This window comes from Homalodisca vitripennis, chromosome 3 (genome assembly GCF_021130785.1).
Source record: "Homalodisca vitripennis isolate AUS2020 chromosome 3, UT_GWSS_2.1, whole genome shotgun sequence".
NCBI lineage: Eukaryota > Metazoa > Arthropoda > Insecta > Hemiptera > Cicadellidae > Homalodisca > Homalodisca vitripennis.
This window is the reverse complement of record NC_060209.1, coordinates 139494168-139566256: the sequence shown is the minus strand read 5'-3', so window position 1 is coordinate 139566256 and position 72089 is coordinate 139494168. Positions and strand designations below refer to the sequence as shown.

At 31.5% G+C, this 72089-nt stretch overlaps 2 protein-coding genes across 2 annotated transcripts; both read left to right on the top strand.

The window, feature by feature from the left end:
- Positions 1-46339: 46339 nt before the first annotated feature.
- Positions 46340-49995, top strand: LOC124358374 (endocuticle structural glycoprotein SgAbd-4-like). Its single transcript, XM_046810675.1, has 3 exons — positions 46340-46462; positions 47975-48132; positions 49560-49995. Exons 1-3 carry the CDS (start codon positions 46340-46342, stop codon positions 49849-49851), a joined length of 573 nt encoding a protein of 190 aa, XP_046666631.1. The 3' UTR covers positions 49852-49995.
- A 9700-nt stretch (positions 49996-59695) lies between these two features.
- Positions 59696-67877, top strand: LOC124357564 (endocuticle structural glycoprotein SgAbd-9-like). The gene is made up of 3 exons (XM_046809481.1): positions 59696-60022; positions 64333-64442; positions 67500-67877. The coding sequence occupies exons 1-3, from the start codon at positions 59972-59974 to the stop codon at positions 67768-67770; spliced, it is 432 nt and encodes a 143-aa protein (XP_046665437.1). The 5' UTR covers positions 59696-59971; the 3' UTR covers positions 67771-67877.
- The last annotated feature ends 4212 nt before the right edge of the window (positions 67878-72089 follow it).

Genomic DNA, 72089 nt, shown 5'->3' with positions numbered 1-72089 from the left:
AAGACCATTGTAAGCTGCCCAATTCCGTTTTTCCGTCTAAGGAATTTATTTTGAGTAGATTTCAGGGGCTTTTGGCACCTTGAGGCCATCAATGACCTCACATTGGAGTTTTTCCTGATGTGCGCAGGAATCATATTTAAGAATAAGACAATCCTACTTCACCATTACTCATCATTACTAAATCCAGAAGACCTTGAATAAGCTTATGTGTTGTGACATTTCGCTAGGATGATCCACTCCTCCGATGTGCACAAAGCTTTGCCGTGGACTGGGAATGAAGAGACCCGGATCCCGCGACCTCTGACCGCCAAGGTCACTCCGGACAGGACTCTTGGTGAACTGGACGCACTCCGATGGTGCTCCCACCCGGACATTAATTATTGCAAATGGTACTCTGTAAATTGAAAATTGATGAAAGCGAAGAATAAGTATGTTGTCTTTATTGCGTTGCAATCATCGGTTCCATCTGCTTTAATGTCAAGGATTGTAGGAGGTTCCATCCAACATTTCGTAGTCCATTTTTGCCATGCCGGCTCTTTGTTCCCCCGTTCATGCCCATTGACCTAACTAGCAAATGGCCATGTGAATCACGATCAATAGTAACACTCAAGTTGTCTTGGTTTACAGTATATACCTTAGCGGAATTATTTGGTTTAGATATTTTAAACTAGCTCTACATATATTAGAATTTTTATTTTAGCATCTGGTGGGAAAAAAAAAATATATATATATATATATATCTTATTAATACTTCAGTTACTGTGGTTCCTATTGAATTAAAATTAACTAAGGCATGCTTTGGACTGAAAACTAAGCATTAAATTTAAATTCTTTAAAAATCACATAATGCTACATAGTACATGCGTAAGGTGATAACATCAATAACACACGTTTCAAACTGAGATACTTTAACAAAGTAAAATATAGACTGTTAAAAAATAACGTTAAATAAAATTATTATAAGAATAATAATTGCATACGGTAGATACCTATAAGCCATAAGATACAGGTAAGTGGTAAAATTAAATCGTTAAAGTAAAAAGATAAACATAACAAAAAGATAACATATTAAACAATCAAAGATAGTAAAAACGTAACAAATATTAAATATAAATAAAAAAAACACAATATATAATAAACCCGAGTCTCACAAGGACCATCAAATAAACCCATCCACTGAATAATATAACCGTTCCATAAGGAGCCCACAGAACAACCATTAATTTCATTTTGCTTATAATAGAAGGAAGAATATTAAAAAGCTTTCTTCACACATAGTAAGGAGTTTTTTTGTATGGAGGTATTTTATGGGGTTGCAAGATAATATTACGTAGGTGTCTTGCATAATATAACGATTGGGAAGAGAAAGTTTGGGAGAATATGGATGGATTTTACTTTACAAATGTTTGATATATGTGGACCCAAATGAGTGGAATATTATTGCACTTTAAGAAAAGTTGCTTATTTGATACTCTAGTGGTTAAATCAGCATTGACACAAACTAAATAGGATTCACTGTGTAAACTACTAATAATAATCATATTGAGAAAACTTACATCCAAATATACGACCAGCCTAGCTACTTCGTCCAACTACACCCTTGTAAATTTCATACAAAATAAATTTTAGATTTTATCAATATTTAAATTGCTCTGGTCAACATAACTCTAATAGTTTTATTTTCACTTATTTATTAATATGCTTTTTCCCTACAGTTAATAAAACAATAAATAAGAAATTCTTACTTAAAATGCAACATCTACTACAACATATTTTCTTACGACCGGTACTAAAAGGAATCAATCTCATACAATAGAGCAACACACTTGGCTTATTGTTCCCAAAAGAAACTTTATCAAAAGCCTAGTTACTTATTTAGTAATGGCCAAACATATTTAATGAAACATATTTATACAAACCTAGCATTCAGGCTTGAATGAATATGTTTCAATAACTAATACTAGTGAATTTAGTTACTGAAAAGTGTATTTATGAACAAATGAACTTATAAACAAATCATGCTTGTGATCTTCACATGCATATGACAAGTCCTCATTCTGAACTTTTACAATATTTTTTCAATAGCACTGAAGAAATGAAAAGACGAGAGGGGATACTTATTATTTTAATAGGATTTACTTTACATCTAAAACAACGAAATGTAGTGTAAAATTGTTAGAGTATAACTTTTAAATAATTTAATTTGTAATGATATATTAGTATGATAATTCACTGTATTTTTAAATCTCGTAAACGCTATAGATTACTTAGTGTTCCATATTAAAAGATAGGAGTAGGGATCTGATTTGCATAAACGGTTTCTAGCTCATTCTGGAGGTATCCTTCAAATCAACTATGCATAAATAAAGTTACACACAAAATATCATATAAATGATGTTGAATTCCATACCTCAATTAGTTTTCGAGATATTCTGTATGAATTAAACAGGAAATTAACAGAAAATAGAAGAAGAATGTTGGTATCCATTCAATACTTGCGAAACATTCAAATTGTTAAGTGAATTTTTTTCTTATTTCATTATAGAGATATTTTGCAGAAATTTTGGCTCAATACAGCTCAGCCGAATTCCATGGAAAACTATATGTAGCTTATATTCATTACAACTGAAGCTTTGTGAATGTGTTTTAGATCTTTTCTTATAGACAAAATAGTCTTCACTAACGCTCAGGTAAATGATCGGCAATATGCTTTAAAAATATGCTAACAAAGTACTAACATTTTTTACATAGTTGAGAAATATTTAAATGAGCACTACCTACTCATAAATATGCTAATTAATTAGAGGCTGTCGTAGACGCATTTGCTGTACTTTATTGTATCTGTTTAGTTTAACATTACAATCCAAATACAGTTTGATTTACGATAATATTCCCTGGAAAGTAGTCTTGCTACATACTCTATAGGCGGTGTTGGATCTCTGATGAAGAATGTTATCACTAGGTCAGATCTAGGAGGACCGGTGGCCGCATGGCCTCTGATGCAACAATGCCGTAACAGTTGATGGCCGGTCCGGACCACCTGATTCATTAGATGCCCGGAAATACCGGTCGTTAAAGCTGCCAAGAGCACCACCTCCACCTAGGACCTCCCCAGTGCTCATTTAGTGTCGTTAATGCGATAAAAAAATATCTGGAGATGCTGCAACCGGGCGTGCATGACAACCATCACAGCCAGACGGCGAACCTACAACTGTAGTAGACTGCTTTTTATTCTTGTAAAAGCTATTAAAGTAACACATTTTTATCTAAAGTGTAGTTGCGTTTCCCTTGCTATAGCCATTTAAGTGTCAGTTTCAAAACAATTGGAGGCGACTGAGAAGCACATTATTGCCTGAATTTTGATTACACAGTAACGCAGTAGCAATTATTATAAACTTTATACCAATCACTTTTTTATAGAAAGAATCATAATTTTCAGGTAAATTATTAAAAAATATTGAAATTTATAAATAATCTCTCATCAATCTGCGTTCATGGGCTAAAATAAATGTTTAACTTTTAGTAATTGTGATATAGGAATTTAACAATTTTACTCTATAAAATAATAAAAACACGTATTATTAAATACCTTCCTCATTATTAAAAAAAAAATCAATGGTAAGAGATTTTAACTCTAAAATAGTAGTGTTCTATGACTAATGCAAACAAATTAAATTGTATTCCTGTTGAGGCTATTTTTGCTATTTGAGTGCGAATTTGAAGAGATGTCGTAAAGAAAGTCTAGAACGATTAACTGATTTTTAGTGTAATTTAAATTTTTGGGGTCGGCTGTGGGTATTTCGCGAGTCATATCAAAGGGGCCTGGAAAAATTTTATTCTGTCTGTCCGCATGATACATCCAAAACTATCCATGTGATTTGGATGAGTGATAGCAAAAATTTACACATCACTTGTAAGCAAAATTAAAAGTTAATAAATGTTAGCAAAGGGAAAATCGTGTAGCATAGGGAAAATATAAAATTTTAACATGTGACATATTAAGACATGTAGCTATAATGACATAAGCTATAGACTTGAAATTTGGCATTCAACATCAGCGAAGACTGTTGCGCGACACGTGGTGTGGAGTAGTCCTACTTTGCTTTAAACCAGTCTGCACGGTCAGTCTTGTTGTGCCATAAAAATTCACGTTAACGTTGGGTTTTATTTATTTATATTATAGTTTTCTTACTTATACTTTTTCCAGTATTTTATTTTTATCGTAACAAGTATTGAAATATTTTTAACTATCAACAATACATATACGATACATATTATCAAACATTTCTCAAAATGTTCTATCTTCAGAAATTTTGGTGCGGACGACATAATAATGAGTCAAAGTCACTGTAAAAAGTATACAACTTCATACAATTTCAATTTATAAAATTATTATAACCAAACTTATTAATTCCGCAATGAATTGATCACATTTTTTTGAACTTTAGTAAAACTACTGTGGTTGTTTTTGCACTCCAAAAATATGATGATTTATTTTAATTTTAAATTAGTGCCAAATTACTACATCCTGCCTACGCATTAATTTTAATCTAAAAAAGTAATGCCGCAACATTTTGTAGCATGCAAAAAATCTGTTAATATTTCCTCCGAGAAACGAGAGAAATAAAACGGTTCACTGAGCTTACAGTAGTTGCTCTAACTTACGCGTACTAATTAATTCAAAAACAGTTTTTTTTTATTTTTACATCAGTGTTCTGAATATAGCTCCAATTATATGTGTAATTTTACTGACTTAAGTATTGATTTAAAAAGATTTTCCTTATTTGCTACATTTAAGTTTGCATAATCTAGTAATAAGGATGCTACAGCACTACCTATTTGCAGACGGCCTCCCAAGGATCTTTGCGGTCAGTGATAGTTATTAAAAGACTTCTTGTATCATATAACGTTTGTTGATACCAGGAAGCCCTTGAGTTCAAACATAAGAGTTTATGGATTGAATATCTATAAAGATGAAAGTATGCCGTTCTGCAGTCAATTCTCTTTGGGAAACTCACATTTTAATAACCACTTTATATCGATAATATAGGAAAAATACCTTACATAATAAACCACAAGCTGCTACCTACCAAAAGTTTATAGAACTGGGAGTGCTACTAATAATATTCTATAAATTACTTAAGTTGGTAAGTTAACTTTCTACGAAACTCAATCACCTGGCTACATGACCGACTGCATTACAATTTTACATGGACATTCTTATCGTCCTTGGAAAACATAAGCCTTTCCCGTTTCGATAATACCTCCAGATTGCGTTCCTCTTGTTTTGAAAATTCTTTTGCCTTATCAGCAGGCAGCAAATGTGTTTTTGTACAAATAGTTTTTTTTTACAAATCATAATGTGACGATACAATCATATGTGTAACTAATTTAAGTACCAATTAAAATGTCTGCATTTATAGCACTGCATGCATGAATTAAACTTAAAAGCTATACCACTTCTTTTTATAATATATGCTGTAATCGCTGATGACCACAGCGATTACACAGATATAAATTATCAAATATAAATTATTATATAGTAGAATATTCGATTAAGTAAACATTTTAGGAAACATTTATTATACGGTGCTAATTACTAGTTTACTGCAGATACCAAAAACAAAGTTACTGTATAACTTTTGCTGCGGATTTAAATTCCGTTATAAAACTCACCTTATTTGTTTTCTTACTTAAGTAGGCCTTTTAGACAAACCATAGCATTATATGTACTATATATATTGAATAAAAAATGTGAATTAATAATTTCATTATTATGATATTTATAAAATATATCTTACGTTACACTAATCCAATCGTTCTTGATGTTTTAATGTCACACATAATTTATTTCCTCTCCTTTTAAACTTATTAAGTATAAATAAAAATCAAGCTTTTTTTACAAATGTTACTAATATTACTCTAGCAACTTCAGATTCTAGGGGTTTGGTCTTAAATCTAGTTATGAAATCAAAATTTAACCCAGAGATCTACGTAAAAGAGATTTTTAACATATAAAAATAAAAATATTTTCTTTCAAAATAATCATTCTTAGTTATTGTAACTACTGTAAATACATTTTGTAATTACATTCTCTTATCTTACTTAGTTTCTCATACGTTTTAAAATGAGCTTAAGACACATATAGGTTACATTTCATAACATGTCATAATTGAGAGATTTACTTGATGAAAATTGAGTGTGAGATGTTATGCTAGGCGTAATATGTACTATCTACTTTCAACAACGGAGAACGAAAAACACCATTATTTCTTATATGTTCAAATATAGCATGTTTCTATCCTAGAAGCTTCAATAGTTTCTATGAGCCCCTATTGCTTTTTTTCTTACAGTATTCTGAGTGATAAGGCGATGTTCAAAATTAGAATCTCATACTCTAAAACATATGTTGCAGGAATGTGTCCTAAAACGAAAGGAATATCATCGTTCGAACCGAAGAAATTACAGCCTAAGTTATTTTTAATACTATAGGGGAAAGGTTTGTTATAAAATACACTAATACAAATATAGACTATTATTGCATTACACACACACAAACATATTATTACTATAGCTATCATTACACATTACTATATGCACTGATTATCTCAACATTCATTAAACTTATTATACTACCAAGATGTAAGATCTAAGGCGTAATCTTAGGATGTTTGTAATACTTAGAGCACTTTTGTAGTCCTAGTTTAATATTTTCAAATACCGTATTTATGTTACAATACTGAGTCAGATGATCAAACAAACCATCTATCCAACTCTGGATTTTGAATACAGCTATGAAAAGTAATTTATTCTCTTAGTCGAGACATTACAAAAATACGTAATATGGTAATCCTAAAGTTATTACAATTCGTTGAGGTGTACAAAATATGTGTGCTATAAGCTTTTGACCCTACGAAATGTTTCGCATATATTAATTGTACACTTAAGTATATTATATATCAAGTTTCCTGCTGTGAAGACGTATTGTTATTCTTGTTCATAGCGCTAGCTCACAGGGATTCCTGTCTTCACTTATTCAACTGCAGTTAAGACGAAACATACATATTCATAGAGTGTGACCGCACCAAACATACTTTTCACACACACAACGCGTCACTATCAGGAGACGATAGACAACGTGCAGTGTGTACTGTGTTTGAATAGTCACTTCAGTGGATTATCTTATCGCAATGGTTGAGAATAAAGAACATGGAACATTGATATGAATGGCAATAATATATCTTTCCCCTAAACAATAACAATAAACAGATGCAACAAAGTAACAAAGGAGAGAGAGTAATGAAAGTCTAGTCTACTGTTCTATGAATACACTTACATAAATACATTTATACATATGCATAATATCTACTTACATAGTTCTAACCGAGCTATAGCTGTACGTGATAAACAAAAAGCACAGAATATCTATACGCCGTCTTCCAAAAGCACTTCGTTTCCTTCAGCACTGAAGTCAGTAGATTTCCTCCTTGTATCAAACGTATCAATGCATCAAGTTTCAAATCTATAGACCTATTCTATTAAGAGTTATCGCTCAGACCGACAGATAGACAGAAAGGCAGACAACAACAAGGTAGGAGTTCGCCACACCTCATGTCGCGTAATAGGCTGTACGCTTCCTATCCAGAGACTTTCAGGAGCCAAATGGTTCAGTGCCAGGTACTTTGCAAATGCCACGTCTTATAGAAGACTACGTAAATCTACTTTGATGTAGTCACGGGTGGGTCAAACGCTTTTGTTTAAGCTTTACAAGAATTTTAATAGGGAAATAATTGTTACATATCTATATGCAATATCAATCAATAATGAAATACTTTTATTTTTACAAGTAAGTAACTTTTCGTATTCAAAAAGAATTTCCACGAACTGTTTTTTCCACTATTATTGTACTCACAATATTTAATGCACGTTTTACAAATACAATCAGCATTAATATTCCTTAAGTTTGCGTGGTTCGCGTCTTATGGCAACATAAGTATACGGGCATAGACAACAGAAAATTGCGATGTATTAGCAAAATTAGGCAGCTCGTTATTGTGCAGTAAGTAGTAAGTAGTCAAATGGTGCAACTCTGGGATGGTCGCGCTGCACTCACTAAGCAAGCCCATCACTGAGAAAAGGTTTATTGCTGCCTAAGGCTGATTGAGAGTTCATAGTTGTAAAAATTGCTGCTATATGACTAGAGTTCTTAGTATAAACTAAATATTTCAAACTTAAAACTGGAAGTAATCCTAACAGATGTACTGAAAATGAAAATACTTTAAGCTAACATCATGTTATTTTAAATCGATTAATTTACATTCGTTTTAATTTATTACAATCAACAAATGTACACTTATACATACGTAGAATAATAAGTAATTTTTTTCGGAGAGATCAAAAGGAAAGGAAGATTTATGGACGATTTATCTTCTTCGACTGCAGACAAACTTTTCTAAATCGTGTTAGCCTGACATTTGGTCCGCGGCAAGTAATGTGTTGACCTCTTCAGTTGTGTAACCTAATGCAGCGAGGTGTTCTTATTGGAGTTGTGACCTGTTCCCTTATCTTTATGTAATTCTAATCGTTGTTCTTCCCTTTTGGTACTGTTCTGGGAGAATCTACACACCTATCTTCAAATTCTGTGTGGGATCGTATGTTTTCCTCACAATGATAACGTAAAGTGGTTGACATGTCCATAATCAAAATTTAAAAACGTTCTATTGTTTGTAAGTAAGTATTCAGATGTATATTCCAACCGGTTGCAATACTAAGAGGAAGTTCCAGTTCCATACTCAGTCCAACTCAGTGCGCAATGCTCTGAAGTTCTTGACTTCCAAAAGAGGTACAGACATATATATATATATATATATATATATATATTAAGAAGAATTTACGTAATTATTCTTGAGATAACCATTTTATTATAAACTAGCAGTTACCTGCTGCTTCACAAGAACTTCTCGTTCGAGATATACCTGAAATAAAATTGCGACTCCAATGTTGAAGTTTGCCTTGTTGCTACAACCAATAAAATATCGCAAAAAGTGTTGATGTACGGCCATCCTAATTTACTCCGGTCTTAGTATATTTATGTGTTATAATTGATCTTGTTTGTTTCCCTTATTAAGAAAATATATACAGTCTGAACAAAAGTTCGGGAACGATATTTATTTTTGAACTATTGCAGATAATGCAACGAAACTTTACACATAATTAATATAGTTTAAAATATACTTTTTAAAGTAAATACCAATTTTTCCACCACACTGAGAACGGTTCACTAGGAATTTTAAGAAAATCTCCAATTAGAGCTTAGGGCAAGTTGCACATTAGCCAAATTGCGGAGGTTTAAAGTTAAGAGAGCTTTTTGAACAAGCTTAGTTGTCATTCCTTGTGTTAGATAAAGTAATGAACCCCCAAAAGCCTCGCAGTACACGATACTAATCTTGCACGAATAGTGAATGACTTTACACCACATTCGGAAACGGACTGGGAGGAGATATTTGAAAATGTTCTGCATATCACAAAATAATAGAACTGTCAGTAGTTCCAGATGAGGTTATGTTATAGCTTACCTTACTTTAAATAGATGCTCAAATTCTTTTCCCTCGGTAGTTTGACAGTGAGCAATTTATAGTATTTTGGCACATCTCAGCAGACATATAGTATTCTTTATGTTAAATCGTTTAGGTTAGAGAGCTTGGTCTCAAAAACTTTACTTTCAAAATGACCCCAAAAAAGGCCGAAAGGTGACAGGTTAGGTTAAATAGCAGGTCTTTTAACTAGACCTCTACGACCAATCCATCGGTCTCGAAAAGTATGGTTCAAAACATGATGTACGTCTACTGTAACAAGAGAGGGCATCATCTAGATGGAACCACACAGAATCCCAGGTTAATTATTCTATATTCATAATAACAGAGATAATTCCAGTAATAAACGTGTCGTGGTGAATTTCTCCACTCAATTACCATTAATAATAAAAAGGCCAATAATATTTTGTCCTGCAAAGGTTTTGGGGCTGCTCGGTGTGGACTTCTATCGTCCAGTGGGGGTTTGTATCAGCCCGATGAATTCGAAACACCGATCAAAATCGTTTACGGATAGTTCATGCACAAGTTGTACTTTGTAAGGGTAGTATATGTAACTTTTTAAAATATTAACCAAAACACTGTTACTTATGTCTTCTTATGTAGAAACTTTTGTAATTTAAGAGTATAGATCTTTAACCACATCGATAGCCATCTTAACACAGGTGTGTTGTTGTTGTCTACTACTGCATGGACGATGTTTTACTTTTCCAAATCCTTCAAAACTGCGAACTGTGGCGTAAACTGCATGTTTTGAAATATGTGATCTTTTCTGAAATCTATCGTTAAATAGATATGATAACTGTTGGTATGATCTTTGTTGATCGGCATATTCTCTAATAATAATTAGATTGACTCCATATACGAATATTTTTTTATTATTCGATTATTTTCTTGACGCTGACAAATTTTTAAGTAAAATTAATTACACTAAGCAACTAGAGATGCACACACCCCGTAAGAACTGATCGGGAAAGACAAGAAATGGGATGTACCAAAAAAACATGATTAATGTACTACTAATAGCCTATTTTTGCCCCAAACCCAGCTGATAAGAAGCATATCTACATCGGTATGCATGAGATGCCTGATAAAGTCAGGTTGACTGTCGAGTCAATGTTATTTATCTTTAAATGTTCTAAATATTCCTTAACTTTGTGATCAAAGTCATTGTTGGCCGCGTCACTCTTTTTGCATATTGCTTACACGATAATTAATTCAAATCGCAGTGTCATTTAAGGTAACTTTTGAAAAAGGTCTACTTTAACAATTTGTATAAGTCTCGTCCTAGACCATTTACGAATGTGGTGTAAAGTCATTCACAATTCGTAAAAAGTATTTTTCGTACGCTGTGGGGTTTTTGGTGTTTCATTATTTTGTCTAACAGAAGGAATCAAACTTAGCTAATTCAAAAGCATTTTATTCTTTTTAACTTAACTTTAAACACCCTTAACTTTGGCTAGGGTGAACCTTTTGAGGTCGAATTCGCAGCATGTGTTCTTCTATTAGAGACCTTTGATTTAATGTGCAACTCCATTTAAGATTATCTTCTGATTCCTTATAAACCATCCCCACTATGATGGAAAACATGTTTGTTTACAAAATTACATTTTAAATTATATTACGTATGTGTAAAATTTCGTTGCTTTATCTGTAATAGTTGAAAATATAAAATACCGTTCCCGGATAATTGTAAACTGTATATGTATACAGTTAATACACAGATCTCAGAAGTGTTTTTGCCTAAAGACACCTAAGATAGGTTTTATGACAGCCTTTAAATTAATATTAAAATTTAAATAGTAAATTTGTCTTGTATAAATGCATAAAGTACTGACCAATCACTCACTGTATAATTAGCATATGCTAACATGTACAGTTAGAGTATATTTTTACTGAACACTTAATTTTCCATCTGCATATTTTAGTACTCTTTGCTTAACAGCGGTTGCATTAAATTATTAAATGAGAAGTATTGTTACTATCAAGCTTCCTCTATATTTTTAAATCCAAACAAACTAAGCATAGTGGTTAAATTATTGATAATTTAATAGTTTTCTTGTGATGAGGCAATGTTAGAGTTGATTGAATTTATAGGATCAATTAATATTACAACATTTCCATGATTTGCAGTGACCAATATGAGGTTTTTGCATGTTTAAAAACCAGTGGGACAAGCCTGGGGCGACTTTCGAGATATGAATATGCTTATCTGTTAACAAGGTACCTAACAACGTTTATGAAAATTTCAGTACAGTCGGTCTAATAGGTTTGAGTAACACACATTCACAGATACAATTAGATTTTTATACTACGAGTATAATCGAATACATATCAACTAAATCAATACACTACTTTGCATACCTATCTACTCGTATAAGTGTACAATGTCCAACATGATGACATGGAAAAGCTTTGTTAGAACGGTGAACATCCATAAGCTCCACGTAAGTCCATATGAGTGATTTAAACTTATCTCTTTCTGTATTATCCTAAATATGTACTGTATGATAAATCTTAGTCCACACATATGTATCTGTAGCTCTGCAGTAGAGATTACATAAAAACACTTATCTTAATGCATTGATAACTAGAAGGAAGATTAGTTATGGTCATTGAAATTACATTTTCTGCCACAATTATCTTCCTATAATTGTACCTAAACCTCTTATTTTGTTTTCTTCAGTAATGGAGCCACTGGAAATCCCTACTTGAATCTCATGTTTACCTGTCATAAAAGTCAATCACGAGCCAAAGTACCCGATTGGCCTTGATTGGGATAGTAAGGTAGTTGTGAGGGATTTTCCTTTTCTGTAACTTACTCAATAAAACATCAAATCAAGTTTGAAATATTATTTAGTTTTAAAAATGAGCTAATTAGAAATCACCACACGATTTAGATAGCGGTACATTGTTTTACTGATGTAGAATAAGAAGCTGAGTGAATATACACTGAAACATCTCTTAGGCTTAAGACGAAAGCACTAGGAAAATACAGCGAACAGGAATAGGAAATCAAAGACATATACTATATCGTATTAACTAGGCAAAGTAAAAAAGACTAATAAAAAATCACACCTAGTTCAGATGGTTTTGTAAAGCCGGAGGAATATATTGTTATATATTATTTTAATAACAAATACTATAGGCAATAATATTTGTTCTTATTGACATAACAATGTAATGAAATGTTATGTTAAAATTTTCATTTAACCTACATAATCTTAAATACTCAAATATTATTCTATGTAAAAATGGAATGAATTTCTAGCAGGAGCTTTCACAGTTTCACTTTCTTATACTGAATATATTTTTTATATCGTCACACAACCAACTCAATACAATTTATTATTCATTTAAATTTCTGAACAGTCTGTTCACTGTTAAGCTTAGAATGTTTTACTTTTCTGCTCATAATTTTCCCGTATTTCCACGAAACAGAGCTCCTAATGTTGAAAGTTTTTACAATCTTTTTGCAAAGTGTTTGGTTGATATTTTTTCACATATTTGAATTTGTATTTGAACCCGAATATTTCAATAACCAAGAAAACTTAACATTTCTATTTTGCGCCAAAATTTACTATTTTTAATATTTCCTCACATTTTCTATAAAGCAAAGAGAGGTTTTCAAATTTAAAAATTGTTAATTGGTTGTTACACTATTCGAGGAAAGATTTTCCAAATATTTACTTTCCAATACACCAAACTAATGTTATTACTTGTCCAGAAACACTTACTGAGTTTCATTTCTATAGCTTGAACTGTTAGGAACTGTTAGCAAAAATTAGGAGATCGGATTTGATTACTATATATACAATATATTATATGGCATTTCCATTATTAGTTTTTATAGAGTTCATTTAGAATGTTACTGCACATTGATTTTGGCTGGCCATTAAAAATTTAAAAAGTGTAAGGTACTTCATTTTACAATATATATTGGTTTTGAAACAATATATATTGATATATGATTCATGGTTATCCTTTAATTTTCCCAATTAAGGTTCTATTCTGATATGCCAAAAATCTCACATGTTCAGGTACAAAGTATGTAAGGGAGTATTAATCGAGTCAGTCAGTCAAGCTACCATTCATATTCTATAGAGATTCTTATTACTTTTATTCATAATTTTTTAAACTATTGTTCAACTGAAGTTGAAGGATGAACCTAATAACATTTATTAAGGTATTAGAAATTGAATAATACTCCACATTTGGAGTTTAGAAACGTAAAAAACGACTGTAACTCCTATTTTGTCAACATATATCAACGTTAAGTTAGCAATAACTTTAATCACGCTACACATTTATACATTGAAATATTTAGATCTTTATAAATAGATGGGTATTATGTATTGATCTGTTCAAAATCTGGATTTATATGCGTTAATTAAGAGTAGCAAAACCATATGTAATTGGTAACACATCTAATCGTCAAACAGAAAACCATGACCTCTGTGTTTATGACTATATTTCATAACATTTCATTTTGATTTAACAACACATTTTGGTAATAATAACGAATAAATATAACGTAAGAAATAATCCCAGACACTTTGATGGATGTTCTTTTAAATTCACGGACATATTCTCCTTTTTCAATGGTTTTTCTAATATATGAATAATTTATGAGACAGTACCGTCACAGGGGCTGAGAAGGTGTGAAAGATGATTCTCAGCCAGGTATGTAGATGATTTGCGCAACCTAAAGGTTACGGCGTCTGGGCTCTCGTATCTTCGACCATGGGCACAGCGCTGGCAGTTTCTCAAGAGCAGGAAAATGCAGCTGACACTACCGTTATTCGTTCCAAGAATGATTATCAAATAGTGAGTAGTTCAGTCTGTTAGGACCTGTTTTGTGGTTTGTTTTGTAACTGCAAGTGTCTTTATCAGCCTCTCTATATGGAATCAGACCAAACAGCTAACTTCAACCAAGATATAACTGGTCCAAGAATTCAAATAAGTAAGAGCTTGCTACTGAATTAGATTAACAAGGATTTAGTCAACAGATTATAATACATTTTGTATAGTAAAATATAATGATCTAAACTTGAAAACAGAGAAATAAAAAATCTCCCTTAAAGATTATATACCTTATAAACTGACCTATATCTACCTTTATTTATAAAAACTTATGATAATTTCTTTTAAATTATTTACAGAAACAGGGGTAATTTCCTTCAGAAGGCCACATTATTGAGTCCCATACTTATAAGCAACACATTTTATTGAACTGAAAATTCAGTTGACTAATAATTTCAATGATATTAAAAACTATTATATTATATTGTTAATAATTTACCAGAATTCCGGAAAATGTTTTATCCTAATCGTGTATTATTGAAAGGATTTAAATAATACATACTAATACTGCTTAATGAGTCTCAAACAGAGGTTAACTGAAGAATTTAATTGTGGAATATCAAGAGTAATACTTTTGAAATAATTTTTTAAATATGCTAGTAATGTATCAAGGATTGCGTTAGCAAAGCCTATTACTTGAGGGGGTGGAAAAATCTCACTTTAGCCTGTCTGCTTGTTTGTACGATATCTCGAAAACTACTTTAACTTGTCCTTCCGTTAAACTGTGTTCGATCTTGAAGCATGTCACTCCATAGGATTTCACTAAATATTTGCGAACGGTTTTACATTGATCTTATGTTTAACTCGATGTTAAAATTCGGCGAAAGAATTTTTTAATTTCAGCGCAATCTTGCGTTTACTACAGGAAATTTTTCTCGCGGGAAATGTTATATTTTAAACACTGTTATGAAATCTAACTCAGTGGACAAAAATTTGAATGCACTATGCAGCAAGATATATCCAGACAGATTTCTGTATACTTTAAGTACCTATTGAATGAAACTTCATTTCTGCATAGGCAACCATGGAATTATGGAGGAAAGAGGATTTTTTCCGGACATTTGCTATCGTTCAGTGAAACAAAAATATCATTAATACTACGATTTGAGATCTGTAATCTGATCTCTTCTTCAGGTGAATAATTAATCTAACAAATAATTTCAAACTAGGGTAAAATAAACAATTCATACCAAAACGTTGTGACATGCCTAAGTCAAAGCCGTAGGTGGTTGGTGGACGAATGCAGAGTGTGACCTGTATTCTATAGTTCAGTTTCAATTTTTAGCGTTCTGTTTAATTTCTATTAAGTGCATGTTTTAAAGTTAGTGAAGTTGACACACAACAAAGTGGTTGTGATTCCTGACTTAGGCGTGTCACAATTCTCTGGTTTGATTCTTTTATTGTAATCTAGTTTGTAATTATGTGTTAGGTTAGTTACTTACCTAAAAAAGAGATCAGATTGCAGATTTTGAAAAGTAGTGCTACTGATTTTTTTCACTGAACGATGGCAAATGTCCGGAAAATCTTGTTTCCTCCACAATACTTCCATCGTAAAAAATGAACTTCAAACATAGAATTTTGCTTAAATATCACTCAGAAGGCCGACATAATATCGCTTTCGTCTGCCGGTAATCTTCACAGGTAAACTTAATGTATATTAATAAAAAACGTAAAAATAAGCATAAAAATCACAATTTGATGAATTCCTATGTAATGCCGAGTTTTTAATAATTTTTCTTTATACTGAATTCATCCAATCTTTATTCCATAGAAGTATACATTTCCAGTACATTTTTTAACATCTTAAAACAAATATAAGTACGCCACACGTGTCACAACAGGCTTTTCTCTGAAGTTACATGCAAAATTTCAAGTCATATCTCATTTTATAAGGTTACATGTGCTACTATGGGTTTACTCAGTTTGTTTTCAAATGTATTTATTCTACTGTTATCGCATTACCATCATGGTACCAGTGTTCTATGACCATCAGCCAAACACCATGAAGTGACACGCATTATCATCAAACAATATGTTGCTTGTATAGAAATGAATCTTCACTTAAAGTTTCAAGTCTAAAAGCGAGTTGGCTCCAGAGATGACATGCGGACAAATATAAAGAAATTTTATTTTTGCAGCCCCTTCAATTAGTAAAATCATTACAATAGCATATTATCTAATTGATAATATCACATTAATGTGTGATATATTTACACACCTGTCAGGTGTCGACTATAGCAAAGGACTAGTCAATCAGCAACCTTCAAGTAATGGTAAATAAGAAGTATTTTACTTTACTTGTACTACTGTATTTGTAATAGCTGTTTTGTACACAAGTGAACTTGTAGAAATGCAAAGATTTTATCACTAATCTATTTACAGCTAATGATCATTGTCTACTTACATCAATCGTCTTCAGAGTGATGCGTCTTCTACATATTAATGTGTTTCAGCGAAGTTATTTCAAGAACATTTTCTTGTTTCCTATGCCACCTTCACATTGCAGAATAACCGTAAATAGTGGTAAGAATGCCAAGTTACGTTTAAAGTCCTGAAAATATCGCAACATAATTAAAATAAAGCGCGATGAGATGTTAGTGCGTTTCTAAGGAGCCAATAAATTACATATTCGGAATTTTAATCATCACATTACAACCGGTCGACCTTAGTGTCCGTAATGTGTGATGACTTTCACAATCTTGGGCCACTGGATGGTCCAGTAGTCCCGGTAAACACAGGTTATAACGGGATTCTACAAAATTGCACAGAGCAATAATAACTGGCTACGGGCAGGTTTACGGAAACAAACAGGTCAAGGTCGTGCTGGTGTTCACTTCGGCACAGGTCCAGCAGGATGGCATGCAAGGTCAGCGCATCTCACACCTATCAACTGTGACATCAGAAGGATACGGCTTCGTCACACTAACTGTATTCACTTCAGCATCAAACCATATCTGATCTGATGAGACGCTTTCAATAATTCATTTTCATTTACAATCCAGTTGTTTCCGTACATGAAAGATCTTTATTCTGATTACAGGAAAAACTCTTTCATCCTTGACTAACACTCATTTTTGCCATATTAAAGCGCGTTTAAGGGTTAGTAAGAACAAAAAGAGTTCTATTATAATATAGAATTATAATTTTAAAAAGTCACTAATTGAACTATACTAAGTAGGTATTGGTTCAAGACTCAATGTTCTCAGCCTTTCCTCAAAAAGATGAAATTCTAATAAAAACATATATTTTTTTAATTTACTTCTTATTTTGCTGTATAATATTTTAGATAAAGTTGTAAATTGTTGTTACTTATAAAATAAACAAAACATTATAAAACCAATTGGTCAAAAACATATTCGGTTTATTAATTTATTGGACAACTTCCGAGTTGATTACTGTTTTTATTTTCGGTTGAGGCCTCTTTTCATTGTCCATGTTCCAAATTTATTTTGTATTTTTATTTCACTTTACATTTTTATATGTGTTGAAATATTATCTAACATCCGTCAAGAAATATAATAATTGGAATTCAGTATTGAAAATAAGTTTTTTGGGGTTCCTACATCAGAGAATGAAACAATTTTTATGAATATCACTAAATACATAAATTACTCTGCAATATTCTATGGTATTTTATTGGATAGCTCCACCAAGTTTCAGTAAACTTGAACTATTTTAAAATAGTGTGGTGATATACAATGTCCGTAGTTATCTTAGCTAGCGTACTTATAATGTAATATGATTCATCATAGGTTTTAGCTCTATGAGAATGTTGAATTAAAAGTAGATATGTTTAAGGTTCATATTATTTCAATCTTGATAGCTAGGCATTCAAAAGTGAAGAAAATTACCACTGGCTCTTATTTCAAATATATATTATAAATAAGCATTTCAGGTTCAAATGTATTAACATGTCACAAAATAGTTACAAACTATACCATTGTCAAAATGTATATACATACTCAGTCAAAAAAGCCTACTTGTGTCACTAAGTATCGTGGAGCCAGCTATTTCCGTTGACGTAGTTAAAGAACCCTTATTGCCCAATCAAGAACATATAGTCAAGTGTAGATTTGAGATGCCTACTAAAGTCAAAACGTGTATGATTTTGGGCCGTTGTAATTTACTACGGCTACTGTAATATACTTCTGCTCTAAGCTAGTTCCGGTGTCAGAGTAGCGTTTGTATTGTTGCCACGGCCAATAAAATATAAAGGGTGCTCTAGATCACCCGTTCACTATTTATTATGTATAATGAGAACGGTATGAGCTATAAAACCCAAATAAATTGCAGACCTACTAAATAATCTATCTATCACCTATAGTGCCTAAAGGGCTTATTTAGTTAGTGGGTTAGTAATTAATAGGGTTGTTGTACCTTATACACTTTTCCTTATAGTCTTGTACACCCTGTATACATATGTAGGTCTAAAAGGTTTATTCAATCAAAAAATTTCTACTTCCGTTTAACCGTTAAAGTTTCTTTGTTCTAGACCATCTAGAAATGCCAAACCCTAATTTTATTATAGTTCACATAGGGGTTGCAAGCCCTATGAACTATAACTCATATGTGTTCATCTTCATAAACAATTTTTAATTGAACTATTATCAGCATAATACACGTTATGTTTGTCAAGTTTATTATTTATATTAATAAATATAGTTGAGAAGTTGAAAAACAAAAAAATAGTTCTTCTAGTGTTGCAGCCCTAATTAAACCCCTATGAGTAGTTTATATTCACAAAAAAGCTTTTATTTGTTTCCTGAGGTCATAAGAGATGTGTTTGTAAATTTTCGTATTTTTGTGACATCGAGTCTCTGAAATACAGGTATATATATATATATATATATATATATATATATATAATATATATATATATATTTTTTTTAGGGACTTCAAACCTATCTCAATCCATCTATGGATATTTGATCTATATAAAAGTGCTTTCCATTTTTAATTTGACATATAGCATACTTGTTCGAATTTCAACTTCCTGAGATATTGGGAAGTAGGAGAATTAGTGGTGGTAGAGTGAGAGCTTTTCCTTTTATATATAGATATTACTACTTCCCAATGTTTAAATTATAAATTTCAAATTTTGTACATATGTATATTCTTATAGGTGACAAACAAGTATAGATGGCAACAGCGGACATAAGATGTATGTTAATTTTTAACTAACGAATCATTTCAAATTCTAAACAATCTGCAAATTTGTGTCTTGTCTCCTATGACAGTCTGCATAGTAATAAATTTTATTTTACTAACAGAATTAATTTTGAAATCACTTAGTTGCGTTAAACGTTTAGCACAGTAATCGTTGATCATTAGGTCAGTAATAATGTTCCATTACAAAAAATTGCTTTACTACTCAGAACACGTCTCCTTTCACCATAAAAGTTATCTCATTTATTTAGTACATTTAAAAGATTTAAAATTTTGTAAAATCTTGTTTTTAGGTATCTTTGTTCACCTAATAGTTAAAATAATGTTATCTAACCCCCTGCTAGAAGGGATGAGTCGGTTGCCGATTTACGCAAAACTGATCTATCCCATTTACGTCTTAGAGTAGGATTTGGAACTTTAGACCACTCTGTATCTAAGTAAGTAAATTAACTTTTGATTCTTCACTATTATAAATTAGTTTGTATTTATTAAGATGATAAGCAAAAATTTGTCATTCCGGTCAGTCGGATGAAGTAGGTAATTTTGTGACATGAAATATTATTTATTTATTCTCACGGTATTTACTTCTACCCAATATAACGTAAGCAGTTGGAGTTTACAAAAACATTATATGTTACAAAATGTTTAGGAAGTGTTGTAAACATTTTAAGCAAGTCCATAAATACTTGAGTTTTGAATTTTTTTAAACTTTTAAGCCACAAATTGAAATCAAATGCCAACGATCATAGCCATGTAATTGTAAGATACATTTTTGTTCCAACTTTAAACTTATTTCAATTTTATTATCACCACATTTTGTAATTGTGTAATCAATATCTCAAAAACTGTTCAAAATACAAAAAAGGTTTATTCTTGTTTTTTAAATATTATCTAGAACAGGGCCTACATTGTAAATGTTTCACACTTTAAACCAGCGTAATGTTGTAAAGAATGAACCCTTTGAGGTCGGATTTGCGGCATCGTACAATACTAATAAAGACGTTTAATTTGATGTACTACTCGACTTATGCTCTCATTTAAGATAAACTCCTTGGGGGCCATCCTCTGACATGAAAAAAATGGTAGTTACTTCAAGAAGTTGATTTTATAGATTGCAGTAATGACCAAGTTTTATTGTTTTATCTATAATCGTTCGAGAATTATGAAGCTCGTGTGGGACTTTTTTACACCCTGTGTGTGTGTGTGTTTATGTGTACTAATACACGAGTCGCATATAAGTGCTGCGGTGGTCCTCAGTAGATATGCACTAATATAATAAATACCACTGCTACAGGAGCTCAAAGGCCACCCACTCTTTATGTCCCGGACCAGCCGCCTTGTACATCTTTCGTTTAATGATTATACATCTGTTGCCTACGTGCTCCGCAGAAGGTCAATTATTGCATCTTCATAAACTGTAATGCATGTCACCGTTGTTGCTATTTTTCCCTTGGCGTAATTGAAGTTATAACCGAGATAATAATGATGCTGTATTCAATGCTAATCGAGTCTTTCGATGGATTCTATAAAACATTATTTGAGCTACCACTTCCTCTAACTTCTTAAATCAAACGTCGTATAACACTACTTACAATCCATTGCTCCAGCATTAATCATCGATTAATATAACATATCCACTTTGTCGATGATATTTTCTCCGCCATTTGTATTATATTGATATTAAAAGTTACATTTTGATACGTCAAAACTCTAAAGTATTAATTACAGACATACAACAACTTTAAATAAAAATCATAATTTACCAGAACAGCCTACATCAACCAAAAGTTCCAAATAGTATCCACTCATTCACAAACCTAATTCAATGTCACTCTATTTAACGGTATGATCAATAAACTCTACCATTTATTTAGGTTATTTGTATCTTCCACAATAAGTGGTTATTTCGGGATTAGTACCCATAATCCTGACTGTACAGCCACAAACAAAACCTGAAATGAACTTTGAAGTTTTACTTGCATGTTCAAGCTCTGGAGTTTATATTATTATCCACCGATAGTGCAAGTAATAATACACATTAAATACAGATGGACTTATGAAAACATCCTCAAGCTATACTCTGGTGCTACAAAACACTGTTGTATAGTCTATGCATTATGCAACACTAGACATGTTATAAGCGGTACTATCCGGTTTTCTCATAGCCCCTTGGTTACAAATTACACAAATAGTGCAGTCATTGAAGCGAAAAAATACGGTCTTACCTCCGAATTTTTTTACTGTGAACCGATTTGCATGAAATTTTGGAATTAGGCTCATCTTACCCTTAACTTCAAAAGTGAAAATGATCTGAACTTCGCCTATTATTTTTAAGGGGTGTAAATAACCCCTTAATGGAAAAATCGACATTGAGCCATTTTATCGCTAGAAAAACATGTTTAATAGTAAGTGGTGAAATTTTAAAGTGTTTTCTAACACAATTACCTCATATTAAAATCATTTTCAACCCCTTGAACATCTTACAAACCCTTGCAAACAACCCCTAAATTGAAAAAAATCACACAAAAAATACTTTGGTATGATATAAGGAGATGTAAGTATAGAGTTAGTAATATTTTATATTTTATATAATAATTATGACATTTTAAACCCCCTTTCAACCCTTGAAAACTACCCCTTGATAAAAAAATTGTTAACATTTTTTGTTTATAAAATGAAAAGGATTTAAATATTATTCCACACTCTCGAAAATGATTATGATATTCTTAAGCTTTTCTACCCTTAAAACCACCCCTAAATTAAAAACAGTAAATATATATGATTACATATTATTTAAAAATAATTTAATTTAGAGTAAAAAATTGCCATTTATTGGATAAAATATTTACAATTATACAAAAATCACTCAAATGTGTTATATATACATATAAGAAAGTTGGTATGTATTCATGCTACGTTTCTAAAATATAATGAGCCATATTATGTATATATATACACATTACAATAGTTTTGGGTCTCTATTATACTGCGTACTTTCACATTGCTCCAAATATTCACAGTCCGAAATTTTCAGTTACTAAGTATAAAAACATATGATAAGTTTTTTGACCATAACTCCTTCAATTTTCATGGTATCACAATTTATAAAAAACCATTGTAAAGATAATTAAGAGAGCTACAACATCCTTTATTGTAATATTATAGTAAACAACCTTTTTTTTCAATCGGTGAAGGGTTAAAGCGCTTAAGAGAGGCTGTGATTGCACTGCCACGGCGCTCTTTTAAACAATCATATTTCCGTAAATTTTTGTTTTACACAAAAATCAAAAAATCCAAATTGTTTTTCAGAAATATACCCACATTTTTCATACCTACACTTTTATTCGTATATGTCGTCATTTTTGAGATATTGTGAAAAAAGGTACTTTTTAAAAATTTGAATTTTTTTTTAATCGTGACTTTTTTGAAAATATATGTCCTGAAGCAGCCAAACTGATATAATCTATTAAACTCTCATAATAATGTTGATTCTAGGCGGAATATGAATAATTTTTAATTTTGGTGGAAATGGCACTTATGAAACCCATTGATTTAAAAGAAAAAAACATTAGATGCTCCTCTTATTTGCAATACAGCTCACTCATTTTACGTGCAATAGTACTTTTAATAGTGCTCATTTTAAATCTTATTTCAAGCACTATAAAACTCTTTTTTATTAGAATGCCTAAAATGCATCTGCTCGCCGCTAGATGGCATTGACCACATCGATTAAATTTCAGACAAAATAAAAAAACGGCTTTGATTTTTAATATCTAGCTTAATATTGCACTTAGAATACTTTATAAAAAAACAAAATTGTTCATTGTTTTACCTGCTACAATTGTTTTCATTATAAAATTTTCGATAAAAACGTATAATTTTGGAGATATTTGCAAAAAACCGATGAAAAACGTGAAAAAATTGCGAAATTTTCAATTGCCAATAACTTGAAAAATATGGATTTTTCGAAAAACGTTATAGATGATTTTTTGCTTAAAAGTAGGCCTTCTATCGATATCCGAGGTTATTTTGAAAAAAATAAATTCACTCCCGAGAAGGGGTGGCAACCACCCCCAGGGTGGTTGCGGTGTTCAAATCATTTTCACTTTTGAAGTTAAGGGTAAGATGAACTTAATTCCAAAATTTTATGCAATTCGGTTCACAGTAAAAAAATTCGGACCAACAATGCTTCAATGACTGCACTAAAATTGAAGACAATTAATCAACCCTCCTACTTCATCTACAGTAGATCGTCTTCAATAAATTAATTAGTTCGATGATAAGTTACCTTTTTAAGTTGCCTGCGCAATTCTTCCTGCTTGTAGTTTCTCCTGCACTGAAAAAGCTGTACAGAAGCTTCAGCTACAATGGTTTTTATGACAGTTCAACTCCATCTGACTTAATATTCCCTTTAAGGTATGATTTAATAATGGCGCAGTGTAATTAGTAGGTCGGACATCGCAAAATTGTTATGGTTAGTCAAATCAGTCACTTTGATCATGGCTGATTCTTGCATGTTTTACCGCTGAACGTTCCAGCCCACCTGTTATCTATTGGCAATCGTTCGGAATACATCTTTAAGGAGATTGTTTCTAGATTAAATGATAGGTCTTCTTAGCTCTACCTTTGCCTAGTAACTGGGACATTCTTTTACTTGTCTTTTTCCTTTACCTTTAAGTAATAACAGTATTCTAACATCTATAGGAACTCCTCAGCAATCCGAATTGGCACGTAACAACTTGTCTGTAATATAATAGCAATTTTTAATAAACTTAACAGGATAGGATCTTCCATTGTCTCAAAATGCTGCATGCACTTCTCATTCTGAAGTAATTATATTTTGAGTCAGCTATATGTTATGCCTGCGGAGTATCACGCCAGAAGTTGATTTCTCTAGTGTGTCTACTGTGTGTCTCTAGTGTATCTTCCTGAAGTTACTTCTGGCTACTATTCCCCTTAAATGTCTCTCTTAATCGTATATAGTTTACTGTTTCGAATAAATTCTTATGGATAGTAAGATCTTAAACTAATAGTAATGTTCATAGGTTGACTCGAATCCGAGTATACTTATACTAATTAAGTGTAATCTTAAGTATTAAAATAATTAAGGGTAGGGAAACAGGATTTTTTCGGACATTTGCCATCGTTCAGTGAAACAAGAAATCAGTAACACAACGTTTCGAGATCTGCAATCTACAATGAACGATGGCAAATGTCCGGAAAATCATGTTTCCTTCACAATACTTCCATCTTAAAAAATAACCTTCAAACAAAGAATTAAGTATAATCTTCAGGATTAAATAATGGTCTCAAGTATAGTTTCTTACACTACAAATTATGTGCTACTAAAGAAATTACATTCTCCTTTTTTTCTCATAAGTTCAATACATATAAATTAATGTCGTTTATTCTCAACACTATCAGCAGTAAAGACTAATTTTGCTTACAGGAACAGAAAACAAACTGTGCTATAAAGTTGATTAATTTGCATGATGGTCGACGCGGGGGAATGTTGAGTCAGAGAACAATCGCTAATTAACGGGTTACACTCACGCGCATGTTCACACGTGTTTTATCTTGATGATGAAGGAAGAAGGAGGGGGTGTGTAAACGTTAACTGTTATCCTTCTTCAGGTAAAACGCTAATCTAAAGGGCATCGTGTTCATATTTGTATATTACGCTGTGTCAGTAATACTTGTATTTAACTGACTAACTAATAACCAAATCTTAGAAACTACAGATCGGACCTAAGCACATTAATAAAAGTTTGAAAACTGAGATCTAACCGCGATGAAAACCCCTGATACGTAAAATTACAATTTAATTTTAACCAGATTTGATTTAATTGAATTTACAATTAGGGAGACCTTAGGGTCTCCACAAGTGTTTTAGCGTATAATTTATTATATATATATATATATATATATATATATATATATATATATATATATATATATATATAAATTATACGCTAAAACACGAGATATTTCATGTTTTCATAACCAATCACGACAATGTCTACAGCATTATGGTTAATGATTTTTATCATCACGAAATCTCCAAAACTACAGAATGGATTAATATGGAACTTTGCACACATTCTCTTATCCCTTGGGTTTTTATAAGAAACGTCTGATAATTCACATTATATCCATGCAAAACATTACCACATAAATTACTATCTAATTTTTAACTAAATTTTAATTACTATCTGTGTTACATTGTTAATAAATTTTGGAAGCCAAGGTATGAATTATAAATTGAAATGGACACTTTTGTTTACAACGATAAATGTAATAATGATGAATAATATTTGTATCTGAACCAAAGAGATTAATAGACTCTTGATGGCCTAACTAACACCAATATATTCTCCAAAACAAGTATTTTCTTGTTTTTAAACTATAGAAAATACTTCATTTGTTAATTTTTTTTCATTATTTGACAATCATAGTATAATTGCTGTTCTGCTGAACAAATTATCTTACTCATTTCGTTACATTTACAGATCAAAACATAAAGTCTTCATTAATATAATTTTTCCACATGTATGAAACATGAAATCTTCTAGTCTAAAAACATATAAATAGTCGCACAATTATCGAGAGTACATTCCGTTAGTATTTGGAAGATGTAACAACCTAAGAAAGTGTTTCTTTATCGTACAGCAAACCCTGTGACACCTGTTCACACACACAAACCTGTTTTGATCACTTGTAAATATAGAACGTTATATCAAGACATTCACCTATTACCAAAGGGAGATAAGTTATTACCAAGTACAGGCGACGTGACATGACGCGTGTAATGATGGACATTACCTGAAGAATGTGTGGGACGCTCCCAGTCTAACAGTCAAGGAGAACTAAAGGTTAAAAGATGATTTATAAAAGAATAGTCTGAGACATATCATCTTCCCGTTCTCCTGACGCTCAGGTTTATGCCAATACAGCTTCAAGCTACCAAGAGCCAGTTCTGTCATGAAACTTACTGAAATGTCAATACCATTAATATTCCATGTCGCGAAACGTGTTCTGTAAAGATGTCTGTACTATTAAAAGGTCCGTGCGAATAAAATAATCACACTATTAAAAATAAATGTCTAATGGTAGAGTCTATTTCAGATTTGATAAATTTCGAATTGGGGTCCGCGCGCATGGCGCTTGAAATGAAAGACCTAATATTTTCAAATTTTTTCCACAAAATTGAGAAAATTAAATTTTTATCTATGTTATTAAAGTAGCAGTTACTCGTGGCTTTGCACGCGATTTCATATTGAATAGGTATGCCATTGCCATAGCCCTTACAATGGCATAATACACATTCCTGAAATATGTTTATTGTCATTAGAATATATTCCACACTCCTGACAAATTTCAGAATAAGTAAAATTTAGTTTGAAAAGCAAAGTATGGAGACTCTAAAGTTGGGGAGTGAAACAACTTTTATAAGTACCAATTAAATTGTCAAATTTCTCTGCAACATTCCATAACATTTTAATGAATAGCCAAACAATTTCACTAACATTTAAGGCCAGAGAGGAGAAATACTAAGTCTGTAGTAGTAATCTGAGTGGAAGCAAATATAATGTAGTATGATGGAGCCCTGTAATAGTTTAGAATGTGAATTATACATGTTCATGTTATGTGTTATTGTAGTGTTCATTATTAAACGGTTCAAAACGGTATTAAAAATTTCCACTGGCTCTTGTTTCAGGGTTAGCTTGCGAAGAAGCATTTCCGGATCGTATCAGTCATGTTACAGAGACGTAGTAAAACATATACACATGCTCGGTCTAAGAAACATACTTTAGTCAAAAATTGTCTACTTTTCGCTCTGTAATATTCAATCCCTAATATTTCAACCCCGTGGACATTTCATATAATGAAATTTATTTTTATTTTCTTTGTAACTTATAGGCACGTGTTTACAGAGTTTACAAAGAGTTTACAGAGTTTACAAAAACCTTTATTTCCAAAATTTACATAAATTTACAGTCAGGTGCTTGGAAGCACGTGTGACTTATTATTACAATATAATGCAATACATTAAAACAAAATATACATGCAGTTGGCAACTCAATGTTTTTTTTCTTATTTTTATGTTTTCTTCCACCATGGTGCACAAATACTATACTCTTACTATCAGTCCATAACATACAGGGTGGAAAAAAAGTATGGAAACGCTTTCACTAATTTTGTATGGCTTCACCTATACAAAATTAAATTTTGTACATTACCACTTGTATTAAGAACCTAATTTTTGAGACCAGTGGGGACATTTTATCTTTTCAGGGGGACGGCCCGTGAGCAGTCGACGAAAATCTGAAATATAAGCATAGGCCGAGTTTGGTATCAAATTAAAGGTCTAGTAAAGAGAAACTCATTACCGCAAAACCGCACGTAAAAAGGTGTGACCCTATCCAGAGTACGGGCCGTTTGAATTTCATAAGTAACGTTTGATTAATTATTATTTCTCCGCAATTTCACAGTCTCAAATAAACTGTTCTGACTTAAAATGACACTTTTATGGAACACAATTATCCAAAAGAAGTTAAATTAAAAATTATCTATGTATTACAAAAAATAACCATACCTTTTAAATGAGGTGCTCAAACTGCTCTCCGAACACTTGTTTGCAATGAGCTAGTCTATTATAAAAACCTACTGCAGTCACATTTAGAAGCATCTCGGTGTAATTCTTCTTGCTTCTTCTAATAAAACGATTTGTCAGCTCCTCAATGTTGGCTGGTTTAGTTTTTATACACATTATCTTTTAAGGATAGACCCAATCCAACGGTTAGGAAAACACTTAATCTAATAGATTGCGCACCCGCAAATAGTAATGGGGCTGTGCTCCATCTTGCTGAAACCATACTGCATTAAAATTTGCCCCAAGAAGAGCACGCACTGCTGGCAAAATGTTATTTGTCAACATATTGAAATAAATTTCGCCTGTTAGATTTCCATCTATCACAAACGGTCCTACAATGTTATTGTTTATTATTCCAGCCCACATATTCACTTTCTGAGGCCTTTGTGTGTGGCCTTCTATCATCCAGTGTGTGGATTATGGTCGGCCCAGTAACGGCAATTATGCCTATTAACTTGTTCATTAACAAAGAATGTAGCTTCATCTGAAAACAATATCGAACTTAAAAAATTTTTAAATTTCGTCACACTTTCTCATCATTATTTCGCAAAATTCAGTCCTTCGATCAAAATCATCCCTCTGCAAGTTCTTGGGTTAGGATTACCTTCAAAGGGTGATACTTGTTTTTGTGTAAAACATTCAACACTGAGGTATGGCTCATATCAAGATCTTCGGCAGCCACTCTGGCCGAGGTGCTGGGATTTTCAACAAATGTTTTGGAGTACATCCAAAGATTTTTGTTCATTTGTTGCCGATTTAGGCCTGCCACTCTTTCGCGATCTTTGACTGTTCTAGTTTTCCTTCAAATATTTTTACTGTCTTAAACACTTTTGACTTACTAATTGGGGGTCTATCAAGAAAAGTGTCATTAAACAAAATGCGCTGTCTCTTCATAGGGACGAACTAGATATCCATACCCACGCATCGCATAAGCAGCGTGATTCTCTCAAACTCACTAAGTGACATTGCTTTTAAAACTAGTAGAATAAAAATGTAAACACTTAAAGTAAAAAAATTTGTAACTATCGCAGTACCTTCTAGTGAAGACTTTCAACTTATCTTACGTGGACGAAAGTATAACGTAGACTAAAAACCAAGCTAGATATTAAAAATACAAAACTGTGGAGTTTTTGCTGTGACAGTACTGTTTGTATTGCCTAAACCAGTTTTATGTTTGCCTGAGATAAAAGGGCTGGAGGGACTGGACCTTGACCTCATGTGATAAGGAGGTACGGTGGTATTATTGAATACTCTCAGTTTCTTGAAGATAAGACAGGAAAACCCCTATTTACTGTTATCCAACAAATGTAGAGGTAAAAAAAAAATAATTTTTTTGTTGGAAATTGTTTTTCAAATTTATATAACCGACATAAAACATACTACTGAAAGTAAATTAATTACTTCACAAGACAAAATTACTAAATTTCTTTGTCATGAAATTCATACGGCCCGTACTCTGGATAGGGTCAACCTTTTTAAGTGCGGTTTGCGGTAATGAGTTTCTCTTTACTAGACCTTTAATTTGATACCAAACTCGGCCTATGCTTACCTTTAAGATTTTCGTCCGACTCCTCACGGGCCGTCCCCCTGAAAAGATAAAAATGTCCCCACTGGTCTCAAAAACTAGGTTCTTATTACAATTGGTGATGTACAAAATTTAATTTGTATAAGTGAAGCCATACAAAATTAGTGAAAGCGTTTCCATACTTTTTTTCCACCCTGTATACTTAATTTACTACTTATACAATTCAGATTTTAACAAGAACCATCTCACAAAAACGAGGTAAAAAATTGACAAGCATAAATATATTAAGTTTTAACAAATAAATAAACATATAAATAATAAAATGTTAAATATCAATTTATCAATTTTTGGCCAGAGCACTTTCTATATCCATGAACAACCCAAAAACAGTAAGATCAACAAACAATATTCAAAATATCAACAAGCATAAATTTATAAATAGATTTAACAATCAAATAATTATCAAAACAGCAATAGAGTATTATAAATTTCAAAATATTAACAAGCATAAATATATAAAAGATAACAAATAACAAACAATATATAATAAACAGTAAATATATAACAGTAAACATATGTATAACGTGTGTGTGTGTGTGTGTGTGTGTGTGTGTGTGTGTGTGTGTGTGTGTGTGTGTGTGTGTGTGTGTGTGTGTGTGTGTGTGTGTGTGTGTGTGTGTGTGTGTGTGTGTGTGTGTGTGTGGTGTGTGTGTGTGTGTGTGTGTGTGTGTGTGTGTGTGTGTGTGTGTGTGTGTGTGTGTGTGTGTGTGTGTGACAAAGATTCATTACATTAGGCAATTTTAAATAGCCTACATATAGTTTTTCTAGGGGTTGCAACCCCATTTTAAGACCTACAGGTGATAATTCTTTCAAATGCACATGAAGTTAACACAACGCCAAAACAGGTTAACTTTTGGTTTTAACAGTGCGTCAGAACTCAGCACTTAATATCCGTTCAGTGTTTTACACCTATAAGAAAACTATCATGGTAAATTACCTGACCAAAGCGAAACTTTAAAATTCCTAAATATTTTTGATTAAAACAATCCTTTTTGTTTTAATTCTTTTATCCTCTGACAAAAAAATTCTCATAGATATGGAGACACTGTAAGAATTTTATGTATTTTTTCGTTTGTCTTATATGTGTGTGTTTCGCTATTTTAAGCTTTATTACGAATCGTTGAGATAATGGAAGGCCTAAAGATGCCACTGTACGGGCCACTGAACCACGAAGTCATTGTCGACTAGAATTTGGATTGTCTGAAGTAAAAATTATAGGGTATTAATTTGACATCCCGTATAGGCAATTTTAATACTTTACCCTATTAATACTCTTCTCACGGGGTATTTTTTTCTTTCTCACCGTCTTCCTCACAGGGCCATATCGATGGCAATTTTTATATTCGGTTTTAATGTAATTCTTTTGTACAGAGCTTTGCCCAACTATAGGTTTAGATTATCAATTCAGTTCTACCATGGAAGGCTAAAGTGATAACTGGCTAACACTTGTCTTGTGGCTTCAACTCTGATTTGTAACGTCGCAAGTTTTACAGTTTACAGTTGACTACTATTAGACACAAGGACCATGACTCAGACAACAAGAATGTCCAGTGGGGGCTGACAGGGGCGGCCGTGGCCGTTTGTTCATCAGCACCATTGTCTACGATGTTGGCTCGTTTTATGTCTTCCTGTAATAGTCAAGGTTTAAAAATACTCATAGTGAATCTGAACCAAAGTCAACAATTAGTTCTTCTTCACTCACAGCCTTGCCGTTTGGAGGAGAATCTGGTCAGAGAAGCAATTTAGCATTGACATTTTGTAGGCTTTTATTTCACTGTATATAGTTTGAAGACAGTTACGTTTTTTTATAACAATTTGTTTTCCGTCTTAGATACGTAAAATACTTTATACTGTAGTGACTTACTTTTGGTACATTGAACCTATCCTCCAATCTAAATAACTATTTTACATATTTGTTCTTACTTCCAATTTGAGGCGATAGTCTACAAAAGAATTGTCACATTTCACAGCATCTAGATGATCGAGGCGACCGATAGGAGTATCTCCATGTTACTTATCACTTATGACAGTTACTGACACTATTCCTCAGATAATTGAAGGTTTTTTAATAAAAAAATTAAGGAAAATTAATAATTATAATTAAACTTTTTATTTCTCCAGGCGCAGTTAGGGCTAAGAAGCCCTCCATAACTCTTAACCTGGGAACCATCGGCTTAATAGTGACTTCCCAACCACCACGTATGGAGGAGGACTATGCAAGGGCAAGGGACATAGCATCGAATGTGTGACTCGGCTAACTTTCGACAACCATCGTACCCGTTACACTGCACCATTGATTTGGAATAAACCATCATCTTAGAAATTCATACTGAGTACATGACCCCCCTCTTTTGTTTGGATCTTCAAAACTGACTTCGTAACTGTCTTCAAAACGTGGGCATCACCAAAACGTGCCCTCATAAACTTAAATCTATTTCTGTAATATTTGTTTTTATCACATATTAAAACGTCATTTCAAATACAGAGCTTAATAAGTACTTTGCCTGAGTGATCCTAATTCATTCAAATATATAAAACATTACGGATAGTAGTTGAAATAAATATTGCTAGTAAATCTTTGAAACATAATTGTTAATGCTTGTTTAGTTTGTGCAGATCACTACGTTAAAACAGTATTTCACTATTTAGATGTACTTTGATGTAGATAAACATTACAGCGCTTCCCAAATATTGTATATTATCAAAATCTTAGACACTCAAATATAAGGTAGTATTATATATATATATATATATAAAATATATATAATATATATATGTATATATATATATGTATATATATATATATGTATATATATATATATGTATATATATATATATATATATATATATATATGTATATATATATATATAAAATAAACGCTTATCTTAATTAGATGTAGGTATTAAACTATTAAAAGTAAATTTATAGATTTATAAATTTTACTTTTATATTTTATAATCTACAATAAACATCAATATCTAAGTAGAACATGTACCTATAGCATGTTAAGATTTACATAAAATTATACATAGATTCTAAATACTTATTTATTTTTACATTACACAATGAAGTGAAATTAATTTAAAATATAATTATATCAATTAATGGTGATATATTTTGCTTTTGTAATTTTACATTTTTGTTTTAAGTTTCAGTATGCATTTATTGAATTTTCGCAAAATGTTTTACAATCTGTAGTATAGGTCATATTTTAGATTACATTAGATTTTTAATATAAAAATAAATACCTAACATAACTTACTTAAAAACACACATTTGAAATTGCTAAATTATGTTTCAGTATAAATTTATATATTTATTAATATTAAGTTAAATTGATTGTAATTATTTTGAATCTATTGTTTTATACAAACTCAAATAATGCGTAACTTGTGTAAAGTATTAAAATTACATAGATTTTAATGTTTTATAGTGTGCGATTTATTTATTTTAAATAAATAATATATATTATTAATATATTTATTAATATTAAGTTAAATTGATTGTAATTATTTTGAATTTATTTAATTTTATACAAACTCAAATAATGCCTAACTTGTGTAAAGTATTAAAATTACATAGATTTTAATGTTTTATAGTGTGCGATTTATTTTTTACTGTATGTACACATAAAAATGTTTAAAACTTGATTGTTTTGTCTGTATGAGCGTAGAAAGTAGTAGTATTTCATATATTCTTTAAATGCATAGTATAATATATTATAACGAATGGAAAACGGAAATTTATTAGAAGTGGCAAAGATTCTACTAATCATTATGATATATGTGGTATGAAGGGAGGAGAGTACACGATTTACCAAGATCTCCCGCTCACTGTTCCGCGGCCACTCTCATTTATGTGGTAATTTACTACTACGAGTTATTCAACTATTTACAGACCAACTTAATAAATATACCCTGTAAAATAACTATCATATATTGAGCATTAAAAAGTTGAAACCTAAAAATATTTTGTTGTAAACTGTCCAATTAGATAGAACTACCACTTACCCGTAATTTCCTACAAACTAACAAGGCTGAAACATATTGTACTCTTCTCATCCATTTTAGAATAGTTGGACCTTAGGTTTAAAGACAGTATTTTGGAGCCGTGAAGGAGAAAATTTTACTATGGTATTAAAAACTGACACAGTTTAAACAAAACACTGACTATTATGCTATATATTTATCTACTAAAATATAAATTTTATTTCCAGCTGTTAGAAATTATTATCATATTTAAATTATTGTTACGTAATAGTCCAAGCGTTATTTTTTGTGAGGGATAAGTTATTCAATGTTACAATTTCTTGTGATTTTACGCTATCCACATGCTTTCTGCAATCTCTAAGCCGTGCCATCATTGAAATTTGCCTGATCACTTTGTAAATTTGAATTATGATGCATTACTGTGAATTAGTTTGCTTGTTCTTCCTTTACTGCATTCTAATAAAGGAAATTTCTTTGGGCCAGCTACGAACGAATAGAGCTTTTCAGATAGCACTGGTGTACTTTCGAGAATTGAGGTCATTTCCAAAAGTTTTAGTGCACTTAATTGTACATCTCAACATCTGAGTGTACACTAGATGGATATTTGGCTCTAACAGACATAGGTCTTTATTATACACTAGAATTTTAACAAATTTGACTTACGAGTTTGTACAAGTTCCATAAACTTATTGACCTACAGAATCATTTACCGACTATTGTTAGAGTTCGATCATCCTACCAAAATAGTATCTTCATCTCAACGTTTCTTTATTTAGAGATTATACAGGCAAAGTAACTAATCACGTTATCTTACAGGTGAGTTAATCGGCAATCTTTGAATTACTAAATGCGAGGGTTAGGGGCTATTTCTGCTTAGTAAAGTAATATGAAACATCTATAATTGCACTTAGGCCTAAAAGCATAATTTTACTCGCTTCCTGAATGATAGAATATTCCAAAAGGGTTTGGTTTGAGGTAGAGAGCCTCCGGTCTAAATCTCACGAGGAGCGATAGCGGGCTCTCACGTATGCCATAGTTATGTAACCTTGGAAGAAGGGAAGGTCAGTTCTGTTCCAGCCTCTCCAGATACAGCGGGCAGGGAATTGCACTACTCGTGTCCAGGTTAGCATCAATCTTTAACATTAAGAGGGCCCCATTCACTCCAACAGTCATCCTTCACAATAGACTAGATCTGCCGATTAAAACAGCCTTCAACCCAAATATGTTATATCATTTGCGGATAGTGATGTGCAGCTCCTGTTCATCTATAGGGTTACCAGATATAATTGGCACATACTTTTGTACTGTATCCAGTGCAAGTTTTGCAAAAAGGTAAAACACATCCAGAAGTGACCACTCCTGGGTACTGCATATAACACGTGTTGGGTTTAGTACTTATTACCTTTTTTCTATGTTATTTTTTATGTTTGTATGTCTTGTGTATTAATGTGACCTACACATACAACAAGTAACTACTTTTTTGTTGTATATTAATATTTTTCTTAAATCTTTTATCGTTTCATTGAAATAGAGCAATAAAAAAGACCTTTTGATATATGCTATTTGTTATTTTTGTGGATTTCATTTTCTTCGATTGTTTATTATGTTTCATCATTGTGAGCAATTTTTAATTTTTTCTCAACTGCCTATTGTTGTCGTGTTGTGATACTTTAATTTTCAATTTTGTATTATGTATGTATTGAACGAAAAAAGATACGCCCACAAAAATTAACAAAACTTGGTTATTTTATTGTTTTATTGTTGGTATGGTAACCCAAGTCCAAAGTTTCTATCAAGTTCCTGTTATTAAAACATAACGTTTTTCTTATTTTAAAGGTCATATAAATATTCGCTTGAAACCCAAAATCATTTTCTAAAACAACAGTCTTAATTTTAAAAATTTATTAAGAACAATACTATAAGCATTATTGTAAGTTTTCTAAGTATTAAGAACGAAAGCTTACATTATAATTTGCGCCTGAATGAAAATATAACTAACTACTAATACTGTTAAGCGTAGAGTATATTGTCTGTTATTACTTAATAAATTTTGATATATACAGTAAAAGCTACACTTATTACAGATTTAGATTTTCGGAATTTCTTTACACTTAGAATTAAGAACATATTGAGGTTATTCTATAATTTTTATCAGTATGAGTATTACACCAATTTAACCTTCTGGAGAGTTCAGGAGAACGCTTACCCGTTGATAGGAAATATGTGTATAGAAAATGCTAATAAGGCCTTTTTGGCTCATCGGCAACAAGATTTAGGTAGATCACCACCAGACAGACAGCTCTTACAATCTTACAGATTCCTATTTAAATTTTTTCACAGTTTAATGCCTTTATCAGCCACCTGGATGACTTCCAAATTCTGGGAGGTCCCGCCCTCTAGAGGCTCTCAGAATCAAGCATATCCTGGCTCCTGGATAACACGATAACACATGGGGGTGGTGACTTCTGAGGTCGTAGTAATAAATAATCTAATTGCAAAGTTTACTTATAAGTTCAATTTAATTAATGAAACTTACAAGCACCACTTTTAATTGGTAAACTAAATGTATGCCTTGCCACGTTGCTGCATATTAGAGTAGAATAACTAAAAATGTATATCTGATAGGTGGGCCTAAAATATCCAATGTTCTATGGAATTATGCCTACGATATTTTACTTTATAAAACTTTAAGATTTTACTTCCCTTTGCAATATGTAGACTCACAACCCGGGCGTCGGCGTTTTGGCACGAGACATTGAAGCTGTAGTCTAAGAAGGGTTATTTCTAGTCGGTAATTACTAGAAGAGGAGTAGAAGTTATGAAAGTGGTAGCCATCTACTCAAATAATACGTGAGCTCGACTAAAACAAATTCGCGACGGTATTAGCCATTTAATGAGACAAAAAACTTATCACAACGTGCTCGTCAGAAGGACGACGCCACAACTTGTATCCATTTCAATCAAGCAAATAAAAGATCTTCAAGGGTAAGTTACTTTACTATTTACAACTTTACTTTACGTTACATTCATTTTTATATGTTTGGCATCAAAGGGCTAATTTAATAATACGAAAATATAAATTTTACTTACGGACATAGCGCGCGAGGTGAAATCGGCCACGTAGTTGGGCTGCTACAAAGGGTTGGAATAAAATATTCATACGCATGCCAATTAGGTAGTTAGTCCGCCGATAATTTAGTTCCGGAACATTGGATAAAAAATAATATTAAGTTGTACTAGCTAACTAGGTTGTGAAATGTTGCATTATATAAAATGGGACTAACTAACGGTACAAGTTCTTGCTCTCGGATGTCTACAGCATTGGGAAGGTTCTCTGTCAGGTCTTGTACTATGTGAGCTCTTTGTCTCTGTCAACTGCTGATGTCTTGAAATTCTCACCCTATTACAGCTCCCATCCTTTGGCAGTTTCTGCTTTTTGGGAGTTTTAGCTTCTATGTCATCGCGACCACTGGCAGGTCCCGCCCTTTGAAAGTTTCAGGTGTTACGAATCTCCCAGCTTCAGAGTTGTCTGCTTTGCTCTTTCCTGAGAAATAATAATTCGGTGTTTTCAATTACTCTCTAAGATATTAATACCAACTGTGGTACTGTGGTACCTATCCCATCACAAAGCATTTAGAGTAAAATTAAACCCACAATGGTTTTGACCTTAAAGAACTCCGTCGTTATGTCTTAACGAACGTCAGAAAACACGTGATTATTTACAATTAATTATATTACGTAAGTTTCACATCGATATTGGAAAAATTTTCATACGATTGCAAATTTCTCATCGACTCTAAAGAATATGATTTTAACAACAGAAGGTTATATGAGAACATTTTTGTCAGTTCTAGTTAGAATCCTTGAACTAGAAGTTGATATTTTGTCACATAGTACATGCTAATAGACATCCATTTTAATTTTCGTTAAATCCAACCATCCTTAATCTCTCTACTTTTTTGTGTTTTTTTTACCATGAGCCTCCACCTCTTACGGCCTTATTGGCTATAACAATGCCTAAACACTTAACCTTGCCATTCACTTGTAGGAAGTTCCTAAGTTCCATATATGCAGAGAACTTTTACCTTTACACTTTGCAATAGGTGTATTAGAAATTTGTCTAACAATCAGTAAAATTCAAATAATAGTATGTGCAATCATAATAAGAATATATATATGATTCAGACTACGAAACAGGTAATTTTAAATTTTGTACTAAAGTAAACGTATGAGCGTATATTGATTAAAACAGTCGGATCCTTGATTAAAATAGGTGAAATATAAATTCGGAGTGATCAGAATTGAGTGTTACTAAAACTGTTTAGCATCATTCACTTTAATAATTATAAAAGTATCAGAAAAGAAAGATACTATCCAAGCTATCATGTATAGCAGTAAATTTTCGAATGACTGGGCGCATAATTTACCAGTATCTGACTTGCGCGGTTAATAGTGTGAGGATATAATCGCTGTTACAACAGAGGTCGCTGCACATCGCCCTTACTTGGTCGTTCAACACTAATCGTTACGTCATTTGATGATGCATCCTTCTGGGAGTAGAAGGATTTTATGTATTTAATTTGCAATTCTAAACTGTAAACAGATATTATGAAATACGTACATAAAATATTAACTTTTTAATAATTAATTAATTAACGGAAAATCCATAACACCAGTTTTGAAACATATAATATTTACAAAGTGAACGTGCCACATTTCGAATAACATAAGTGTTCCAAAATTCTTTTCGTTATTACTTTTTACTTTCTTATCTACCAAGTACTATATTTAACTTGACATTGAACATTTGTACTTATTAAAATGACTTGTTAATCATTAAGTTATTGATTTTATTCGTTCATTGGCGAACAATGGAATTACAATAATACCTTCTTTAAACTGCAACCCAATTGCTTGAAGGTTATTATTGCACTTACAAATATAACACGTCTAAAAAGAAAACCAAGAAATTGAACCAGGCTTAGCCTAGAAATCATGCGTTTCCTCTGCAATCAAAATTATAAATATTGCTGGTTAAAAAATTTTCAAAATGATTTTAAAATTAAAACTCTAGGTTGTCGTCTTTTCCTTCATATCATATATCTTAAAGCCATTACAATAACATCAATGGTTTCAAGTGTAAGGAAACGTAGATGCAAAATAAGGAAAGAATATCCAATACACTTTTTTATTCCATAACATAAATACTACTCTAGAAACCTGGATACTATTGAGTTGATACGTAGTCTAGATTATTAATTTTCCATCAAATAAGTAATTGTAATTCCATTCATAATATTTGCAAAATCTTTCAAAACAATACACAACCCACGTGTACATTTATATTACTAGACGATACAAACTCAAGTTTTTGCCTTATAAACTTCATAAGTTTTTGAGCTAAAATATTGCATTTTTATATCATTTTGGTCTAACCAGTTATAATTTTACAAGATATTAATAACAATAAATTGAGGAGTTTTCTATAGATTTTATCAGTATAAACCTCATTATCTCTTATACAATTGCACTATTATACATTTGTATTTAGGATTAACAACATTTTCCCCAAATACTGTATGCTTATAAACAATATTAGAAATTCAAAACTAATATTGGTTGATTCGTTTGTAATGTGTCAAAATCCAGTGGTTTAAATATTCGTATTTACCTCTAATACATTTCAAATTATAAAAACAGTTTCATATAGTAATAACTATATTGTAGTACTTTGAAAAATCATAGAGAAAGAAATATTGATAGTGTGGTAACCAAAAAAGTTTACTTTTAGCGAATATTCTATTTAAGCACAGGTAGGTTTTTTAAAGTAAACATACTTGGCTTGAGTAACTATGTAGTGTCTAGGTTAGAAATATAAACGCAATGCTTTCCTTAAGATTCAATAGTTAAAACGAACTAAGTGAGTTTTGCGATCTCTATCCGAATAATAAATTTGGAATGGCTTATGTAAATATAAAAATACTATTAAATGTTCTACACTGATGCGCATTTGCATATCTTGTACTTGATTTTCTGAGAATACACAAAGTTAAGGCGAATACTTTATTTAAAGTTAGTTCAAATTTACATGATAATAATTCAACCTTCAAGATGTGATATAGGGATATGGTAAGATATATACGCAAGACTAGTAGATCTCAGTGAATAGAGTTTAAATGATCACGAATATTCTTGATACCTACACAAAATTTCTTCCCTCTGACACAGAGACCTTCAAAAGTCATCATTAGGTGCTCTCTCCATACAACCCTGTCTGACTCTACGTCCCCGTGTCAGTGTTGTTACTGTTAAACAGTGCCTGAATAGTAATAATTATCCAACTGGAGGATCAGTGAAGTAAATCGAAAGTTATTTTCATATCCCATCGAATTCCGCAAAGCCATACTGCACGGCCATATGCTACGGATTTTTATTAAACTTACTTTTAAACAAACATATGTGAATGATAAACTTCTCTCCGACAATGTTTTCGTTATTGGGAATAGAACATTTATACTACCATAACCGATATCATCCCAGTAATTCATTGCAACATATTGAATATTAATTCATATTATACTACTGTTAAATATGTAGGACACCTAAGTATGGCATAATAAGTATTTGTATTCATGTTAGTTATGAATACATATTATGAAATGTTATGTTATGAATACTTATAGTTTCAATACTCCACAGGAAGATCAAGTTACTAGTGAACTTTATCTGATTTGTGTTCTTAAGTGGTATTATTTAACATACTTATATAACACGCAATACTATCTTCTAAACATAAACGAGATAGGGTTATCTAAGCACCGCTTTGCGTTAGGAAATATTTAACCTAATTTGCGCTCGGTCTCGGTATCTTACTTTGTAGTTAAACACAGAATGGTACACATTCCAAACTGAATTCTTTTGAATTTTCAAAAGTACCTTTCAACAGGCTCTTCATTGACAGTGATCAATTTAATTTACAAGTAAACAATAGGAACGCTGCATTGATATTTATTTTTTGTAAATCATACGTATTGACTACCTATTGTTTCGTATACGAAAAAGCAATTAATAAAATATTTCATACATGTTTGAGAACTAAGCTATCTAGGTAAAAATGTATAGAGGAATCTTCAAGCTGCTCCCTCTGTGCACATATTAAAGCAGATTTAATTGATTGGTCAGTCTGGCACTTTTCCACGAAAGGTAGAAAAACATGCCTTTAATTGACAGCGTAATAAATTCACGATTGGTCGGTAGTTTGCAGCATCTTCTCGACCCGCAGTTGCAACACGACTCCTGCTGCTTGAATTCGTTCATTTCTGCTGGATTACATAAAGAATTTATATAATAATTGTTATCATGACTGGGGTTTTATGAACACAACGTTCACGATCTGAACGAAAAGTGGATAAATCATAAGTTTAAGGACGGGTTGGAGAGTGAGCCACGATCGCCCCAGGAGCGTCCACCATCTTGGAGTGGATCCAGAGAAGAAAGAGCGGTAATGTCAAGGACGGTGAAAGGGTCGAATCCTTCCCGACAATTACAATATCGAAGATGATTCATATTCAGTGTTACACCTTGCAGGAGATTGAAAAAGAGAATACATATTAGAGTGTTACACTGTTTAATATTCGATATAAAACTAATATGAGTGTGCATACACTGAGACAATCAGCATGTTTTACTTTTAAGCTCTTTAAGTCTTACTAAACGTATCTTTCTCCTTTCTTAATATAGTACATTACTGTGTTAGGCAATACCTTTATCGACCAAAGTGTTCTATAAAATAATAGTAATAATTTTAACGTAATTGTCTTGTCCTAAGATAATATAGAAAAACACTTAGTAGATAGTAAGATAGTATATTTACAATGTTTATCAAACTTAGTTTTGTGCTAAAACTATTATCTTTGTTGTGAAGAAAATGTTTCCCATATTCAATAAGCACTCATTTATTTGAAATTTAATTTTTAATTTATTAACCCGAATTACTACTGTATGTATAAAATAGATCAAATGGGTCCTATTGTAATTACGGAATAGCGGGCATGAAAGTGTTTTGTAACAATTTGGAATAACAATTGGTTGGACTGGTAATGTGGGATTTTCACAGGAAATGTTATTACAAGGCCAACTGAACAATGGCTGTACCAGTGAAATTGGCAGCTCTGGAATTCGATAGTCTTAAATTAAATAGAATGTATTCATTTAAACTCTGGTTTGCTCTTGGTACATACAATTACAACATTTTGTTACTATTCAAAGCAATTAAAAGTTAATAAAGAACTAAAACGATATAGTGGAGATATAATAATAGCAATCTGTGTGTGACAAGCGCGTAAAAATTGTTGGACAAACAGTTAGAATTACAGTATGCTCGACAAGTAAAATATCCCGTTAGTGACCTTGGAGATGCAGGAGCTTTTGATTGTCAGTCTCTTTACAATGTGTCTCATATGACGTCTTTGATACTTTAGAAAGTGATACCACGAATCTAATTTAAATTCAAAATATTTCTCTCTGTACCCTGTTTAATTCTGCATTAAGCGTTTTTAAATATGTTTAGCAATCTATGCCTTAAAATAAAATATTGAGTTCTCGTTTTGACATAAATCTTTTGTACTCCTATACATTTGTACGTTTCAATAAATTTAGCTCGCTTTCACATTGTAGTGAATGCAAGTATTGGATATTTGATATGATATTCAATGCTCTCTACTGTATATATTTTCCACCTACTCTTCATGGGCCGAACCCATGAGAGCGCTATTTTGATTTTGCAGTTTATTTTGATACAGTAAAGACTACGTTTTCAACCGATTTTATTGCAATCGGAGTACACCAAATAAACCGAAATAAAACGATACTTCCATATTATCTTGATAGTGTTATTAACGGGTAGGATCCTAATAAAGAAGGAATGATTTTATTTCCTAAGTTACAGCTCTCGGGTTTTCTTCCGTTACAGCAGGTATTTTCTGCAAAATATAGTTATATAATATAATAAATAAATATGTCCAATATATTTGACTATTATATTTGTGTTTAATTAGCATAACATATTTAATACGTTTTATGCATATTTTTTATTTCAAAATGAGTGGAAATGCTCAAAATGACAAGATCTACTACTTTGCAATGTTTGTACCGATTTCACAGTTCGTAATGTACACAGAGTCAATAAAATTGTTGTAGTTAACCTTCAATTAAAGTATCATTCTGCTATGTTAATGAAATAAGCAATTTAATTGACATTTTAATAGTGTTATATTACACTCTCCCATATTGTTATTGTTCGCACATCGCATGAGCGATGAATAATTGTAAAACTTAAAAACTATTATTGTTACTTTCGCTGTCACTTAATAACTAAGCTCTCCAGTTACAAAGTATACGAGAGTTATAACCCTTCGTAACCTCGTAACCCTTCAGTTTCTTAAAGCCATAAAATAATAAAATCCTCTAAACTAGGCAAATAATTGGTATTACATATCGCAAAAACATTTATATTCAATAGGTATTATTGAAATATTACGTCTCCAGGTTTTGAATGCGAATACATACAAAGAGGACAGTCTTACGTGTTGAATCAGAACTCATGGAATTTACCACATACATTCGTGCTAAATATCAACTCTACACAAGTGATCATTAATACTGCCTCGCTCTCTGACTTCAGGGCTCAGATCCTCTGGCCTTGAATATAGATAATCAATGATTCGGAAAGATGATATCTTTCAATGACCATCACTTAAATCTGCAATGCATAGGATCTAATTAAAAACGTTAAACCACTATAGTACTGCACAATATCCATAAGATGGCGTGGTTAAACACGATAACTGCTTTAAAATTCGAATGCATATGAACTGTACGTAAATTAAATCAATTATATGTAGTTATAGAATGATACTTACCTTCAGCATGATGCAGGAACTAAGCCCCAAGCCATCAGTAAGATGTTCTTAGATTCGGGAATTAGCCATATGCGTGATTGGTTACATTCGGAGATTAGTTTACCATGGAGTTAATTTGATCGTAGTTTTAACCAGAGGGTTCCTATGAACATAAAGTACAAAGAGTAATATGACTTACTCATTGGTTAAAGATGAAAGTACTCGAATGCCCACAATTATAGTTGATTTAATATGTTTAATAAATCATTAATAACCACGTGGGACATTGTTGCTCTAAAGTGTTTTTTTTATAAATATTATTATTTATTAATACTTTGCAATATATATATTTTAAAATGATCTCAATGAAAAATGTATCTGTGACAATATTTATATCTTAGCGAGACAAATTGACTTTAAAAATTAAGAACATTAAACTATATTAAATAACTGAATTAAAGTATAATAATGTAAAGTGTTTACAGTTACAAATAAAAAAATTAATAAACATGAAATAACGAATCAATATTCTTCACCTCAGTCGGAATTGCAGTATTGACTATTAATAAGTAGATATTGTGATTTTATGCCACAAGAGTATATTACGTTCACAATTAAGTCTATACACTCTAAATGAACATCAATTTAGTGTCACACTAACAATTTACTTATTGTACAACTTTTTTACGGTTACACATTGCTTTATTTTATTTTCAATCTTAGATCTTTTGCTATGCCTACATTAAGATCAGATAACAACATAACTAGCTATTATAGGTAATGTCTTCGCTACCAGAACACAAATTGGTTGCTATACGAAATCAAGAGTGAGGAGTTAAGGAGGGAATTGGGTTATATAAGATAACAAGTTTGAAAAGGTAAATCAACAACATGTAAAAGGACACAAAATCATAATTGTTAACTTAAAACCTAAAATGTAAAAGACCACAAAATCATAATTTTTAACTTGTTCTTGATATTTTTCAATAAATATAAGTATTTGTTTGCTAATGATAATGAAAAAATTAATTAAAATTAAAATTTTACACAATTTTAAGCCAATGAATTCCTTTACTTTCAATACAGGATGGCAGTTTTATTAGACCTATAAAAAATTATTTGTGTTCAAAATTTCCAGAAACATTACTCAAACTCCTTTATGTAGGGATAGTTAATTCCGTAAAATTTTGTTGATAGTGAATTCTCTGATGAGAACTACTCTGTGCAGTATGGTTGGAAAGTTAAAAAAAGTTGTAATCTAATTTCCATACTATCGGCAGATTTACATAGTACTTTCATATTAAACTAATTAACTATATAGGCCTATATAGTTATATACAGTAGTTAAAAATTTACATAAAACTCACCAAATTAAATAATATATATCTAAACTATAACTTTCACATCGTGTAACCATTGATTTCTTAAGTGCATTGTACATATATCAAGTAAAAGAGTTCGTAATGTAAAATAAAACCTCCAGGAAAGTCTAAGATTTCTATTTTTTTGTATTAAGAGCCGAATTTAGTGTCGACCACTTTCATTTAAACCCAAAAAGTTTGTTACTAAATTTACTTATTCCTTTTTATATAACCAAATTGTATAAGCTCTATAAGAAAAACAGGAAATCGTATTAATCTTGTATTTAAAATTTGATATTTCCTCAGTACTAGTACAGAGAAAATAACATGAAACTATTTAAGGTTTAACATTATTTTTACAGCTTAAAATAATCGCTTCTTCTATAGACTGCTTGTCAGTGTACAATGTACTAACGGTACTTTAATTGCAGCTTCGTCATAGAATTGTGATAAGAATCGTGTTTTACTGTAAAAATATAATTAATAGAGATAAAAACGTTTTGTAGATTATTTAAAATATAATGCTCTTTAAGAAAACAATCTTAACTCGTTTACACTTATCGGTTTAAATACGACAAAATCTTCCAATTGACAGTAAATACGAAAAAGCGTTTCTTTCTACTAGTTACATCATTAAAACAAGACATCAACTAAAAGTCTGTTATCAAAAATAAAAGTTTTAAATATTGTTGTCATGGGGTAAAACGCAAGGTAGTGAACTACAGTAAAGGCAGTTCTTGGCAAAGAAAAGGCCTTAGGTGTAATGCTTTCGTAGTAGACAGAATTGAAGACATTTTAATGTAACGGATAAAAGGTAAAAAATAATACTCTAAACACACAATTTTCTAAATATTAGACAAATTTCTATAAATGTTTACGAACAATTCAGTTCATGAAACACATATATTTAATTTATAACATATGTTGGATATAATATAATACATTTTGGAACATGTTTATTAATTATTGATGTTATGAATTGGGCAAAAATGGTTAAACTAGTTTAAAACTAATTTTCTGAAACCTAATTAACACTAAAGCTTTGAAAGTTGAAAATGTTGATGACTAAGTAACTGAGGATAGTTGAGATGAAGTGAAATTCTTGCCTCAGACACAACATCGGCTAGATGACAATAAAAACTAGCAGGTTCTCTAGAACACTGTCTAGCATCCACCCTTGACATTGACAGTAAGGACATGTGGGTGTTGTTCATATCTACCGATAGATCAGGATGGTATGTGGGGAGCGCGGAGTCTGCGGCTTGCTACACAAAGGCAGGAGGCAGGGAGGGGGACTCTGTATATATCTTACCACTCACCAGTCCAGAACATCTCCAGTCATCATGTACTCCCTGGTAAGTCACAAGCACATGACCACCACAGACACTTTACTTTTTTATCAACGAACACATGTATACATTGTACTGGCGTGGAGCACAATTCTCAATCTTTTTCAACAAATATTTTTTATTAATTTAATGTAATTTTAACTTCATTATTTTGCTATTGCCAATTTTTTATTTTATAAAATTATATCTGTAGATCAATAATGTTCAACAAGTCTTTCGACTTCGTAGTTCCTCCCATGGCAAAAGTCAAACGATTGGACTTACTACAAGAATATTTGATATGAATTTGCATTGAATGAGATAAATGTAAATCGTGTATAGTATGCTGTATTAAGTGGGCATAGGATGCGTTTTATCTCAAACTTGAGGAATAGTTAATTAAAAATACGGACAAAATGGTATTATTATACTAATATAAAGCATATAGATGGCACCGTTTTAATGAGATTCTAAATTTAGACATTATTTACTTTTGATGACTAATAATAGTAAACATGCACATATACACAAATATACATGCTTAGATTCCTATTTTTCAAATGCAAAGGGTTTTCATTTTTAGCTTAATTGCTTGATCTTTTGCTTTTTAAAAGATCAAACAATACACTATCAATTCCTGGTTAGTTGGAGATAATTTATTATAACCAGTTTTTTTCTTGTAAGTACTTTGGATTTGGCATCGTCCTAACTAAGCAACTGTGAGATACTATCACTTCTTTCACTCATTCTTTAACTGCAAAGTATTCTCATGTACATTTTTTTAAAGGAAAGAGTTAAGAGATAATTTGAGTTGTTCGATAGTTATGCGAAACTAGATTCAATCAAACAATTTGTTCGAAGTGCTTTTATTTCTATATCCTCACTAAAATTGCAATTGTATATACATACCAAATACAATATTTTGGTTTAACGTCTTTTGGCTAGAATTACTTTTCAAAACAGATCCCGATATTTAAATTATGTTAGAAATGTTTGGCCGGACCTGGAAATCTTGTGTTAATTGTCATGTTTAGAGGTGTCGGTTGAGATTAAATTATTCAACCGGTTTAATTTAAACACTCGATTGATACTTCTATCCAAATTTTCTCGTTAGGTATGCTGTTGAATTATCAAACATCAGGAAAGATGATCAGGAATTGTCTTTTAATATGTTTTATGTATTATACGTTTTATACGTGTTTTAATATTTGTTTCAATTAAAGTATTTCTATTTAGCTCAAAAATATAAGTATAATATCCATGGGCAATTTTCACTTAAATATACTGTATGTAGTTTTTAAATTTAGGTAATTTTAAAGCAGTTCTGAGTTAACTATGCATAATTTGTTTTTAGAATGAAATTTACGGAATATAATGATTAAAATCCAGACTTGTATTAATGATTCCCACAGAAAACGCAGCTAGTAAAATAAAATGTGAGTGCAACTAAAATATTAATATAAATATGGTATAGGTACATAGTAATTGTATGTTCAATTATGGTACATTTGTGTACTAAATATTTAATTGTGGTTACAGATAGTACTAGTCGCAAGCTTGGCAGCCCTGGTGAGCTCGAAGCCCCAGTTCGGCCGGCCGTACAACCCAGTGCCAGCACCGGGTCCGGGAGGCCCCATCATCCCTATTATCAGCCAGACTCAGGAGGGCCCTAACCCAGACGGTTCTTACAAGTGGAGGTACATCTTATAGCAAAGTTTCAGTGCTAGGTTCTATTCTAATCTTGGAACTAATAGGAGTAAAGTCTAATGAGGCTGACCAATAGTTCATTGTTATCAATATAAATACTAAAGCTATTTATTCAGACATTGAGAACCAATGCAAGTAGGGAAACAGAGGTTTTTGATAAACTTAAAGCTTAAGAAATTAGCAACATAGTATTTGAACACACTACTTGTAATACTGAACTCTATTAGTAACGACACTTTTGAATTAAATCAACAATTAATTACATATTCTTACTTCTGTCAAATACAAATCGACCGCGAGCCAATATCGTAAAATAAATGTTTTGGAGAAACTCAACATACTAAGCAATAAAATGCAGACCAACGAATTGCTTCGTTATTGTGATTCAAATCGCACAATACACATGACACAGCAAACACAAGACGTGATCAAACTTTGAACACATCTTCACGGCACGACAGCAGAGCACAATTACGGTTCTAAATCCCATTTTTATAGTTTAATCCATAAAGCAGGTTTTGTGTTTTTATCTCATTACTTTGGCAAATTGCTTGGGTTTTTTGGCAAATTGCAACAATCTTTTGATGTAGTACAATATATTTTGAAAAATACCACCACATAGATATTCTTACAATAGAACAAAGGGTTGCTTATTAAGATTTGTGAAATGTAAAAAAATACATCACGTAAGATGAACACATTAATTAATTAGAACATAAATTTGATTGCATATAATTCACACAAATTGAAATTACAAAGCAACCAGGAAGTAGATTTATTTTTGGATTGTACAAAAGGAATTGAACCTCTTTTGATCGCAAGTAATAGCATGGAGATATAAAGATCGAAAACTATGTACTCGGTAAGGAATGCTGTAGGTAATGACAGCAATTATATACGTATTTAATATTTATTACAAAAAGGAGGAAGACAATAATGACACATTGCTTGTTCGTGGGTGTAAATATTTATGTACACCTATTACAATACCTTTTACACTCTGCTGTCTTTCTTTACAGCCCATCAATTACAAACACACGTGAACTGAACAATATGTAGTATCTGTCTGTACTAAACATCCTCGAACTTATCTGTAAACAAAACCATAAAGACAACTCAAATAGTATTTATTATATTTGTATTTATATAAATAGTTACTTCTCCATAACTTGTGTCTGTATTTAGATTTTTTATCGCAATTTAGAACATAAATATTAATAACAAATATGTGGTAAATACTGCTTTCAATTTCAACGTATTTTTAATTTTAGTTAAAGAAATTATTTTTGTTCTCAATAAAGTTTTTTTATTTAGTTAAAATTCTAATCTTCTAATTTTTTAATAGTTAATTTTAATCTTTGGTGCGTGTAATAATGGTGTTGTGCATTGGGTGGTAACGGTTATTTTATATTTTCAGCTTCGAATCTGGCAATGGCATTGCAGCTCAAGAGGAGGGATTTCAGAAGGCGGCCCCTGATGGTCCTGGAACTGCCGCGCAAGGATCTTTCCGCTACACCGCTCCTGACGGTCAGGACATCTCTTTCACCTACGTCGCTGACGAGAACGGCTTCCAGCCCGTCGGTAATGCTATCCCAACACCACCCCCCATCCCCGCTGCCATCCTGCGAGCCCTGGAGTACAACGCAGCACATCCCGAAGAGGACCAAGGAGGCGTAGTACGCCCAGGACCTGCTCCCTTCAGAGGCTGATGACCCGGATTCCGGTGCAGCTCGCGCCACCACCTGACTGCGTTGTATAGCTAGCTTTACCACTCGGAAGCTGTGATATATTTATAAGAAAGAGTCACAGTATTGTACATTTTGTATTTTTGCAAAATAAATGTGTAAATTTTATCAATGTGTCTTTCATGTTAACGTAACTAACCCCACTACCGCACAAAAGAATGAAGAAATCTGACGATTTTCTGACAGTACATTTTTGTACACGTATGTAATAATTTTTTTTCATTTATCAGAATAACTCATGCTTTCCTTAAGTTATTTGTATTTTTATAAATAATTCGTAAAAGTATCAGGTTTCCGCAATATGTGGCCTGTGGCCAAATTAAGTTCATCTAAGATGCAAATTAGCTATAATTTGTATTTACATGGATATAACGTAATAAATTAATTATTTATATAACTTTCACACAAGGATTTTCGGTTACATGTTATCGGCTTCATGTCGTTTTAGGTACTACTCACGAGATTTAACACACTATTCGTAATTATTAAAAGCGCTTGCCTGGACCTGTACAGTTTGAATATCAAATCCAACCCTTACAATTCTCCTCAATGGTTGGTCTCAAACTCGAACCTAGAAAAACCCGTTACCAAGAGATGGCTTCAATATAGGCAATAGGCAAAGTGAGCGCGACACTAAGAGATGCGCGATGTCAATCACCTGGCGGTTTTCCGTAGGTAGGAGTATTGAATTTTGCCCCGTCTATTATAATTCCCCAGTTCCTAGTTGGCTGAGCTTTTATTGTCTATGTTTTCTTACGATATCTAAAAAAATACTAATTCTACATGAAGTGCAATGTATATATTACCAACAATGAGTTCGATGATGGTGCATGTCATTCCATGGGATTTGGCTGAGTGTAAGCAAGTATTTGTAAATTAGTCTTATGGTAACCACGATAGTAACTAGAAAACTGGAGAATAAATAAATTTGTAAAGAAACTGAATCCGTTCATTTGATATTTTAACACGTAGTTTATATTTATAGAATAGAGGCAAAAGAGTGAAAAGACAAGATTAAAACTCGTATCAAGATTAGCGTTTTAGCGCACTCTGGCGTTTTGGTAACGTTCTGAAACTTTTATTTTATTATAAATATTTTAATGCACTATGTGGCAAGATATCTCGAGATGAATTTAATCTGTAGACTTTAAATTTTGCGTGAAACATGTTTACATGGACATGAATGAGTTGCACTATGGTAGTACATGCCCAACCATGCTATTTGGGTGAGCATCATAATGAGTAGGATGACACAGGTTCCCATAATGAGTCAGATGGGAAGTAAAAGAATCTCGATATTTAAATGAACGATAGGTTTAAAAGTTTTTATGCAGCTTCAGCGAAGTCTGTTACGCGACACTTGATCTGGCGTAATCCTGCCTTGTATATAAATGAATGATTAACTCAAAACGTATGGATGGACATGAAAGAAATCTAAGGCCACAGCACGAAAACTGTGCGAAACTCATTACCTTATATCAAATACACTCATAATTGCGTCAGACATGAGCAATTGTATCATAACGTGCAAAAAGTATGATCACGTTTTGGTATATCACGATTAATCGTCTAGCACGCTAACAATTGACCTATGACACTATTTAGTAATAAAATTATGGTTTAGTAGTACATAATATAATCGTACAACAATAAAAATATCATTCATTAGAAGGCAAGAGTAAAAGAGTATGAAACAAGAAAACAAAAAGATGGAACACAAAATACTGTTGCATGAAAGTAGTTTAACGTTTTGCCTAGTGAAAAACATTCTGGTAGAATACGGTTAAGGAAGGATTTGACAGTCTAAAACATTGAAGCATGTATCTATTCGAAATTATTACCACAATATTGGTTTTATTCACTTTATATTTTCATTGTTTTTCAGGTACAATCATATAATCATACATCGTAACTTATATTTTAATGGTTAAGAACATCATATGTTACTAATGTTCATTACAATGTTGTACATGTCACGTATTCAACTGATCTGATAAGTCACTTTGTTCACTGTTGACCTTCATTCTCAAGATATCAACTCCTAAAAGTTCACTAAATGTTTTGAATAATGGTAAAATTCCAGTGCAGTAATTAGCTAGTAGTAATCTGTCCAGTGGTTTCTAGATTTTTTCAAAAGATGATATTGTTTATTTACGTAAGACTATTATTAGTTGAAGTCACTCTATAGTCAATATAAAGTAAAGTGAAGTTTTTAGATTAATACATTCTTGTTGCTGTACTAATTTTATTCAAGTGGAAGTTGTCACGTGGTTTATGAGAGAACTTGTCTCTATATGGTATTTGAAACCTGAAACTTTAAAGTGGTTAACAATATATTACAACGCTATAAATAAATATCATGTTTTTTAGTATAACATAGTACATTATCAATCGATTGGAACAGTTTTCTTAAAATATACTGGTGCTAAATTGTTTGAACTTGGATTAAACAAGTATATACAGATTTTTCAAACAATCTCACCAGTTTGTCTGTTAAAACACTATACAATAAGTATTGTTTATCATATTTAGCTGCATTATTCTTTTTAAGTTTTGTAACTTATTTTGAGAGCATACCTTACTTTATTTCGTGATAACTATAATACTAGTTAGAATGTCATCAGTAAGGATTTTAATAACTGTTTAAACTTTTAGATTAATTTATTGTTTCAGATATAACTGTACTTTGGTCAACAAAATTGAAAATCGGATGTTACCCTAATCAAATATTGCAGACTTCTTAATATCGTTTGGTCGGTGTTAAAATCTGTAAGTAGTATTTATCTCTCTCAAATACAAAAACCAATGCTAAAAGAGATTTTAAATAATACTTATAATTCAGAATTTTTAAGTGAATAATACAAAACACAAAATAATAACAATTTTGCTGCCTATTTGTGGAAGAAACTTTTCAGCAGAATTAATTTGGATATTGAATTTTCATTCATGTACACTATCACTTTTTTATTGATCCTTTCACAAGAAGACACTACATAATAGACTACTTAGAGAATTATCCATATTGTTCTTTTGATTATATAGAGTTATACAAAATATATTTATACAAATGAGTGTTTTTAATTTTGTTGAATTAATATAGAATTGAATTTTGAGTTATTTAATGCCACACTTTAAGAGTAGTATGTATACTATACATATCCAATGTAACGATATCACCCCTAATATAAAGAAAACTCTGAAAACACGTTTATTAAAAATGCCAAATTTTATAACTTAGTTAAATTTGTGAAAATCAATAAAAATATTGACCTGAGCATGCCATCTATACTATTACATAAAAAACTAATGGTGCCTGGGTGTATGTTCGCCACGTAAAACTTCTAGAAATATTTTGTTGAAATTTTACATAGACATACTTAGGATTCCTCGAAAACACATAGGCCTATTTCTGCTACGAAAATCCCTCCGGGTAACGCCTCACTAAATTTGTAAACCCCATATTTGGCTTAATAAATAAGTATTAAATGTGTTTTCGTAATCAACTGTCCATTTTAAACGTTATAAAGTGAAAATAGCATTAAAAGTTTAATTAATTTAATTATAGTTTTAAATTTCTTTACTTTTACATTAACGAAAGCACTAATTTTTATTATTAGTAAATTCAGAACTGATAAGAAGATTGGATTATGTAACTAATTCAGTGATTCTCACCTAACTCAGAGGTGTTTAGAATTTCTTTTTAGAAGAAAATACCCATGATGTTCCTGTTTTTAGTAGGATATGGCCTGCGAAGCCGTGAGTAGTATTAGTAAGAAAACCCTGTATAAATTTTAATATAAGTTATTGAAAATAAATAAAAATGTAAGCAAAAGATATGAATATGATGTCGTACAAAGTTTAAAGCGATTTATTTTTTGGTTCGATTCATACAGTGTCAGAATATTACTTTTTTACTATACTTCAAACTTCCCTTCATAAAACTTATAATTGGCCTGGCGAATGAATAAGTACATAAAGTTGCAGTTTAATGTTTAAAATACAAGTATACGATTAAAAGAGTGAATTAAAATAACGACCGCTTGCTGGAGGATTGTTTTTTAAAAAAAAGGAAAGTCAAATCAAATTACAAATATGGTGCATGGATATGCATAGAACAGTTCATAACTCATATAAATACACAAGTACGTAACATTCTAAGTACATTCTAGAAGGTCTTTTCTTATTTGAATTCTTAATAAATCTAAAAAAACACTCCAATAGAATCATTTTTATTTTTGTAAGGCCTTTCTTGTTCAAGTAACACATCATTAGACCCACATAACGAATAAAATAATAATATATTATTATTATTGGAATGCTTTAGCAAATGTTTATATATCGGTCTTAAGAGCTATGGTATCACATGATATCAACGAAAAAATAGCTAAGTAAATACATTTTCAAAATAACTATTTACAATAATACGAGTTTAAAATTTCACATATAAACACATGTAGCTTAGCCATACAATAAACATAAAAATAATAAAGTAGAAACGCAATGTTAAATGTCGGTGCCAAGATTTTCTGTCAGGGCACTTTGAGTTGTACTACCCTCCTTACCTCATCGGAAATTTTAAATGCTATTTAAATTCTGCCATGTATCCTGACTCAACAAAACAATTTAATTTTTAATGTGGCAATATATCTCCAGAAATGTCATTTATAGACCTTAAACTGTGTTTGTATAATCGATGAATCCTGTTACAGGACACGTGATATAGCGTACTATGTATTACAAAGGATCTGGAAGGTGGAAAGAAAATGGAAATGTAGGACACATTTAATACATTATGCGACCAAGATACATTTTAATTTCCTACTTCTTATGAATAAAACAATATGTTAACCAACAAAACGTTACTGGAATGGGAAGTTTAGTTCCGTAAAGAAAAGTGATGCTCCCGAAGGCCAACTTCATAATTACGTTGCTCAGAAATTATGCTAGTAAACTGGTTGGAGTGATTATTCTCCATCTTTCAAATGCCATCTTTGGAACTGAACCAATAGTTTGCTGGCATATTCCAGTTAGAAAAAACTGAAGGGGATTTATTTTAAATTAATTGTAATAGTAGTAATTAACTTATTATTACTGAATACTATTCTTTGTTTGGTTTGTTTTTCACAATTGAAGTAGGTACCCATTGTGAAGGAAACATGATTTTTTTCAAACATTTTCCATCGTTCAGTGATAAAAAAATAAGCAACACTACGTTTAAGTAGCAAATACAAATTTTAAAGCTGCTAGAAAATTTTAACTACATATAGGACTGCAAAGTCATTGAAGCACATATAATTTGATTTATAATTAGGGCTTTTATAAAACTCTCAATTAGTATTATTTGATTTACAATCTATACAAACATGCATTATTTTTCTCTGTGTGTTACTCCATCACGTAAAAATTACCCAACTGATTGTACTGAAATTTTAAATATACATTCTTAGGATTTCTGGTTAACATACAGTATAAGCCTAGTCATATTTCGTAAATCCCTCTGAGTTACTCTCCAATGATCTTAAAACTCCATTAACACTTCATTATCCATTATAAAAGTATTAACGTGCCTTAATAATCTTAAAGTCAAGAATAATAATTTATACAAGTTTCGTGATATTATTCTGTCAATTATAATTAATATATAATCATTTGCACATGTTTAGACAGAGGATAATAATTGTTTGTTGTGTTTTCATCTGATATGTTGGTTAGAAATATCACGTTACGTGCAGAAACTTTTCTTTTTCTGCGTTGGTTTTTATTGGGATTTTAATAAACTACATTAAAATGTCATAATTTATTACATCATAAGCTAATTGAAAATATACGGGCCGACTTTATTCCAATAGTTTAGTTGTTACTAAAATAAATGGAGCAATTTAATAAAATATAATGAAATATTGTTGACAAATTCAAGGAATTTTAGAGTGAAGAGGAGAAATACGGCTTCACTCTCCGACTTTGACCTCACTCTGACTTTAAACTTAAATATACAATGGATCAAGATATTGGAATATCTTTCAGAGACTATCACTTATCATAGGATTGTTTGGAATGCCATTTAAAAAGAATAAACTTATGATGTTCCTGGTTTTAAAAATGTAATTGCGTGTGAAGCCGTGGGTAACTGCTACTATATAAAAGATTCCATAATAGGACAATTTTTTATTATTGAAAGAATGAATCTGGAATGACAATAGATTGGTTTTGTGAATTAATTACTATACTTTAAGTTAGGCTATATGAGATATTACAATTTTAAGAGACATTCAAAACAAAAAAGTCTCAATTCCATATGAATCTAACTTACCTACACAAAGAAAGAATTAAGAAACCGAAGGGTTTCTTAATTCTATAAAATATTCAACATTTTATAAAATATTGAAATGTAGTGTCACCAAGATATCCGCTGTGTCCCTATTTATTGTGCACAGTTCTAGGGATATTGGAAACTAAAAAACAATGCCTAGAGTAAATAATACAAGTTTAGTAATGCGTGATTTTAGGACTAAAACTTATATGTTTTTGAGTGAAAGGTTTCTAACTGTTATACCTTAGTATGAATACTTAAGACCAAACGTGTTATGTTTTAAAATTAGATAATATACTAGATATTCTGTATTTTTAATGTACAGCAACAAAATGACAAGATACCAATGAACAAGATATTTGGTTTTACTGTATTTTTACATGGATTGACGAAAGGTTCTTCATAATATTTTTGGTAATTAAAAGGAACAGGATAGTTTTTATGAGGAAATAATGTTATTAATATAAAATTTTCATTCAACTCGATTCTGTTATATAATTACATCAATGATATTTGATACGTAGGATAGAAATAATAATAATGCTATAATAAAAATCAATGAAAACAAAGGAATGAAAGTAAAAATATTTATATTAGAGATGAAGCCTCGAAAAGTGTTTGATAAATATAATTATAATTATAACCCTTTTAACACTTTTTTTTAACTTTTTATTTTTGTATAATGTACATTTCGAATTCTGGGAATTCATCTTCATGTACTAAGACTAAGTTAAATTATGAAAATAAATAATTAAAACCAAATTATCATGTGTCTTTTCACCAACTTTGTGGTTAAATTTGTTGTATTTAATTTTATGTGTGATCAATGTATATTATTTAAAAGTCTATCAAATAATAATTTTTTTATTACAAAATATTTGTGATTTAATAATATATTATGATTAATTTTGACACTTTTGTAAATTCCAAAATGTTCTAAAGTAGAAAATAGGCGATTCTTTTTGCTTTTGTGTAAAATTTCAAGGTTGTTTTAGATGTTAGTGTATGTATGGCCGGTGTTATTTAAATGGTCTGCATATTTTGAATTTCATGATGTTTTCAATGCTTTTATGTGTTCATTAAATCTAATTTTGAAGGATCGGCCAGTTTGTCCAATATAGTGGGATTGACAATGGTTTCAATTTAATTTGTATACTCCACTATTGTTCAATTTTGAATATTTATTTTGGTTTGTTGTACATTGTACGACAATGAAAAGTTTTAAAAAAGTGTTTAAAGGTTTATAATTATATACATAAAAATATATAATTTTTAATAAAGTTACACATTTTTATACCGGTATGTAATTGTGTAATGTATAACAAAGTACACAATGCTATTTAAAAATACAAATTAATTCCAAAAAGTACAAAACAAATACGGTAATCCAAATATTTTATTCTATTAGCCGTAATATTGTTATACCTGGCCGATAAAAACATATTACGATCAGCTGTTAAATACTGAACAAATATTCTACTGCAGCTTTGGATATAGTTTATCATAAAACCTCGTATCATAACCGATTTTATATTTTAGCTCTATAATCTACCATCATCCCGAATAATCCTTAAAATAACCTACATTTAATCAATGTTTTTTCATGTAAGTGATTTTACTAAACAATATATTAAAACACTATAAGTACTCTAAATAAGCCCATTCAAAGTTTAAAGTTTCTCATTTAATAAATTGTATTTATATAATTTTATTTTAATTTATTTTACTCAATCACAGAATGAATAAGTAATGGGTTACCGTACTTTATTACTAACATACGTATTATATATACAGTGCACTGTTAAGTAGTGACCCTGACAAGAGTTTAATTACACTTTAAGTTGGTTTAACCTATGGTAAGAGTGTTATTGTAAACGGTTGATTGTAATACTATTTGAAATGCTTTGTAAACTAATGAAAGTTGTAACGATCTGAAAGTAAAGAAAATTGTAAGTACGTTTCGTTATTAATCCAAAACAAAACTGCATGGGTTTGAGCCTAGAGAGGTATGTAAATAAGACCAAACTCAATAAGTCCTATAACATTGTTGTATTTGTAAATAAACACTAATCTTCTCAATTCAAATAATCATCATCCTTTATGATTTCCCAAGTCCCAGTGACATACACACACCTTGGAATTATGTAGTGTATAGTACAATTATTATATGGTATAGAATCGTATATATCCGAGTAATAGGCGTTCCATTGATATTGCCGGGAAATTGACTTATCGCTTCGATTATTTTTCTGAAAGGATTAATGCGATCTCGGGGCATCTATAATTTTTATCCGAGAAACATTACATGACTGAATTTATTTATTTCCTATTTTAAAATGGTTAAATCTTAAAACCATTAGAGAGGTAACATTTGGTGTCAATAACTTAACAACAAAATGTCCAAAACTTCCCTATACGTATTTAATGACAGTAAATTCTATTTCAGTCCTATCCAGTATCGCTGCACTACTGTACACACTTCAAAACTAATTAATTTGAACAAAGTATTCATCTACATCTGTTATAAAAATAATTTTCTTAAAAACGTTAAGAGGATCTTCTATAAAAAGAAAATCAATCATCAGTCGTGCTACTTTTGGTTGAAGTGGCAAAGAAAAATATTGGAAGGTTTAAAAATATCAAACAATAACTTTTCTCAGATCACCTTTTTTATACACTGAAAAATAATAATCATATCCTTAAATACACGTTTTATCATCGTCAGCCAAACGTACGAGGACCTACTATGTGGCTAAATTGGCAAATTTTAATATTATCATGTCGTTAGTAGACGGTAATTAATTAACATGCCTGACGGCGACGGAGAATATAGTTTGTTTTTATAATTTCAATTTTGGATACTACTCAATGACAACCTGAACGTTTGTTTTTTTTTCTCTTTATTTATGTTGTATTGCTATAGATGGTAGTGTATTTTAAGTTTTACAAATTTTTTTGTTTGGTTTATACATGATGCTTTTCCATTGCTATTTTGGGTTCTATAAAGGCATAATGATACATTCTTATTTTGGTTTTCTTTTATTGAGAGTCATAGTAAAGTTATTATATATATATACATATATATATATATATATTTATATATATATATATATATATATATTATATATATATATATATATATATTAAAATATACTTAGAATCATAGGTATATAATAATACAAAATGAGAACACTAACATAGATATACATTTTACTTGACTGATTTGTTATTGAATGTTCAGCTTTTTTTAAGATTGATATTACTGTGTAGTAAAGTAAAAATATTTGTCACTAGATAATTACTTTTATGGCGAATAATATACGTGATGTTACAACTGATTAAAACTAGTAATAACCATAGAATGTACAATAAAGCATGACTGTTGATTGCCTGTGCTGGTTGGAGAACATATGCGACACTATTAGCATAAAAATAGTTTCCGAGATCAGATTTGATATCGCTGTCGATAAGAGGGCCTTCACGTGCATAACAAAGAAGATGATATATCCTACAGCTGGTGCTATCAATGTTACGACTACAAGTTGATGTCCTTCAGATGCAGCACGTAGCGTCAGTGCACCCAAACACGAATGGGAACTAGTTTAGGCGGGAAGATGTGCAGCTGTTCGACACAGAGACCGACAAACAATGGGTAGCTGATGATGCAACAACAGGTCGGTCAAGGCCAACCGAACGACTCCAAGCTGACACTGCACTGTACCAAGCCGTTGCCCAATTTCTTCTTATATAACAAAATGTATCGGGTCCACACGCATGAGTTCCTCCTCAGCCATGGATGCTCGTCTAGGAAGTTTAGGCAATCTTGTGAGTACCTCGATTTCTATCACCTCTTGTAAAGTTAAACCTGTTTTCTGTGTTCTAATCTCTCGTTCTAATCGAATATGTGTAGCTTGTACGCATTCTTTTACGAAATCTAATTAATACATTTTCCACAACCAGCGTGTTATTGTCAAATATCGCGTCCGTCAGTATACGTAAAGTAGACAAAAAAATCCTTAAGCCCTTCTCAAATTTTTGCCCTAAATTTAACTCCCCGTTAGTCTCAAAGAACGAAGTTTTATCTCATTAATAATTAAAGTTATGGATTCTATATTTGTGACATTTAACGTATTTGTGCCGTAAAACTCAGTTTTATTTTGATTTATTTTAATTTTTAGAAAAATACGTTATTATATTTTCTTTTAATTAAGACCGTTGCTTACTTAAGTTTTTCTAAATACCTACAAATGTACTGAGAAACTCTTGTATATAAAGACATTCGTATACAGTTATTGTTTTTTATTACTACTAGCTATTACCCACAGGTTCGCACGCAATTTTCAAAATCGCCTTCCTAATAAAAGCACGTATAATGTAATATTATTAAGCTTTTTTATAGTTTAAAACAGAAGAATGCTAGTTACTTATTATTTCAGTGTCCATACTTAAGATATTCAAAAGTCTAATAAAAACTTTACTAGCTTTAGCGTGCAAAATTAAAACTTTAGTTTTAATTTTGCACGCAAAAGAGCATAGATTTCTGATTAAAATCAATTGTATTTCTGACACTACAATTTGAGTTGAGGTTGCTTTACTCTAATAAAGAAGTTACAGTATATACATATAAAGGTTTCTGAAAACTAAATTAGTCAAAAACAGTCTAATTCCGACCCTTTTAATCTACTTCCTTTATATTCCTAATCCTAAATTATAAATCCTAAATTCTAGCAAAGGGCCGGTTCCTGAAATATTTTCTACCCTGCGTATATGCTCCCATACAACTATAAAGTTACTGCGGTCAGAATATCTCAGTTCTTACTGTTTAAATTCGGTTTCTTTCACGGTTATGTTTTACTGTTTACTGTTTTACAGTTGAGTTTGCGTTGTTGTTCTGACGAAGAAACTGCATGCCTATGTAGGTTTCGAAAACCACCTTCGATTAAAAGACGTCTACTTCCAGTCTGTGGTATTTTTGTGTTAAAATTAATTTTGATTAATAACTTCAATTAAGAAAATAAATGTATACGTAAACTTCAAAACACTACTTCGGTTAAAAAACATTCCTTGACTTGTGTTCCTATTTACGAATTCCATTCATATTTGTGCCAAATTTTAATCTCCAGTAGTTTATAAAATAGATCGAATTTGACACCTTTCTTAAAATCCATTTATAACTCATAATGTTTCAAGTGGTCTTTAAAGCTGTAGAAGTACACGATTGAACCGTTATAAGTGAATACATTTACAAGCATAATTTCGGTTTATTGAAACTAAATCAAGTTCACGTTTTTAAAAAGTTATTTTAATGCTAATAACAATCTTGACTCGTAAGGTCTTAAGATTGTGGAGTTTCTAAATGTTTTTAAAGAATCTTGATTATAACAACATGCCAACGTTGAGGGTTATTGTCCCATGAATTTTGTGTGAATGTGAACATATAAACTAATAACGCATCTACAGTTTGACATTTTGATATTTATCTTTCTTCAAAATGAGCCGGAAATATTTTTTTCTCACTATAGCTGTATATAGAAATTTTCAAAATTACATTATTTTTACATATTTCAAGGTTTTTTGTAATATTTAATGACGCTACATATCCGTATAATTAAATCCCAGACATGAAATACTATAGCAAGTTTAATATTTTTCCAATATCAACCTAAAAATTTGAAAATCATTCAGTATGTTTATTATTAATTACGTTTAAATACAACATCACTACATGTAAAAATTCAATGTCCAACATAGTGTCACTCTTATGGCTATACTTGGTTTTAAATTTAATTGTAAACTCAGTTTGATTTTACTAACAAATATGTCTTAAAGTAAAAAAATAATACGTATTGGAAAGTTTGATAGGGTAATGTGGTTTTCGTTAAAGCACTGGGTCTACTACAGCAAAATATTCGATAAAACTATCTTCAATTTATTGTAATATATTATCATTATTCATAAACCAAATGAACAGATTACTATGCAAATTAATTGTATTAAATAACCTTTACTGTTACGTTTTCCTCATTATTACTATGAGATACTTTCGGTTATATGAATTAAACTAATGGATACTTAAGAGTGAACATAATATATAATATAATATTTAAATGGTTTAACGTTCAACCTAGGAATTAAAAATTATTGGACATGAAATATTTGATCATTTATATGTGTATTTTATATAATTTTTTCTGGTAAAGAATACTGAAAACTACATTCACCTTATCACGTGAACTCTCTTCTCTTGATAATGTTTCGTGAAGAAGTTAAAAATATTTCGGTAACCGTTGAATATATAAAACTATAATTACCATTTAGCAATTTATAAAGCGCCAGCATTAAGGCAACACACAAGGAGTGCAGCGGAACAATTGATGACGAGGAAGACAGCATGGCACATGCAGAGCTGCAGGCAGAGAGAATTGATGAACAAGCAAACGGACGGTCGAGATACGTAACTGTACGACCATTGCATCACAACAAGACAGCGGCTTGTAGACTCTTAGGGGTCGTTTGTCTCGACAATAGAGTGGCCTATTGTACCGTAAGGAACCGTTAGTGGTTTTGCTCAACGTGTTACTGTTATTTGTGGCTCTCTCAATGAAGCCATTATTTTTGGTAATCAATTGAAAGTTTGAAATTCTAAACAACGTTAATATTGGATGGTAAAGTTAGGCTAAATTGTATCATTAAAGAATTAATACATTAAGGTGTTTCTAAAAAGTTCCTTGTAGTAAATTCGTAGTAAATAGAAACGATTTATTGTGAGATTACATTATGTATCATGATATAGAATATAGTTTTTAATATAAACGGAGTTAATTTATATCTTTGACTAATTACTATCAAAGCCTATAGTTAAAGTTTCAGGAAGATCGAAAATGTTTATTTCTGTTTGAATTTATGCCCACACGATATCCGTAGAACAAATTGACTTATAGACGTTTAATTCCTTATAACAAACGTTGAGTTAGATGACGGTCCGTATCATGACATTCCATTGGCTTTGGCTGAGCGTTAGCAAACAAATTACACTGGTGTTACAAATAAATATGATAGCAACGACAACCTCGCACTCGCAGAATGAAAAAATTTATAAAAACTCTGGGTACAGTCATGTGATATTTTAATACATTAAATATTCTATCGACTAGAAATGTCGCAAGCAACGTCAGCGAAGCCTGTTACACGACATGTGATGTGGTGTACTCGTATCAATATCTAAATGGAAAAGCTAATTTATTGACACTTAGGTGTAAACACACTATTAATGAAATCTGATAATATTTTTGTTTCGAATGGTATTTTAAATATTATTCGAAAGACATTGGGAAATTAGCTTATGTGTGTAGTCTTTATTGAGGGCCAATAAGTTATTTGAAAGAATCGCAAACTAACAGGCCATTAAACAGAAAAACTATACGACTTGCAGTTAACGTGAAATAAGAAATACTTGTCACCATTAATGTATTGGTACATCAATAAAACTCTCAAATACTTTACGTTCCCTGGAATCTGAACTATGACATCTCATATATCTCTAATGTCTAGAATACCTAAGCAGCATAAGAATACTCGTATATTGGTGACGGTCAATTTCCTCAAATCACATTGCCACTGAGAATCACTTCGTAGCGAATGCAGGCCATCATTTAATCAACAACATAAAAGGGCTATTAATTAGAATAAATTCATGACAGCCGTCAAGTTAGGTAGCGATAATTATTTACACGTATTTTGGTTCCTTTAAGCAATATATAACTTTTTGGAGACAAATATGAATATAGCAGTTTATGTACTCGTGCGTGTGTGTGCGTGTTACATAAAAGTCATACAACTATCATCAAAGTTTTCCGATTCCTTTCACGTTGAAAGGAAACTTACAATCAACTTTCAGAAGAATTTTTTAAAAAGTAGAAATTTAAAATGTAGAAAATGAGCCCTTAGTCATTTTAGTTAAAGAAAAAATATAAGCATTGCGTTTAATATTATATCTTATTACTCTTGTGCGCTGGAATATAATTTTTTTAGTAACCACAATATCAAATACTTTTATATTAAAAAATATATTTTATTTTACATGCGATGCAATTTTTTTTACTGAGTCTAACATTTTATTACATGTTTTGTTAAAGGTCTGCATTTTCCTCATTATTTTCGTCCTGGGTGGAGCTAACGGTGGAGTGTTTGTGCCTATACTGCAACAAGATCAAGAACTTAATCCAGATGGGTCATACAGATACAGGTTTGTATATATGAATATACAAAAGCATAATTTATTGTAAATTTACGTAAATATTAAATAAAAAATATTGAAATATTAAATATAATCCTAATATCTTAATACACATATTCCCCGATGGAATAAACATATTTTGCCACTGACATCGTAGCAGTGATAAAAACAGTGTAGTAGTACATACAAAGTTATTATATGTTTGTATACGTATTGATAATTTTACAATAAGTGTGTATTTATACCTAACAGATATTAAAAAATAAAGCAACTGCTTAAAGCTCCGGCAGAATTTGAGGGCGAATATTTGCTTTTACATTTGATGTAAAAGTAATTTACAGCATCATACCAGAACCATAATTTTCATAAATAATTGCTTCTTATACAACTTAAATTTACTTTTTAGTCAATCTTCACGTGGTCAACCAAAAACGTAAAATATATCATTTAAAATACAGTATAACCATTCACGTTATTAAAGTAATTTTAAAGCATTATAAGTACATAGAGAAAATGTTTATAGAGTTTAAAAATTTGGCCGCTTAAATACTTGTTACAGTTTTAGAAATAGATACATGGCATAAAATTGTTAAGTTTACTTCAACTCTATATATACAAACTTATACAAAGAAACCGCTATTCTGTCAATCCGTAAAAGTTTTCATAAAAACAATCCTCATCCATATTTATAACAACTTTACAACAATCTTCTCAACAACTTCACACTCTCATAATACTCGATATGCACGGAATATTGGTGTTGTCCCAATGCAAATTAGTAAATCCATATCATCAACTAACTCTTTCTATATATCCCATCTTCTATTTAGAAATCTTTGTCGATATTTTCCTGACCACCACATTTTTGATTCACCATCGGTATTTATGTGTAAAAAACGTTCAAATGAATGGTTGTCTCTTATCAGTATTGACGAGGCTGAATCAATTATTACGGCTGAATACAGACGGGACTACTTCTAACATTGCCCCTCCCTCCTTATCTAACCCTCCTTATCTAACCTGTTACTCCACTACCGACAATTATGAATGGATTCATGGTAGCTCGTAGTATAATTTATATATTTAACTTTACTGCTTCACTTTAATCCTCTCAACCAACTACTGTATATAAGTGAATACTCTGTCGTTCTTCTTGATTCTGGGAATACACCATCCTAAATTTTAATACTTTTAATTATCCGCTAAGATTGACATTAGTACAATATTCCATGAAGTGTGTGTGTGTGTGTGTGTGTGTGTGTGTGTGTGTGTGTGTGGGCGCGCGCGCGACGAGCGCACCACGTAGTTCGAATGATTTATATTGAATAAAGACAGCAAACTACAATCCGTCCACGGTTTCATGGCAGCAACTCGAGCCTACGCACAGGCTTTCTACAGGCCCATGTAGGCTTATTTCCTAGGTCACTAATATTTTTTATTAATGAGTTCAACTTCTTAAAATAAATTAACTGTTACTACTAACGAATGTACAACTAGTTATATAAATAGATTCCTTAATTGTATATTATTAAATAACTTATAATTACTGCTTAATTTTTACATTGTTACTCTTTGTTTATGTTTTAAGGAGTTTAAGTTTTAGTTTGTACACTATTTCATGTACCGAAATTGGAAATAAATTATGATTCAATTCAAAATTCAAATATTTATTGGCTGAGTGTTAGTGAAATCTATCTCGTAAGTGCTAGGAAAATTTAACTTCAATCTGCTTCTCTGTCTGTCTGTTCACACGATATGTCAAAAACTGACGTAGAGGCCTGATATTTAACATGAAGCCTCACTGTTATATAAGCAACATCAATAGTGCATGTCATTCTATGGGATTTGGCTGTGCGTTAGGGAATATTTTTTACTTGTTTTATGGGTAATCATGTTAGAAACTAGATATTCACGTAAAGCATAAATGTATAAACAAGCTAATTACAATTATATGATATTTTAACATTTTGTCATGGCATGTGGCCAAATAACATGAGCATTAGACTTGAAACTGGGCATGCGACCTCAGCGAACTCTGTTGTTTGGTGTACCTTACCTTGTTGCATTAACTGAGGTTTAGAGGTTGTGTTTAAGACCTAAGGAGTGATAAAAGTGCACGGTCTCAAACTTTTAGTATCCGACGCTTTATACAAAATAATTACCTTAGTATACAAAATAATTTGAAATTAAATAGGCGTGAAAACTTAAATTGAATTACCCTAAACTTCTTTCAGAGGGACATTGCTTTAATAAAAATCAAATATTTGGGTATAAAATAGTTATATATAATCAAATGTTATAAAACAAACCTTAATTAATAATCTTCCTATGTAAATTGATATATCTGAAAAATTACTTAGTTAATCTTTTCTTGTATAAATAACTGTTTTCGAAACTGACTCTTAGAATATATTTATTAGAAAAGTGTTAAACTAACACTTTTAGAATACTGTGTTTTGTGCGGAAATCTAGTAAAAACAAGTAATACCTTTAAATTTAGTACGACTAAGAAAATATGCATTGCCTATATATTAAATTAATAAATCTAGGATAAATGTAATCATTAATTTTTTGTACTTACTTTTGTACTTTTTGTTTCTTTTTTGTGCTATGTCATGCATACTATCGCGATCGTAAACAAGAGTATTTAAAACTATGCATCATTACTTTTACGCTTCTTCTATCAATTAACTACACAAACAACGATGTTTCTTATTAGTATGACGTTATTGGCTAACTTTATTGAAATAGTTATGATCAGTTGAGCAAAATTTAATGCTTATAGTTTTTAACACATCTAGGAATGAAATTTACACATTGAACGTTCATTTCCACTTCTCGGATATATATGATAGAACTGCATCATAAAAATTGTCTGCAACTCGTTATACTCTATAAGGCATACAAATGCCAAGGGCGGAGATTGGTAGGCATAACCAGTCGGGGTTTACTGTGAATAAGGTACTTGTATCTGCTAATATTCTTCAACAACTCGAGGCATGAAATTCAATTTAAAAATATTTTATATGTAATTCCTTCTTGTAACGATTTTCTTGTAATTTCCAGCTACGCCACTGCCAACGGGATCATGGCGGCGGAGCAGGGGAAGCTCCAGAGACCTGGGTCTCCAGAGGAGGCTCAGACCGTGGAGGGCTCCTACACCTACCTGAACTCTGACGGGACTCTGGTGAATGTCCGATACACTGCCGACCACAACGGATTCCGTGCCGTGCCCAACGTGGTCTATCGCCCAGAGGTTCTCCAGAAGTCGTCCGCTTCTGGGACCGTGCTCTTCCAGACCTACAATGATCTCCGCCAGGCTCTGACTGTACGATAGTCTTCAACAAATGCATCCCACCTTCACTTGATTAGACTGACTCTTAATATAATTTAGTATTAATGATGTAAACCATTGTGTTTAACTTACATAAAGTTACAAGTTAATGTCTCCACAATTTCCTTCTCCTTACATACTATTTTAAGTTATTGGCATTGAAGAACTCAATTTTCCCCAATATTGATGTATGATACGAAGCTCAGTGTAAATTTTATGTGACGCACATAAAATCGTGTTTTATGTAATTAAAGCAGTCCTGGGAAGGAAATACTAACGTGTAATTCTGCTATTTTTTAGGATTAAATTTTACCATCATCTCGTTTATCGGTTCACACAACTTCAAAACATTAATAACACAATTAAATACCCAAATTATTGGTAATCTGTTGCCTAAAGGTGATTCGGCACAAAGAGGACCAAAGATTTTAATGTGTTAGCTACAGTATGTTTCAATGAGATATGAACCGCGGAAAAATATGAAAGTTATGACAGCAACCGGTTACGTAAGAACTACGATTTTTAAGAGTTAATCATATTGTACTCGTAAAAGAAAACGTATTGACCTTTTAAACCAACATACTGCCTGCATAAATAGTTTTTTATTAGATTAGATGCGCCTGTTACATAAAATATTCTGTTCTGTAAATTAATTCAAGTTGGCATCTAGTTACAAAAAAAATTATAATATATCTTTAAAGCATTACTATGAATTCTAATCATTTATGCCATAACGATGTATTAAACTAGTGTAAAAGTATGTAATATAATTAAACAGGTTCTTTTTCTATTTCAAGGTCTTATTTCAAAACGATGGATGAAAAGGCATAAGCCTCTAAAGGCTGGAAAGAAACAAAGTCACCTAATCGGCTTTGACCATACGCTGCAAGACGGACAGTTATGTACTCATCTTGTGTAAAACATCTGCCTCAAAGGTGACTTGCTTAGAAAGTAGAGTCATTCGGTGCTCATCATCCACATTACGGCATGCTGACACCGGCAAGGCCAATTGAAACCTATTTTTTGTCAGCGCAATTTTTGCCTTAAATTGTTTTCTGTGTGTGCAATATAGTTATGAAGTGGAGTTTCTAGTTGATTCCGAGCGCGAATTGCATTAATATGTTTAAAAAGGTATGTTATACATGTTTATCGTTTATTAGGCTATAACATTCATTTTCCAATTGCTCTTTGAAAATATATAGTTTAGAGTTAGGCGTTAAAAATTGATGTAATATAATTGTATATTTTTACTTTCTTCATTATTCAGGGTATTCAAAAAAGTATCTTGGTGATAAACTAATTAATTTTGGTTTTGTATCAACATCAACGGTCTAACACAAACCAGAACACATCTTAAGAACACCTATTTTTTTAAATTACTAATTATTATAACTGTAAACCATATAATCATGTAACACGTTTTTACTGTGATTATAACTCCAAGTTACCTTTTATCATGATGTTTTACCCAAAAATTTTATTTCTAGTGTAAAAATGTAAATTAAATTAACAGTTCTGCGTGTTCGCCTGAACGTGTCATAAATTGTATGTTTGTTTATCATAGTTAGTACAAATAATTAACATATCTGAACAAAAAGGATGCAGTTAATTGACTAAGCTATAACGAAGCTATACTCCAGCACACTTGGGATGCTGGATAGATATAATTTTGTTTGCCTGTCTGTCTGTTCACACAATATATTAAAAACTAGCGGACCCGACAGACTTCGTCCTGTGAAAAAGATTTGTAATGTGGCAGTTTTTTGTTCCTACCTATTTTATAGTCGGGGCAAAAAATTCTCCTGAACAGACAAACCGTCACCCTGGTGATAGTGCATTGTGCATAAAAAAAATAATTAAATAAAAAACATACATAAGCATTTAAAAGTAAGTAATCGCTTTATTGTTAATCATGAGAATCATAGTATTATTAAACAAAAATCAGTTTTATTTTCTTTGTAGTGCTGTGTGATATACGATGTTTTTTGTTTGATTACCTGGCGCATAGACAAACAAATCTGATGGTTTTCCAACACGGGAACAGGCAACGTACAATTGACCATGTGAGAAAACATGGGGTTTCTAGATTAATACCACACAAATAATTAATGATTGCCCCTGGGAACTTGTTTATGGTCATAGTAAAAGGAAGCCGCGCTGCAAACTGCAGTCGTTTAAACTCAAATGGCACATCAGCCGGAATCATTGGGATGCGCGGTATGAGAACCATTTTTCTCCTTTATTACTTTCCTTTCAGTATAGTTGCTTACTATCACGTTGTTTAGTAATGTTTTTTATCGCTAACCGTGTGCCGTTGTAAAGACACGGTTGGTTGATATTTCTCAACATTATAACTACCGATCCAACCTTTAATTGAAAATGTGTGAGGTTGCAATCCTGGCAAATCCAGCGAATTCAAAAATTCCGGTGGATAGTTGACTACATCATCTTGGTTAGTAGCCGAATCAACTTATTTATATATCCTCGATTCGCCTCTTAATTTGTTCTTGAATATTGAAATTTAATTCATTTACATCTGTTTTTTTTTTCAGCCAATATAGTTCGTTCGCTCAACCAATCATGGTTTTGTGTAATTTTGAAAATCACCTTCTGAATAAGTTCATCGTTTGATCGAGTTGACTGACAGAGACTTTAAGGAAAGTTAATGCAGCCAGTCAACATGTCTATAGGAAATTGGTCATTTTGCAACTCGACACGCATATTCTTGCTTAAATGAAGTACTTTGACATGTTTCAAGTTGGAGGACTTTAGACATGCATTGAGTTCATCAGCTGGCGTTGATCGTGGAATCACTGGCAATGTTTGACGAAAATCTTCTGCTAATAAAATAATTGCACCACCAAATCGGTTATGATTGCTCCGATAGATCTTTTAAGGTTCTGTCTAAAGCCTCCAAAGATTGTTTATGTGCCATCGTGCATTCATCCCAAACAATCAATTTACATTTCTGCAAAACATTTGCCATTGCAGAGTTCTTCGAAATGTTGCAGGTTGGAGTTTCATTGCTTTGCATATTTAATGGAAATTGTAGTGTATGGAAAATGGGCTGCTCGACCACCTTCAAGCAAAGTTGCTGCGATTCCCGACGAAGCGAGTGCAAGTGCAATTGTATTTTGTGAGCGAATTGTTGCTAATATTAATTAAATCCAAAAATGTATTTCCTGTACCACCATGTGCATCTAAGAAGTAAATCCCTCCAGTTTCATCATTTGTTACTTTCATAAGAGCATCAAATACATACTTCTGTTGTTAATTCAACAGTGGAAGGTTTTGTTTAAATTAATTCTCTCAAAGTTTTTGAGATCATACAGTGTTGGTTTTGGCAACTCTTGGTTTAAAAGCATCATGCATTGGACGATTGGGCGCGGCCAGGCCTAATTGAATTAATAGTTTGTTTGACATCATCAAGCACATGTCTCAATTGAAATCAATGCTTCGTTGTAAATTTCTTCACTGATTTGTATATTTGGATTTTCTATTCTATTCCGTATTTGATACAAAATATCATCACACATATAATCTTGATCCACTTGATCCACAAATCAATTGGGTTTGATGGGAAGCATGTAGATATGATTATAGAAAACAATGTTCGTATTTGATGAGCGTGTGATGACATAAGTCTTGTTTTTTGGACTGTAGTCGAAAAAGAATGAATCGTTGTCGTTTAAAATTCACTTACTAAGTCACAATTTAGCTTGCCGTATTGCCTCGATCAAAATACTATGTAGTTCGATTATACAGTTCTTGGAAATCTACTTTGGTCAAAAATCATCTACTATGGGCTTCTGTAATATACTTTCCGTCTCAAATATTTCCAGAGACAAAGTTAGATTTGCCTTTTTGTCCTGATGAAGAAAATAACCATGAGTAGGACTGAGAAGCCTATTACGGCCTAGGGAGAAGTCCTACCCATTTCCTATGTACTTTCGGTATAAGGAGAAATCCTTATTAAGGTTACGCAACATTCAAAAATATAAAGTTTTTTGTTACGTTGAGGCATGTTAGTATTAATTTCTCTGTTTTCCCATAAGCCACTGTTAAAATTCCATATCACAATGTCAAGGAAGAAGCCCCATCAGTTTAAAGTAACGTATGTGAAAACATTCCTAACTTTGTTCATTAAGGTTGGTTTTATAACAGTGTTTAAATAATAATTATATAAAATGCATTAGATGATTTAAATTCATCAGTAACGCGATCTGGAGTAAAATGTTGATATTAAACTTTTTATTTACTATCTGCATTACGCTAATGATTAAGCACTGTTTACGTAATATTTTATCAAATTTAAATGTAAA

Bases quoted from the DNA above. Each gene is read 5' to 3' on its own strand.
- LOC124357564 (XM_046809481.1), top strand. From the start codon at position 59,972: ATGAGTTCCTCCTCAGCCATGGATGCTCGTCTAGGAAGTTTAGGCAAT. The intron at 60,023-64,332 runs GTGAGTACCTCG...GTTTTGTTAAAG, and splicing joins TAGGAAGTTTAGGCAATCTT to GTCTGCATTTTCCTCATTAT. The intron at 64,443-67,499 runs GTTTGTATATAT...TGTAATTTCCAG, and splicing joins GATGGGTCATACAGATACAG to CTACGCCACTGCCAACGGGA.
- LOC124358374 (XM_046810675.1), top strand. From the start codon at position 46,340: ATGGTATGTGGGGAGCGCGGAGTCTGCGGCTTGCTACACAAAGGCAGG. The intron at 46,463-47,974 runs GTAAGTCACAAG...TTGTGGTTACAG, and splicing joins CAGTCATCATGTACTCCCTG to ATAGTACTAGTCGCAAGCTT. The intron at 48,133-49,559 runs GTACATCTTATA...TTATATTTTCAG, and splicing joins GACGGTTCTTACAAGTGGAG to CTTCGAATCTGGCAATGGCA.